Source organism: Periplaneta americana, chromosome 14 (genome assembly GCF_040183065.1).
Source record: "Periplaneta americana isolate PAMFEO1 chromosome 14, P.americana_PAMFEO1_priV1, whole genome shotgun sequence".
In the NCBI taxonomy this organism is placed as follows: Eukaryota; Metazoa; Arthropoda; class Insecta; order Blattodea; family Blattidae; genus Periplaneta; species Periplaneta americana.
Genome location: NC_091130.1, coordinates 138,878,764 through 138,950,852, shown reverse-complemented (window position 1 = coordinate 138,950,852; position 72,089 = coordinate 138,878,764).

Here is a 72,089-nt window from a genome sequence, read left to right as displayed (position 1 = left end):
TTTCATATTCCAGGCCTCTGTTCGTTGTCTTTTTGAGTTAAGAACACGTTAAAAATGGCTGTAGTTTTACATATTGTTTGATCACTGGATTGGTAGAGGTGGACTATTTGCATGACCTCCACGTTCACCTGATTTAAACCCGTTGGACTTCTTTACATGGTGCACTTAAAGTTGTTGTTGTACTCGACTGTTGTGGAGGTTGAAGTGACATTTCGTGGGGGATTGTGGAGCTTTATGGAAAATTGTCTGTTTTGTAATTTTTTTTATTTTTAGTACAAATTTCGAATTTTGAACACATTTCAAATTTTACCTCACATTCAAAATTCTTTAAGAAGTGATATACAGATCGTTAAAAATGAAAATACAAAAGCCCAAACCTTTACAGTTATTTCGTATTTTATCGTCTTTGCTAAAATACATCACCCCCTGATCATTATGTATATTGAATTCAGGAGGACGGTATACTTATGTACATATTTAGATTCTCAATTGTTTTGTATTGTGATCAAATGACGTGTTAATGCCCACGATAGAAAGTTTTTTTAACAATATCCAGTTTACTTTCTAGAATCATTCCCTTACAGTTCTGACTTTCATAGAATGGGCTTGTATTTATTTATATAAAAAAAGGCAACCAAACTTCATACTGAGCCGTGGTCCACAGAGTCTGTTCTTTTTCAATACCATCATAAAATAATAATTAGATGTCCCTACTAAAGGCCTCATCGCTTTGAAAAACAGTACATTGATGGACGTATGCATTGTATGTCCACAAAAGAGCTAAGAGCGTATGTTTTGTCTAAAAATATAATGTCGCTAAAATGACTGTTTCGTAGACTTCCATTTCGTTATTTTACAGATAACGGGATTAAAGAACTAAAAATGCATAGTAATGTAGCATGAACGTAAAAAATAGAGTGTAATGGTACATACAGTACATGCAAAGTGGAATGAGTTGACGTAACGAAATTACATATTTTTTTCTCAAATTTTTTTTTTTGTCACGCGCAGTAAAGAATGCTACTTTTGTCTCTGTAACTGATGTTTCATGGATCCATTAATTACAAGCGAGATTTTGTTTGGTAATTTAGTTTAATAGCATTCAATCTGTCAGTCTTCAGTGATATTGCTATAATCCGTTAGGATGAGTGAGATATGTCTGTTAACTACCAAAAGTTAAAAGGCAAGTTATAGTAGGTAGTAAAAGAATAAGTTACATAGTGTACTAATAGTACATTATGCAACGAGCCTATAATGGTAGTAATTAAGACACGAGTATGTTTATGAAACGAGCACAAGCGAGTTTCATAATTTTCATACGAGCGTCTAAATTACCATTATAGGCACGTTTCATACGACTTTTTATGCTCGACATATTTCTAACTTGAAATTATTCATAAGTATTCATATTATTCTTATCTAACTGGGGAGCGGAAGTGACCTTGTGCAATATCTCGTAAATTGTGAGATGTGCGCAGACGCGAAAGTATTGATTTTTTCCGAGGAACAAATGTCATTGACCTTGATATAATCTAGAGAGTAAAATGAACATTAATCTTGTTATAACCTGGAAATTGATTTAGACATTGAAAAAAGAGATGACAAATTGAATTTATTTGAATATTATTTACAATTAACGCTAATTATTATAGCAACAGAACATAACCTTCTGCGACAGTATTGGATTTCCAGCCTCCGTGACGTTTCGCTAGTTGTCTTTCGGTTGCATATCCGAGAATAATCGATACTTGCGCTTTCATATTGCTACATTGGTGCTTTCTGATTGTTGGAAAACCTGAACTTTAATGAATAGGTGTACTCTAATGAGGTCCATTAAAGGGCTGCTACCAGGTGCATAATTACTACATTTCGGCATGGTCGAGCATAAAGACAGTTTCATTACATGTCTATCGACTGTCACCTGATACCCAACCTGATGAATTGGTCGACTTCCTAAAACCAACGTTTTCAGTGGTTTCATGTATTAAATTGTCATCTAAGCATTCTCATTTTTACACATCCTTTAAGGTGGATATTTACGAAAAATATTTGGATACAGCTTTTAATGCTGATATATGGGCAATGAATACTTGTGTAAGACGGTTTTTTCACAAGGACAATGGGAAAGACAACGAGGACAAATGGAAGGCAAAGAGAATGGGGGAAGAAACGTAGAAGAATGGGAAGACAAGGGGAATAGGGGGAAGGCAAGGAGAACGGGAGAAGAGAAGAATAATAAGGGTAATGTAAGAGGAAGAGGGAGTATATAAGGAGAACAAAACGGAGACAAGGAGAACAGGGAAAGACAAGGAGAACATGAGAACACGAGAAGAACAAGAGAAAAGTAAGAGAAAAATGCGGAGACTAAGGGAAAAGACGAAGACAAGGAGAACATGGGGAAGAGGGGGACGGAAAGGAGAACACGTGGAAGATGAGGAGAACAATTGAAGACATGAATGCAAAACTAGATAATGACCTTATTTGGCGAAAATGAGTTTTTATGTGATCTGTATTGTTGAGGATTCCCTCTAGAGGATATGATTTGAATTATTCCCAAAAAAGTGTATACATTTGTCAAAAGAAGACATTGAAGTTTTAGTTACTTCCTGTTCGAATGCAAGAACAAGATAATGACCATATCTACTTCCTGCTATAGCCAATCTGGACTTGATGGTAGAAAGTGAAGATCACAGTGCAATGAATGTGGGTTTTTAATATGGGAATATATTCTTGTAAAAGTTGACAATCTAAAATGTACATGTATAATGGAACTATTGAGAAAAAGGGAGCAAACGAGGCTGTGTCACTCTTAAAACATTACATTGAGAACTATGTGAACAAGGAAGTCAAAGAACTGCACAACTGTGCTGGCCAAAATGAAAACTATGTGATGGCCCAGTTCTTGAGTTCGCTTTTAGCATTGGGACGATTTGTGAAAATACACCACCATTTTCCTGAGCGTGGCCATTCATTCATGCCTTGTGATAGGCTAGGGCATTTGCACAAATCGAGAAATTAAAAGGAGGAAAGAGTATTTATTTGGATCAAAAGAATGGTATAACCTTGTGTTTTCTGCATCCAACAGTTTCCCAGTTATTACGGTGCAACAAGAAACCATTCTTAATTTTAAAGAGGATATGGCACCATTGTTCAAGAAAATAATAAAAAAAAACAACAGGATCCTTTACAATAAGCCTATACCGTAATACCATTTACGAAGGAAGAGAAGTATCTGTTTTCTTTGATCAGAGCAACGTTGTCCAAAACAAGTTTAGTACGGTATGTTTAAATACGCTCACAAGACTCCAAATTTTAATGCTCCCAAAGAATATTGTGCTAAATTGCCGCTGGATTCCAAAAAATATGACATAATGAAACTGGCACAGAAATACATATCACCTGTGCATATGAGTTGGTACAATGATCTTACTAGTAATCAAGTTGCCGTGAATGAAGCAGAAACTGATGCCTCATAATTTGACTGATCACTTTGAAATAAAAATCACATTTTTGCATTTATATTTTCTATGTGTTAAACTTATTACTTTAAGATATGATGTTGTGATTATAAATAAAATTTCATCATTATTTGGCATCATATCTTTACTTTTTAAACCTTGTAAATTATTTGAGTGCAAGAAATGGATATATCTATCACATATTTTCAATTTTTTTTTCATATTTACACATAAGTCACAGCTTCAAAACTTTGTGAATCCACACACATTACAGAATACTTTTAGTCTGTGTAAAAACATTTAGTTGATTCTGCATTTAAAAATATGTATAATGTTTTTCTAATTTTTCTCGGAACTTTACTTTTGGTCATTATCTAATTCTTGCATTCATGTCTTCAATTAATAGTTATACTGGGTGTTCATTTAAAGTGTGTCATGACGTCACTGTTGATGAGTCAACGATTTGAAGCGAGTTTCAGCGTTTGTGTCAGAGAAGTTGCCTATTAATCAAGGCGTTCAATCTGAACTTGAGAACGTGTACGGTATAAATTGAACGTCGTAGCAACAGATGGCGGTCTGTACGGTCTTGTGCTACCATAACCTCTTTCGAACTGTGTTTTGCGCGGCCAAGTCGTACGCAGGGTATTTGTTATCATCGGTTACGTACGGCAACATTCCACAACACAAATCAAATGCTCCGTGTCCATGTTGACCGTCCAAGTTAATGTCAACAAATACGTACGTAATCGTCTTAACCCTCTCCCCATATCCCGACAGTAAGAAAAAACTCACCTCAGTACATATTTCGAAATAGTTCACATTCCTACCATACCGGCGTTACCGTACGTATCGGTAAGTACTCTTCAGAATGAACGCCGTACTTGCTAGGCAACTTCTCTGGCAGATAAGTAATACGCCTCTGCGGAAGTGTAGGAAGATTGAATTCTCTAGGCTCATCGACTAACCACATGACGGCATACAGCGAGCCATGACACACTTTGAACTGAACACCCAGTAGTTATGGTGGACCTTTATATTTCTGCTTTTCGATGCACCATTCCTTTAATACAGGATGGGGCAGAATGAACTCATGATTTTGACTTACGTAATACCCATCCGATAGTTGGGGTGGATTGAAGCTAGACATGTCATAACATTGGTCAAGATATGCCATTTAAGGTTAGAGTATCAATTGTTTAGGTTTACATGGCAACGATTTCTGTTTTGCTACAAATATGAATTATTTCAGTAAATATACTGAATAAACATGTCAGCAGAACATCGGGCATTCACTATTGAAACATGAAAAAAAAAACAGAGACTCAGTGAAAACAACACAGTGATTATTCAGGCGGCATTTCAACGTTGCAAGATATGGGATAGTTCCGGATCCCAACACAATCAATAACTGGATTGAGAAATTACGAACGGCAGCTTCTGCAAGAGATGACAAACCTGCAGGCAGTACTCGAACTGTGCGTACACCTCACCAAACTGTCACCTTCTGGCTATGTAGTGGTTTTCATATGCAGTTTACTAGGATTCTGAGCGCTTCAGTATCGCATGTCGTGTTTATTTACATTACCAGACAATTCAAAGTGGACTTCGTCTGACATTAAGTGACAAATAATTCCTGTTTCTTCGTTCATTAAATGAATAAATTCATTGTAAAATTCCATTCTTGAGATGAAGTCACGGTCCGACAACTCTTGCATTATTTGAATTTTGTACGGATGGTAGATACAGAGTTATTTATATATAACTGACACATTTCTTTCATTAATTGTTTCAAAACGAATTGTGCTAGCGACAACTTATTATACCTAAAATGTAGAGGAATTTTGGGAGATTATTTACCTCTATAGCAAATGTTGAAAAGTCCTCCATCCTGCATAAGGCACAACTCAGCACGTCGTTCCATGTTACTGGCCACTCGTTGGAGGACTCTGTTGTTAGCTTGAATCTCCTGTGTGATGTTGTGCTTCAGATCGTCCAATGTCTGGGGACGTGTGGCGTAAACCCTGCCTTTTAAGTAACCCCATAGAAAGAAGTCCGGCGTTGTCAAATCCGGAGATCTCGGTGGCCACAGGTTCCTCGAAATTATTCGGTCGTCACATAACCGGATAAATGGAACCATGCTTCATCTGTGAACCATGTGATGGACAATATGGCAGGATTTTGCACAATGAACGTCTGAAACCAACGACAATAATTCAATTTTTTATCCTTATCTGGTTCCTGTAGCTGATGAACAACCGTAACCCTATATGGCTTTAGGCTCTCTGACACACTGAGTAGGTGTACCCTGTCTCCTGCGACAAACGTCTTAATGATTTTTGGGTGACTGCTCCAGTCGTGCTCTTACGTCAACAACAACCTTGGGAAGCCTAGATGAACGATGCTTGCCCTTTTCACTCACCAGAGATCCAGTTGTTTCCAATTTGTTTACCAGTCCCAGTATTGTGTTTCTTTTGGGAGGATTGCGAACACCAAATTCTCTCTGGTATGCCCTTTGAGTAGCTGTGATTGAATTCGTAATCCAGTATTGCTTCACAAGGAAGAGTCGTTGATTTAATGTGTACTGCATTTTCACGTTGACACAAAATGTCGAAAACAGCTGCCAACAATAGGAATAAAACATAAACATCTGCGCATCTAGTGACAAGGAATCGAAACTCCAGAACATTCTGCTTAATTTGGTGCTGAAATTGGGTCATTGAATGAACTTCCAACAGAATAATTAAAGAAAGAAATGTGTCAGTTCTATATAAATCACTCTGTATTTAAGTCCATATGCAGCCACCGGCGTGGCGCAGTCGGTTAAGGCGCTTGCTTGCCCGTCTGAAGTTGCGTTCGGGCGCGGGTTCGATCCCCGCTTGGGCTGATTACCTGGTTGGTTTTTTCCGAGGTTTTCCCCAACTGTAATATGAATTCAAGGTAATCTATGGCGAATCCTCGGCCTCATCTCGCCAAATATCATATCTCTATCACCAATCTCATCGAAGCTAAATAACGTAGTAGTTGATACAGCGTCGTTAAATAACCAACTAAAATAAAAAAGTCTATGTGCAATATCCGACGAAGATCGTTCAGATTTGTTGATTTCAGTAACAAAACAAGAACAGTTGCCATGTAAACCTGAACATACTCTAACCTTAAATGGCATACCTTGACCAATGTTATGTCATGCGGAGTTTCAATCCACTCCAACTATCGGATGGGTATTACGCAAGTCAAAATCATGAGTTCATTCTGCCACACCCTGTATTAAAGGGATGGTGTATCGGAAAGCAGAAAACATGTAAAGGTCCACCATAACTATTAATAATTGTAAAATTGGCTAACAAACAAATATCAATATTAACTAATTCTGAATACGAGAATAATAAATGCGGGACATTAATATCAGAACCCATAAAAATAAACCAGGGAGTAAGACAGGGTTGCAGTCTAACACCTACACTATTTTGTATTTATATTGTAGATATAATTAATAAATGGAAGGTTGAAGTAACTCCAGGCATACCTGTTATTACAAACAAATATCTCGATGTAGATGATATAGCAATAATACAAAACGGTGAAGAGAATTTACAACGTTCCGTAACGCTGAATCGAATTGGAAAAGAATATAACTTAAAAATATCCATAAGAAAAACAAAAGTTATGGCCCATCGAGCTAAACACTCTGTGTGCTCAAAAATAATAATAGAAAACAAAATATTGGGACAAGTATCTTATTTTGATTATCTGGGATGCAATGTAAGTTATGACAGAGACATTGAAAATAAATTGAATAAATTTCAATTAATATTTGGGACAATAAATAGAACTCTCAAAAATAAAACTCGAAAAGATACAAAGTTGAAGTTTTATAAGATTATGGCTATACCAATATTAATGTTTTGCTGTGAGTCCTGGATATTACAAGAAAGAGATAGAAGCAAGATTCAGTCAGCTGAAATAAGATTTTTACATAGGATAAAAGTCTGTACAAATATGGATCGGATACAAAATGAAGTTATACGACAAGATTTAAATATATACAGCATAACTGAAAAAATAGAAGAGTATAAGGATAATTGGAGAGACCATTTGGGTCGTATGAATAATGAAAGAATCCCAGTTATTGTAAATAATTACCAGCCTCAAGGAAGAAGAGCTACAGGGCGCCCGAGGAGAAGATGGTCCTAACAGTGTGAAGACGGAACAGCCAAAATGCCTAACTCCTGCAAGGATGATGATGATAATAATGATGTTGATAATGATCAGGCTTCGAGACTTCGGACCCAATAGAGCAGTTCAGTGGGAAATCCGCATAACGGCGTACGAGTATAGTGGTAAAGCGTACAGTGGGTGGGGGTTCTGTAGAATAAATGCCAACAAATACGCAAAGGTAAACGCTCTGGATTTGAAGGTTCTGACGAATAATTTGGTTTTCATACTAACCTATTTTCAAACTGTCTGAAACTATTACACGATTAGAAAAGTCAGAGCTAGAGATACCGGAAGCCCTCAAATTAGTTGAGGAAATGACACAGAGAATTAATGAGACATTAAGTGGAAATCAATTTTATGTAAAAATAACGGATATGGAACATTGTGTAACATAAACAGCAAATTAGTGGACATAGTCACCCGAGAATAAAGGACTGTCTCTTAGAGACTGCAATGATGTTAGGTTTTTTCGTTTTGCTTCTATCACGTCATGTGACCTGACGTGACAGTACAAACTCTGGCAGATAACTGAAAAAGATTTACGTTTGAGATACTGAAAATGCATTTTGTAGTACATTGCAATTCGGTACTGTAACTGCACTTCCTAAAGACGACCAACAGGATAAATGAAGAAATAAAATTGCTAAATGTTTATTTCCACCATTAACACTGTGTATAATTAAACACAAATGCTTATAAAACACAGGAGAATAAATGCTTTTCACATTTTTTTAACATTGCCATTGTGTAATGTAAGCATATTTACTTTCAGAATGTACATATGTGTGTGTGTTTCCCCATACTACCGTACTCTATTCTAAATAGCAACGTTGTTACCTCAACACATCTCTACCTTTCACTACCTGCAGCGAGTCAAGACCCTATAGTACATGCACAGTAAACTTATTGCATCGGATCCAAAGTCTCGAAGCCTGGTTATGACAGAGACATTGAATATGAATTGAATAAATTTCAGTTAATATTTGGGACAATAAATAGAACTCTCAAAAATAAAATTCGAAAAGATACAAAGTTGAAGTTTTATAAGATTATGGCTGTACCAGTATTAATGTTTGGAAGTGAGTCCTGGATATTACAAGAAAGAGATAGAAGCAAGATTCAGTCAGCTGAAATAAGAATTTTACATAGGATAAAAGGCTGTACAAATATGGATCGGATACAAAATGAAGTTATACGACAAGAATTAAATATATAGGTACAGCATAACTGAAAAAATAGAAGAGTATAAGGATAATTGGAAAGACCATTTGGGTCGTATGAATAATGAAAGAATCCCAGTTATTGTAAGTAATTACCAGCCTCAAGGAAGAAGAGATACAGGGCGCCCGAGGAAAAGATGGTCCTAACACTGTGAAGACGGAACAGGCAAAATGCCTAACCCCTGCAAGGTTGATGATGATGATGACGATGACGATGACGACGACTAACTCTGAAAAAGAGGAATGAACATCGAGTTGTGCTGTGCATTTTGATCCAGGCTGTACAATCTCTGCTACCTCCACCTCACGTAAGCTATATAAACCGACAGGCATTGCCATAGATACGTATTGGGTGCAGTGTTATTGTGTCTGGGTCCCGTGAAGAAAACCGTATTCAGACTATATGAGAAGCTAAAAAGCTCACTTGTTACAGAAACTTGGAAGAGTGAAACAGTCTATAGTCCCGTCGCTCTTATTTCCGGCAGCCAATCACGTTGCAAGTCGGCTACATTTAAACATGTGCGTCTTGTCATTCGCTGTTGATTTCGTTATGGACTTCCTAAGACTCTATAGATACTGCGTATAATCATCCGCCATTTTCGTTCTTTCCTTGCCGTTTGCAGCAAGCAGACGAGAATTTACAACAGTACAAATTTTAATTCCGCGCTCTTTTAGGTGTATTTGTTTAAAATAATAATAATAATAATAATAATAATAATAATAATAATAATAATAATAATATGGTGGGTACCTATCACCACGGCATGGCGCGTCCTCAGGTTGCGGTTAGAGGAGACGGCCTCCACATATGGAGGGTAGCTGCGAATATATTGAATAAGCAGTCGTGGACAGCCGATAAGGGGTGGTCCTCCAGCTTGGGGGTTGGGCGAAAGGCTCACAACCCATCACCGTAAAAAACAGCTTGTTACGAATCCCTACAATAACCTTTAGGGAGGCCGAGACGTAGATGGGAGGATAATATTAAAATGGATTTGAGGGAGGTGGGGTATGATGATAGATCTTGCACAGGATAGGGACCAATGGCGGGCTTATGTGAGGGCGGCAATGAACCTTCGGGTTCCTTAAAAGCCATTTGTAAGTAAATAAGTAAGCATCAAGGGTAACAATCGACTTAGAGCCATGCACCTGGATACTCCGGTAATTAAACCTTCAACAACAGTGCAACATTTGATCCACATACATTAACGTTATAGTCAACAATTGATTTCGTTAGGTATACAAAAGCTATCTCAACATTCACTTAGCTATTTATTTTTAAGTTTCTTACATTAAATATTATAACAAGAACGTAATCGACAGATTGAATTTTTTTCCGGCAGCGAGTCCCACAAAGCGCGGGGCCTGGGGTGACCGCCCCACTTGCCCCGCCGAAGGGCCGGCCTTTCTGTGAGAATCCACAGTACTAACAGACCTAAGTTGTTACTCTGCAAACTGAGGTCCGCGAATAATATTACTCCCAGTAACTGGGAAATTAGTACAGTACAGATTTCGAATAGGAATCACTTTTAAAAGTAATTCTTTCTGAACATTTCTCTCGCTTTGACTCCCATCTAAAGTTGAAAATAGAAAAACTTTTGAAGGTGTCAATGTCTATTTTGAACAGGACACTTCGAAGTTAGTAATTTTTTCTCCCTTCCCAAAAAAACATTTTGATTTCGTAATTTTTTCTATGCTTTCCTTAGATATTTATTTATGAAATCTAAAATTTACAATGCGATTATCATAGGTGCTACGACGTGATAATGTTTAACGGTGCGGAAAATAGCGTCGTTTGCTAACCGCAACTGGCAAAGAAAGAACTAAAATGGCGAACGATTATATGTACCTACTCTTTATAGAACCTACTCTTACTAGGACGTAAGCAAAGAGGCGGAGCCACGTCGAAAATAACAGCGACGTGACAGGAATGTTTGTACACCCCTGTGCTGTAATGTGGTTGTTGGGAAGTATCAAGATGTCAAAGTAATTAAATTGCAGTTTGGAGCCGGAAAGAATTATTTGTCAGCATCAGTTGTAACTATTAGTTTGTCTCCCGGCCCTTGGTATTGATTCCAAATGAGGTCATGTATTGTTGTTTATGGTTAGTGGCGGGGTGGATCCCCTAACGCTGCACGTGATTGAACATGAAATGTATTCTGAACACTACCCGGAGGTGCAACATATAATTTGTAGCAAGCAAGGTAGGAATTATAAGGAAGGTATTAATTAGCCAGTCCGTGCATCAATTTTCCAATGAAAGAGCTTAAATTACACCTGAAGCTATTTAATTCAGTCACACATCAGGACGAACGAGCCTAGAATTTCGCGGAATTCATAGACCAACATTTAATCAACTTCATTCTGTACTGTGTGAGAGGAGGATTATTTCTGTCTTCCTCTTCTCTGTCAATATTTCTATCTCTACCTACAGGCATACAGTCGCTCTCGAAATATAGCGTACACCTTCTTTATTGGCATAAATACTTACTTACTTACAAATGGCTTTTAAGGAAGCCGAAGGTTCATTGCCGCCCTCACATAAGCCCGCCATCGGTTTCTATCTTGTGCAAGATTAATCCAGTCTCTATCATCACACCCCACCTCCCTCAAATCCATTTTAATATTATCCTCCCATCTACGTCTCGGCCTCCCTAAAGGTCTTTTTCCCTCCGGTCTCCCAACTAACACTCTATATGCATTTCTGGATTCGCCCATACGTGCTACATGCCCTGCCCATCTCAAACGTCTGGATTTTAAGTTCCTAATTATGTTAGGTGAAGAATACAATGCGTGCAGTTCTGTGTTGTGTAACTTTCTCCATTCTCCTGTAGCTTCATCCCGCTTAGCCCCAAATATTTTCCTAAGCACCTTATTTTCAAACACCCTTAACCTATGTTCCTCTCTCAGAGTGAGAGTCCAAGTTTCACAACCATACAGAAGAACAGGTAATATAACTGTTTTATAAATTCTAACTTTCAGATTTTTGGACAGCAGACTGGATGATAAGAGCTTCTCAACCGAATAATAACACGCATTTCCCATATTTATTCTGCGTTTAATTTTCTCCCGAGTATCATTTATATTTGTTACTGTTGCTCCAAGATATTTGAATTTTTCCACCTCTTCGAAGGATAAATCTCCAATTTTTATATTTCCATTTCGTACAATATTCTGGTCACGAGACATAATCATATACTTCGTCTTTTCGGGATTTACTTCCCAACCGATCGCTTTACTTGCTTCAAGTAAAATTTCCGTGTTTTCCCTAATCGTTTGTGGATTTTCTCCTAACATATTCACGTCATCTGCATAGACAAGAAGCTGATGTAACCCATTCAATTCCAAACCCTGCCTGTTATCCTGAACTTTCCTAATGGCATATTCTAGAGCGAAGTTAAAAAGTAAAGGTGATAGTGCATCTCCCTGCTTTAGCCCGCAGTGAATTGGAAAAGCATCAGATAGAAACTGACCTATACGGACTCTGCTGTATGTTTCACTGAGACACATTTTAATTAATCGAACTAGTTTCTTGGGAATACCAAATTCAATAAGAATATCATATAATACTTCCCTCTTAACCGAGTCATATGCCTTTTTGAAATCTATGAATAACTGATGTATTGTACCCTTATACTCCCATTTTTTCTCCATTATCTGTCGAATACAAAAAATCTGATCAATTGTCGATCTATTACGCCGAAAACCGCACTGATAATCCCCAATAATTTCATCTACGTACGGAGTTAATCTTCTCAAAAGAATATTGGACAAAATTTTGTACGACGTCAACAAAATTGATATTCCTCGAAAGTTACCACAGTTGGTTTTGTCCCCCTTTTTAAAAATAGGTACAATTATGGACTCCTTCCATTGTTCTGGTACAATTTCCTTCTCCCAAATAGCAACTACAAGTTTATAAATTTCGTTATAACTGAATAAATACATACATTAATATACAGGATGAGTAAAAAGTACGGAATAATAATAATAATAATAATAATAATAATAATAATAATAATAATAACAATTCTTTATTTATACTGGTAGAGTTAAGGTCATAGGGCCTTCTCTTACACTTTACCACAGAGATGAGACGATATTAGCTCCCAGTCACGGTAGAAGAGCTCGACCTTCATCACGGGCGCATAGCGCATCCACTGTAACGTAGACAACAGGGATGTACATTCACATGCAGCGAATAAAGGCAGCTTTTATTATAACAACCTGCGTTACTAAGTTTCTGGGTATGTAATAGGGCTAATTATTCAGTTATTTAATATACATGTACATATATAAACAAATCGCAATGGGAAGGGTGTTTTAGGAACAAAAAGAGAAATAGGAAAAGTTAATTGTATGTAAACCATTTTCTTGTTAAAAGCAATTATTTATTATGTAAATATTTCACTTCATTGGTTAGGAGAAACTAATAGGGTCTACCTGCTCGACGTGTGTGATCTCTAAGTACTTTTGAGTATCTGTTGAAAAAATAATAACGACATTATTGATTGAAATAGAGTATATTGATTGCATGATTGTGAAAATAGAGTGATTTGTGAGATGCACGTAACACAAAAAAACAAATTGATTAAATTAAGATATTGAGAGTCATCGTAATTTTTGGGGTCAATCATTTAAGGGGATATGTATGACTTTTAAAACTTCCACACTTTTCAGCCAAAAAGTTGTGAAATTTGAACTATATAAACAGATCTATAATAATATCTGTACAAAATTTGGTGCAATTAGGTCTAATAGTTTTGAAATTATATTTTTAAGTATATTTTATATTGACGTTACTAAAAAAGCTCCTTGCATCAAAGTTTTCAAAATGTTTAGTTCATATTTGCTCAAAATCTTGAAAATAGTTATTGGAATAAAAGTGAATTGGCTTTTTGAGCTTAGTAATAGTATAAGTTAAAGTGCAATCAAAGATAAAATATTATTTATAAATTAGAGAAACACGTAGTCTAATAAAAGTAAATATCCAGAAACAAGCAACAAATAAAACATCAACAATACATTTAAAATAAAGAAATAAAAGGAATCTAGATACAATCTACTGACCCAAATGTAAATTAATTTATCTTCGATGTCAATTCCGAAATCAATTTATTTCTCTCTTCTCCTGAATAATGCCTATATTTTTTTAATGTTGCGTCTCATAATGCCGTTTTATGTTGCTTTTTTTTGCAAATGATATTTTTTTTACACAAACACTGGACTTCATCACCATGTTCGAAGCATAAATATGTATCTTCCACTCTTCCTTGAAAGCTTTAAGAGCTTCCGTTCCGTCATGATGCGCTGTGTTCTAAGATCTGTACATCCTTTAGCAATGTTTATAGGTAAAAGAGCTCCGCGCGCGCAGCGGGCATAAAATAGCTCTCGCCCGCAAATATTAGTCACCATAGCAAGACTGATCTACCAGGTCACGAAATATGCAAGCAGTTAAAATTTAACAAAAAGTTAAAGAACAGAATACTAACATATTACAAAAGAAGAATAATAATAGCATAATAAAATCGACACTAAACAACATGAAAATAATACCATAATAGAAAAAAAAAGAAAGTAAAATACATTGGAATATAGTGAAAGCAACTCATTTAGTACAGATGGTTAATATGGAAAAACGTAAGACAGAATATATCAAAATGGAATGTAATGAAATAATAATAAAAAAGAAAAGAAATAGGAAAATTAAATAAAATTCACGATAAAAAGGCTATGATAATAAATTCATCGGATGATAAAGAGAACATAAAGGGAAAAGGAAGGAAAAATAAATATAGAGCCTATATTTTTACAAAACTATGGCAGAGAAAAGGGCTTATAACTTAAAGGACTCTAATTAAAAAAGTGCAATTTTAATTTATTTTTCAAACTAGACAATGTCCGACAGTCTCTGACATGTTGTGGTAGAGAGTTCCAGAGATGAGCTGCAGAGACGGTAAAAGATGAAGAGTAGAAGGATGTTCTGTATTTAGTAATGGAGAGTGTGGTATGGTGTTGTGAGCGAGTATCTATTTCGTGATATGAGGACAAATGTTGAAAACGAGAAGCTAGGTAGCTAGGGTTAGAGGTTTGAAGAATATTGAAGAGTAAAGTGAGAAAGTGAATAGTTCTTCGCTCTTTGAGACGGACCCAGGACAGCATATTTAGTGAAGGTGTGATACGGTCAGATCTACGGACGTTGCAAATAAATCGAACGCATGCATTATGAACACGCTGTAGTCTGTCAGTCTCATGTTAAGGTCAGTGTAGAGTGTGTCACAGTAATCAAAATGAGGCATCAAGAGCGACTGCACTAAATTCTTCTTGAAAAGCAACGAAAGGAAATTTCGAATTCTTTGTGTTTGTAATTTTCTTATTTCTAATTTTTAGAAGAAACTATTTATACAAAAGTTTAAGGTATCAAAGAAGGAATATTTTGAACATGCTTTCAAATACTATGCTTTTCATTTATAAAGGCTGTGCCAATGAGTCTGTTTTTCTTAATGGCACCATGTACTTATTTACCCATTTTTGGATTCTTCAGTCCTCAGTACCTACAAAATCATGTTTTTTTTTTCGCAATTTATAAACTATTGTTTTGTAAAAATTACCTCTTTTGATAACAATGTATGTGTACTGAACAAAGGGAAATTTTAATGCTTCAGCACATCAATTTGAGAAGGTTTTGGATTAAACAATTGCAAGCCACCAGTGTGGCTCAGTCGGTTAAGGCGTTTGCCTGCCGGTCTGAAGTTGCGTTCGGGCGCGGGTTCGATCCCCGATTGGGCTGATTACCTGGTTGGGTTTTTTCCGACGTTTTCCCCAACCTTAATAATAATAATAATAATAATAATAATAATAATAATGGTTTATTTTAACTGGCAGAGTTAAGGCCATTCGGCCTTCTCTTCCACTCAACCAGTATGATAGAAAATTACTACATTGCTATGAATATAACATAATTAATACAATACAATACAAAGCAATGCAATACTACAATATAGTACATTTACTAATATAATATAATGACAATTCTTTTTAGCTTCACAACACCAATAAAATAATTATGTAATAATAATAATAATAATAATAATAATAATAATAATATTAATATTAATAAATCTGTAGCCGAAATTTTTCTGGTAATTTTCGATTTTCCAAAAATAATTAGTCTTAAGATATATAATTAATCGCCCTGAAACCGAAAATCGCATTTTTGACATTTTTGTTTGTATATCTGTCTGAATGTTTATTACCTTTTCACGCGATAATGGCTGAACGGATTTCGATGAAAATTGGAATATAAATTAAGTTCGTTGTAACTTAGAATTTAGGCGATATGGCATTCAAAATATTTTATTTGAAAGGGGGGTTATAAGGGGACCTGAATTAAATAAATCTAAATATCTCGCTTATTATTAATTTTCGAGAAAAATATTACATAACAAAAGTTTCTTTAAAAATAATTTCCGATAAGTTTTATTCTATGCAAAATTTTGATAGGACTGATATTTAATGAGATAAATGAGTTTCAAAATTACAATAACAACGCCATCTAAGGCGGTCGGTGTAATGAAATAAAAAACAAATGACTTCATCTATAAGGGGCCTTGGTCAATAACAATCGAAAGCTATGAAACATAGCCTAAAGAGAATGTTTCTGTGTTTGTATGAAGTAATATCGGAAGCTAAATAAACCGATTTGTATTATTAATTATTAATTCACCATTGGAAAGTGTAGTTTCTCTAGATGGACATAATGCTATAATGTTATTACAGTAACTTCTGAGTGAATCGAGGACAGGTAAGATTAAAATATATATTATTTTAATGTACCGAAGTGCATATGATATTTCTATGCAGATATTCTGCGTCATCATACGATGAAAGAGTAATGGAACGGAGAAAAATCCTCTCCGGCGCCGGGATTTGAACCCGGGTTTTCAGCTCTACGTGCTGATGCTTTATCCACTAAGCCACACCGGATACCACCCCGGCGTTGGACAGAATCGTCTCAGATTAAGCTCTAACTCTTGGGTTCCCTCTAGTGGCCGCCCTCTGCACTACGTCATAGATGTCTATGAACGTAGGACCGAAGTGCACACATGTGCTGAGGTGCACTCGTTATGAGTGACTAGTTGGCCGGGATCCGACGGAGAGAATTTTTCTCCGTTCCATTACTCTTTCATCGTATGATGACGCAGAATATCTGCATGGAAATATCATATGTACTTCGGTACATTAACATTATATATATGATATGCGTAAATCACTTCGTGATTTAAGACGGCGGCCATTAGAGGGAACCAAAGAGTTGGAGCTTAATCTGAGACGATTTTGTCCGACGCCGGGGTGGTATCCGGTGTGGCTTAGTGGATAAAGCATCAGCACGTAGAGCTGAAAACCCGGGTTCAAATCCCGGCGCCGGAGAGAATTTTTCTCCGTTCCATTACTCTTTCATCGTAAGATTAAAATAGCTTCTTATGCACAGAAAACTTGATAAGCTATTCTGTACATTCGTTTCCTGTATTTTCTAAAATAATTTTTATGACTAAATGAGTGGTCTCTGGATCAAAATGATCGCATTTTAATTTTTAATACAATTTAAATTACATAACATAATAAGCGATTTATCATTCTATGAAACAGGAATGTTCCCTGGATCAAATGTCCTATTTTAATTATGTAACTACTTTATATTTATTTCTAACGGGTGCAGCGGAGCGCACGGGTACGGCTAGTAATAATAATAATAATAATAATAATAATAATAATAATAATATTATTATTATTATTATAGTCATACCTAAATTAAATTAAATTATTAAACTCGATCAGTGCCAGATAATCTATGGCAAATCCTCGGCCACATCTCGCCAAATACCACCATTCATTCATTCATTCATTCATTCATTCATTCATTCATTCATTCATTCATTCATTCATTCATTCATTCATTCATTCATTCATTCATTTATATTACACAGTCCACTGCTGTGGAGTAACGGTTAGCCTTTCTGACCGTGAAATGAGCGGACCCGGGTTCAAATCCTGATTGGGACAAGTAAAGGCTTGTTCATAATAAACCAGGAACGAAAACGAGAACGGAAATATGGTTAAATAATGTATTTAAATATGAGCATTCTCAATTAACTATTGTGGACGTTCATATTTAAATATATTTATTTTAACATTATTTCCGTTCTCGTTCTCGTTTCCGTTCATGGTTTATTGTGAACCAGCCTTTACCTGCTTAGTTTTTTCTGAGGTTTACCCTCAACTCCTTCAAGCAGAATTGCTGGGTAACTTTCGGCGTTGGACCTAGGACTCATTTCTCCTTCATTAGCATCATTCCAGCAATTATCTTGAATAGTTACAGGCCGACCAGGAGGACATGGCAGACGAATCCTAAATTCCCTGCCTGGAATAGAATCCGTGTCGCTGTACTTGAGCTCAAAGCGTTACCACTTGTGCCTCTAGCATCGTTCCAGGAACACGAAGCCAACGTGTACAAACATAGCTCCATGCACTGATCTCGCTTGCTATCCAGTCACTATAGCTGCTGCTGGACCGCCCGTTCCCATAGCGACGTCGACGCGCGCGTTGGGATACTTGCCTCTCAATGGTTGGGAAGAAAGATTTCGTTATATCGTCGCCCGTTCGTTGTCGTCCTCGGGTCTCTGCAGCTGAATGTAGGGTAGTTCGCTATTCGGGAGGTGAATTCACACGCACGCACGTATTTTAACAAGTCAACAACAGGCCTATCGACGCGTTGTGTTATGGTGGACTCGTGCTAATCTGATCCACGTGTAGTGTTGTGCTTCAGTATACTTCATTCTTTTTTTTTTCGGCGATGTCGTCCTCGTGTGTGCCTGAATGTCGTGGTGCTTAATCATCAATCATAATACGAAAATCGATAAAATTAATTACTTCCTATATTAATCCATCTTTGTGAATGCCCCAGTAACTTGTTGCATTTAGCGTTTCGTGTGTATGCTTTGTGCATCTTGAAAAAATTACTTGTACGTGATTTCAGTGTATGGTAAATATAAAATAATACATTGTTTTATATGGAAAACAAATTTAATGTTCTATATTATTGAGGCTTTGTTTTACTTTCTATAACTCGTTTTTTATTAGCAGACGGAAATATATCAAAGAAACGTTTAACAGTTTCTTAAAAAGAATCAACATTTAATACGAAAATGTAAAATTTGTCATTAAATGCAGTGTTTAATTTTAAGTATAAATTTTGATGCAAATATTTCTCGAGATATTTTCTAATCTATTTCGTAATAGCCTAATATAAATAAATTTTAATTTGTTACATTTTACTAGAGTTAGAATAAAACTTAATGATATATTAATACTAACAAGTACAATAATGAACGAAAAACATTAAGCTTAATTTATTTTTAATGATATTGCTACATGCATTTTTCTAAATATTTTGTGATATAAACAAATCTTATTTTATATTTAGAAATTTCGGTATTACATTTATTTTCTGAATAGTATATTTTATAAATAAATATAGAGTTCAGTTACATTCTAACAACATTAATAAAACTTGAATATATATTAATACTAGTGCAATAATAAATAAAGATTAATAAAACTTCATTAAGGTTTTAATGATATTGCTACAGATATTTTTATAATTATTTTGTGATATAACAGGCTTTGATTTTATATTTAGTGAAGCTAAATATATTTCTCAATGCTGTCGATTTATTTAAATTTATAAATAAATTTATATTTTATATGTTTAATATGTTGTCATATAAGTTGAAAATTTGGTGCTAAATTTATGTTCATAAATAATTTAAACTCCGCTCACGGCAAGATTCGAACCACAGACCGCTTTGTTGAAAAACACATGCACTGTATACAGAGAAATAGTGACAGACCATAAATTCAACCTGTTACGAACTGTATAACTTATATAAAATCGATTGTAATTCAATATGACAGTGTCATTGATGTACCGCCTCTAACCCATCTCTCAATTTTTATATTTAAGATATAAATAAATTTAAATATCAGTTACATTTCAAGAATATTAATGAAGTGCATACATATTAACACAATACTAAGTGCAACAATAAAAAATAAATGACAAAGCTTCATTGAGATATTAATACTAGTATAGATATTTTCTAAATATTTTATAATATAAACAAACTTTGAATTTATATTGCCTGAAGTTGATAGTTTTCTAAACATTGTTACAATATTTTCTGTTCTAAATAAATTTTAGATTTTAAATATGTTGCTTGGTTAATTTTCAAATTTTGGTACTAAATTTGTTTATTTTCGTAAATAGTTTATGAAATAAATACATTTTACACTCAATTTTTGGTGATACTGCTACAGACATTTTTCTGAATATTTTATAATATAAAGAAATTTTAATTGTACGTGAAGTGAAGTTAAATACTTTTCTAAATATTATCTAAATGTTTTCTGGTCTAAACAATTTATATTTTACGTTTTAAACATGTCCTAAGTTAAGTTAGAATTTTAGGTGCTAAATTTCTTCATTTTCTTTAATAGTTTATGGTATAAATAAACTTAGGTTGTGAATTATATTTCACACAAGTAGAACAGAATTAACAAAACGTGAAGACTTGCAAACCTAAGTGCTATAATAAATAAAAAATTGTGATTGGTCAATGGTTCCCAAACTTTATGAAGGCGTGACCCACTTTTGGGCGAGAGTCAATATGGGACCCCCACTACCGAACTTAACCCAATTCGAAAAATAAAAATTCCCGTAAAATCGAAAAGATGACTATTTTACTCAAAATTAGTGGCTACTATCCAAATAACGACCAAAATAATAGAATAGAGAGCAACAATAACTTGAAATATTATACAGGGTGATTCACGAGGATTTATCTTCCCTTACGGAGCTTATTTCCGAATACATTCTGGGCAAAAAATGTCATATAAACATTTGTCATAATAATAGTTTGCAAAGCCAAGATGTTAAAATAATAACAGCCAGGGATGAAATCAAGGTGTTTTTAAAGAAATTTGATTTCTGGTCGACAACACTTACAAAAGGAATGTGATGCATTCCAGTGCACAATACCACATCACACATTGGACAGTTTTTGGGCTCATGTTCGGTGCCCGTGGCACGATCCCACGTGAAACTTTAAATCAACTTAAACAATATAAAATTTCTGATGCAACGATTGATGCCATAGGATCTCAAGTGTTAAAATCATCCTTAGCTATAATTAGTAATCATTTGTACCCAACAAAATTTTTATTGTAAATGATTTCCTAAGTTTTCTTATCTTAATGTTTTTTCTTTTTCTTTCCAAATGTCACAAAATTGTTTTGTTTACTTATTATTCTTTATGAATTGATTAGTAGGCCGATCTATCGAACCCTTATTTAGGGCGGCTTTTGTTTAAACAAATTTGTGTTATACTATAAATACTGAGTTTGGTTTTGCAAACATGCAATTAAGTTTGCACAATTCTAAAGAACAGCTCTTTGAATATTTTCCGGAAAAGATTCAAAACAATACTGCAATCACAGATGGATACTGAATCCATTTTTAAGCAGTTGGATTCAACTGGCAGAAATTTAAAAAAAGGGGGAAATTAATTTTAATGTGTACGTACCTAATGATAGAATGTTGAAAAATGGCTTTTTCGCAGAGTCGAGATCAATTTTGGATCAAAAGAATGCATTAGTAGCTCGAGCTCGTAAAATAAGTTCTTAATTTTTTGTAACCTTAGCAACCAGATATTCATGAAAAATAAACTTCTGGTCTGTGATTACCATCAAAACAAAGACAGGAAATCTCACTATTTTTAAAATTAAGTGTATAACTACTAAAATTTACTTTTCATTTTTATGTTAGATTTTTTTTATATTTCTGGATACACAGAAGTGTATGTTAATAAGACGTTTTTGTTTCAGTTTGTAAATCATCTCGCAACCCCCCCCCCCCCGAGCTCTTTACACGACCCCCTGGGGGTTTCGACCCCTAGTTTGGGAACCACTTGGTTATACTGCTGCATTATTAAATTATATTATTATAGACATTTCTCTAAATATTATTTGATGTAAATAAACTTGCATTTTATGTGAAGTTTTACTCAAATTCCAGAAGTGTAAGAAAACTTTAAGTACCACAAAAAATTAAATACTAAAGTCCTTATAATATTTACAATTAATAACCTTATAAATTTAGATAGTCTGATAAAGAATTTTTCAAAATATTTTGTGTTGTAAGTACATTTGGATTAGTGTTAAATCTGATAATTTATTTTTATAATTATTTTGGTTCTTTAAAAAATTTATTTTATTATAAATTATTTGATTAAATTTCTGTTCAATATTCTGGCATCAACACGTTAACACAGTTTCCTCCTAAAACAATACAGAAAATTAAATTAACAACTGTCATAAATTCATGCTGCAGACTGAAATTTCGGAAGTGTAAGAAAACTTTACGTACCACAATAAAAATTAAATACTAAAGTCTTTATAACATTTCTAATTAACAACCTTATAAATTTAGATAATCTGATAAAGATATTTTCAAAATATTTTGTGTTGTAAGTGAATTTGGATTAGTGTTAAATCTGATATAATTTATTTTATAATTCTTTTCGTTCTTTAAAAAAATTTCTTTTGTTATAAATTATTTGATTAAATTTCTGTTTGTTTAATGTTCTGCCATCAACACCTTAACAGAGTTTCCGCCTAAAACAGTACAGAAAATTAAATGAACAACTGTCATATATTGATGCTGCAGTCTCAAATTCCGAAAGTGTAAGAAAACTGTAAGTACCACAATAAAAATTAAATACTAAAGTCCTTATAATATTTACAATTAATAATCTTATAAATTTAGATAGTCCGATAAAGAATTTTTCAAAATATTTTGTGTTGTAAGTACATTTGGATTAGTGTTAAATCTGATACTTTATTTTTACAGTTATTTAGGTTCTTTAAAAATGTATTTTGTTATAAATTATTTGATTAAATTTCCGTTTAATATTCTGGCATCAACACGTTAAGTCCACACCTGTGGAGTAACGGTCAGCGCGTCTGGCCGCGAAACCAGGTGGCCCGGGTTCGATTCCCGGTCAGGGCAAGTTATCTGGTTGAGGTTTTTTCCGGAGTTTTCCCTCAACCCAATACGAGCAAATGCTGGGTAACTTTCGGTCCTTGACCTTGGAGTCATTTCACCGGCATTATCTTCTTCATTTCATTCAGACGTTAAATAACCTGAGATGTTGATACAGCGTCGTAAAATAACCCAATAAAATAAAAAAAATCAACACGTTGATAGAGTTTCCTCCTAAAACAATAAAGGAAATTAAATTAACAATTGTCCACACCTGTGGAGTAATGGTCAGTGTCTGGCCGCGAAAACAGGTGGCCCGGGTTCGATTCCCGGTCGGGGCAAGTTACCTGGTTGAGGTTTTTTCCGGGGTTTTCCCTCAACCCAATTGAGCAAATGCTGGGTAACTTTCGGTCCTTGACCTTGGAGTCATTTCACCGGCATTATCTTCTTCATTTCATTCAGACGTTAAATAACCTGAGATGTTGATACAGCGTCGTAAAATAACCCAATAAAATAAAAAAATCAACACGTTGATAGAATTTCCTCCTAAAACAATAAAGGAAATTAAATTAACAATTGTCCACACCTGTGGAGTAATGGTCAGTGCGTCTGGCCGCGAAAACAGGTGGCCCGGGTTCGATTCCCGGTCGGGGCAAGTTACCTGGTTGAGGTTTTTTCCGGGGTTTTCCCTCAACCCAATTGAGCAAATGCTGGGTAACTTTCGGTGCTGGGCCCCGGATTCATTCCACCGGCATTATCACCTTCATCTTATACAGACGCTAAATAACCGAAGATGTTGATAAAGCGTTGTAAAGTAACATAATAAAAAAAATTAACAACTACCATATATTGATGCTGCAGACTCAAATTCCGAAAGTGTAAGAAAACTGTAAGTACCACAATAAAAATTAAATACTGAAGTCCTTATAATATTTCTAATTAATAACCTTATAAATTTAGATAATCTGATAAAAATATTTTCAAAATATTTTGTGATGTAAGTAAATTTGGAATAGTGTTAAATCTCACATACTTTATTTTTAAAGTTATTTAGGTTCTTTAAAAAATTTATTTTGTTATAAATTATTTGATTAAATTTCTGTTTGTTTAATGTTCTGGCAACAACACGTTAACAGAGTTTCCTCCTAAAGCAACACAGGAAATTAAGTTAACACCTGTCATATATTGATGCCGCAGACGGAATTCGAACTCATTACCGCGGCTTCAAAACACGTTAAAGCTGAGCTTAGCCATTATGTACATCGCTGTCAGCTGCTACTTTAAATTGTTTGTTTTAAAACTATTTGAACACAATTAACGTAAAAACATAAACTCATTAATGTTTAATCATGACATTTAATAAACTTTGTCTTTTTTATATAATTGTAACACATATTGTCTCCCTGTAATTGAAATTCCTGGCGTTAAACTGTGTTATTCGTATGTCTGTATGAATATATTAATATAGAGATTTGCTCCGTTATTTCTACCCTTAACCACGTATTGTGACCAGCATTGACTGTACTCTTGCCTACGTCTTAATCTAGTTTTAATTGATTCAATTCAATTAGAACAGTACATCGAAATGCGAAGTAATTAAATTGAACCGCGTTAATAGGAGGTTTCGTGCCTCCGAGCTTCTTCACTGTTGATTCAATCGATTCTAGTTTTGTAGGTATTCCCAAAATTAAGCTTTATATGTGTGTATATATACCGACCGTAAGAAAGTAAGAAAGTGTGTGTAGACCGTAAATGTACATAGATTCGTGTATTGGCTGTGCACTGATCTAAGTTAATATGACAGTTTCTGTGTCAAGTTTCTCTATTAACGTCTAAAGTAAACAGTGAAAAGAACGATTTTATCGTGTCTGGTGATAGAGTTTGTAAATATTTATGTAGTCTGTGTAAGTTTGTTGTGCATTGTGTGGATACGAACCGAGTCGACGAGGTGTTTTATGACACTTGCTGTAATCCTTTGTATAAAGTGGTTTCCTCTCGGAAATTCATCAGACAAAGAAAAACAGTGCTTTAAATTAAACCGTGTTTGACAACTGTACTATGTTTCTCTAGTACTTGAAGTGATAAGAAAACAGATCTTCTGCATGGGAGTTGTCATAGTTGTTTTGCCAAACGGCAGTGCTGTTTCATAAGTCAGGACACAAACTCGGTTGCTGTCTCTCTTGTAATTTGAATAATCGAACTTCGTCTGTGTCTCATCTCGACTTGCACCATGCAGACCAACGTGCAGATAGATTCGAAGAACCTCAGAGCGTCTCCAGACCCGACGTCGGTCCAGGTATATGACCCGAGGACCAAGACGCTAAAGGTTAGTTGATATTCAGAATCCTTGTCCAATATCAGACATGAATTTCAAATCTGGGGATTGACAAGATATGAGAAGCAGATGCCTCGTAAAGTCAGCTCAAGTTAAAAGTTGTTTTCATGCTACAAGACTGACTTCATGGGAGAGGATGGTATTTTTTAAAACTTTTTTCCTATTTGGTATAAAATATTAATTTTTTTTTATATAGAGATCTCATAGCTGTGGCAACACAACCAAATAAAAATATTTTGTAAAAAAAATTATTTGGGTGCCCAAATTTGAAAAAAAATATACCCAATGCAGGATTGTACTAAAACCGATATACAGAGTGATTCATTATTACGTGTAAATACTTTGTTTGTGTAATGTAGAGATGAAACTAACAAGGAGAGGACACGCTCTGTATATCACCGAATGAAGTAAGATTTCGTGACATGAAAGTACAAGACGTACTGTTTAAAGTCATACCTGGTATGGATGGCCAATGACTCCTCGTTTTGAAAATATTGGCTATTGTTTGTGACATACTTCCGTTACGTGCCTAATAGGAAAGCATTAGACTGTGTAACGGCGTAGCTCATATGGTTGGATGCTGAGTTGCCATCCAGGCAACCTAAGTTCGAATCCTAATGTCTTCTTATTTTTTAAGGCTTGATATTATTATTATTATTATTATTATTATTATTAATATTAATTTATTTTTTAATTCACTTTCAGTTGTCAGCTCCTATATTCAAAGCCATGTTGAAATATGCGTGGTATGCATGAAAATTAATAAACGAATGAGAAGTGTTTGTGAATGTGAATGATATTTGTTTCGCAGTAGAAATGCGGAAAAATGTGTGTGTCTGTGGACAACCTTCTTTCATTTGCTTTGCATGGTACAGGAAATATGTATGTTTTGTGTGTTTTTATGACATTTATCATAATGAATCAGGTACAAAATGAAGTGGAATAGCTGCTACAGAAGCAGAACAGACACCAGTGACACATCTTACCTGCCTACATGAGCAATATTTCATTGTTTATCCTTTACAATACAATGTTAGTTAATTAGTAAGTTGTTGAAAACGTGATCAAGAGTTCAATATGTTGAGAAATATGATATATGTAAATAGATAACTGTGATCACAATATTAATCATTATTAAAAGAAAAAAAAATATAGGACTAGTTAAGATTCGAACTGAGGTTGTCTGGATAACAACTCAGTATCCAACCATATGGGCTACGCTGTTATACAGTCCAATGTTTCCCTATTGAGCACCTAACGGAAGTATGTCATAAACAATAGCCAATATTTTCAAAACGATGGGTTATTGGCCACCCATACCAGGTATGACTTTAAACAGTACGTCTTGTACTTTCATGTCACGAAATCTTACTTAATTCGGTGATATACAGAGCGTGTCCTCTCCTTGTAAGACTAAAACGTTCTATACAACTTTTTCTCAAAACCTTTAATTCCAGAGTAAACGCCATTTTGCGTGGAACTTGCGCTCCCAAACAAAGAAAGGGTAACACATCAAATGTAAACTAATTGTCACTTTTCGTACAGTGCATTTGGACTTCAGTACAAAAACAATCAAAGTCACTAAACACATATCCTCGGCAGTCTACTTATGCACGTTTTGTGAACTAAAACCAAACACAATAAATAATGTAAAGCAGTTTCTTCTAGACTTTACACATTTCCAAAATTCTTAGTGTAATGCATGTTCAAAGTGCTGTCCCTCAACTTGAAGACATGCCTGTGCTCGCCGCCTCAGTGATCTCTGAACGTTACACAGCCCGTTCAACTCATTACGAACAATTCTACACGCATGTTCAATTCGCTGTTGTAGTACTTCTACGTTAGGTGCAGCAGAGGCATACACTAACGACTTCAGGCGGCCCGAAGGTAGAAGTCCAGAGGGTTCATGTCCGGTGATCTGGCTGGCCAAGGAGTTGGCTCTGCGCGGCCTATCCATTGTTCTGGATACGCAGCATTGAGATACGCCCTTACGTTGCGGCAGTAATGCGCAGGAGCACCATCATGCATAAACCAGAAGTTCACTCGCGTTGCAAGAGGGATATCATGTAGCAGACCATGCAATTCGCGTTCCAAGAATGCGCGGCAGCTTTCCCCATTCAACCGCGGAGGTAGAACTCGAGGTCCGAGTAACTGATTCCCCACAATACCACACCAAATGTGTGGGAGAACAGTAATGCCTATGCAGTTACTGCGATATAGGTGTCATCTACTGGAACTCTGGAATTAAAGGTTTTTGAGGAAAAGTTGTATAGAACGTTTTAGTCTTAGTTTCACCTCTACAATACACACACGAAGTATTTACACGTAATAATGAATCACCCTGTATATAAACCGTTTTTAAAGATAGATTCAAACAGTTTTTTGCAATGTATTTGCAAAAGCATGTTCTACAAACTGTCTGTAACAGAATTTTGATATTAGTCCTTACGTTTGTAAAATAAACAATTAAAATTTAATAACAATTTTCTGATTTCCTTTCTTGCAAACAAACGGACGTATTTTTAAAATGAAATCAATTAACAAAATTCTGTTACAGAGAAAAGTTTCCTAATAGTCTAAAGAATGTGTGTTCTAAATTTCATTCATGTATCTTTAATAGTTCAGAAATTATATCCATTTTTGTCTGGCAATGAAAAAAAAAATGAAGTTACTGGAAACCGATAAAAACGAGCGTGTGATTTAAAAATCCATTGCGCAGGAAGTTTAAAAATGAAGTCTCAACATCCGATAAGGTCACAAATATCCACAAAATGTTATGCAATGCATTCCACACATATCAAAGGGTATTTTAAAGAAAAAAAAATTTGAAAATTTAATTTACCGGAAACAACAATAAAAGTGGGCGAGTGATTTAAAAATCCATAACGCAGGAAGTTTAAAAATGGCGACTTAACATCCGATAAGGGCACAAATACCCACAAAATGTTATGCTATGCATTCCACACATATCACGGAGTATTTTAAAAGAATTTTTTTTTTTAATTTACTCATTTTTCACCAAAAATACAATCCTCTCCCCTTTAGCGTAAGAAAGTATGTACATGAGTTTACTTTTTGTCCGATAATTCTAATTAAGGGTCTAGGTCTAGTCCTGGAGATCCTACTAGGCACTGAGACCTTTCTTTCACCAACTTTATGCGATGCATCATTTGTTAACACACTCGGGAAATTATATTCAATTGTATTTACAGTAAGACCTGAGTACATTCCTGATCACACACATATATAGGGTGAACCGTAAATAATGCCATTAATATCAAGAGAGGTTATCCCTTAAGATATTTAAAATAAAACATTTTTATACAATTTTAATCGTTTTTACTTCCATTTCGAGAAAAAAAAATATATAAAACATTTCATAGCGAATTTTGAGAAAACTAGACCTATTTAATTAATTTTCGATATGCTCAGTCAATTTAAGAGACCAGTGTACAGGGTGATCCGTTTAGGTATGGATGAAATAAAAACACCGTAAAACATTTACTACTGAACTTTATTTGTTGAAACTTTGTGCATACAACACTGAAAGATGGCACATTCCACAGAGCTCAACATGACCCCCCATTGCGCACCCTGCATAACTCATAACGGTGATGCAATTCAGCTCATGTCCGTTGTAATATAAGAGAGGTGATTTGTTTAAAAGCTAGAGTAATTTTTACTCTCAGATCATCAATGTTCCTGGGTTTCTGTGAATAGACAATGTCTTCAACAAAACCCCACAGGAAGAAGTCAGGAGGGACTAGATCTGGGGAGTGTGGGGGCCAAGTCAAGAGATAACTGCTTCTCGTATTGGGTTTTCCCTGCGACCTCCTGCATGTTTTTTAACACATAATCTGTTTCTAGTAATATTCGATACCATAATATTTTGGAATCGTATTTAGATACATTACGCACACCATACTCACGTCGAAATTCCCTTTGAACTCTCTTAACATTCTCAAATTTAGCATACCAAAGAACACATTGTGCTCGCTGTTGATTTGTAGTAAACATTTTAATCATCTACGATTTTCATTTGTCCTTTCAGATTATGCATTGTTGATTGCCATATATGGAAACTCCCATCTTTTAATAATAATATAACCTGCAAGAAATCTTTCCTACTATTATAATAGCTTTATAATAATAAATTAATATTATCCAAAACCCAAACGGATCAGACTGTATTACACATGGGAAACCTGTAGGAGATTATTTACAACTGCCTGACATTACCGACTATAGGAAAAAACTTCTCTCTTCTCAAGCTAGTACTGTAAGTGCATTATTTACTATGATGAATTATTTTCTTGTCTTTTAAAGTTAGAAACTGTTTCTCTAAAGAAATTATTAAGAACAAACTACTTGTAGTTTTTATGTTTTATTAAATCTTTTCATCATCACTCAATAATTTTGACTCGTCCCTTTGTCCTCACTCTTGTAAGAATTTTTATCTAACACTAAGCTTGTATAATATGTTATTCTCGTTATGTGGTTATAAATGTGTGGGGATAAATAGTTTCGGAGATTCTATGAAAAGAGAGAAATGTACACTATCTTCCTTTGAGTTGAGCTATGTTCTCTATATTTGAATAATTGCAAGGGAAAAATTGTTCCGGGGCCGGGCATCGAACCCGGGACCTTTGGTTTAACGTACCAACGCTCTACCAACTGAGCTACCCGGGAACTCTACCCCTACACCGATCCAATTTTTCCCTCTATATCCACAGACCTCAAAGTGGGCTGACAACCGCCAAGCAACCAACTTCGAGTGCACACTAACTCCGTGTGACTTAAATTGTGTTTTTTTTTTTCTATATTTGTAACACCGTATACTGTGCTTTGAGCTACAGTTGGCTTAAAACACAAAGAATTTTTGCTCTTGCTGTAGAATTATGCTATTACACTTTTATACGTCATACTACTTTTGACCAATAAAACGGTACGAAAGGAGGTCTTTCAACCAATCATGGCTGCTTATCGCACAATTACATCGCGTCCTTAGCATTTGTTTAATTTTATCGCGTCCCTAGCATTTGTTTCTTTGTTTGCCAACATACCAAACTGCACTGGTCTGGACGTCAAAAAACAGAAAATTTCAAACCACTCCAGTCGATGCACAGCACTTTCAAATATGACTCGCATTGGCATTCAAAAACAAGAATTAATAAAGATCACTGGTCATAGCTATGCATCTTCCTTGAAACCCTATTTACAAATAAATGAAGAGCACCATTCGGAAATCCTGAATAAGTTGAGGAATAAATTATATACATCAACGAGTTTCACTTTTACGCACACGTCCAATATAACATCAACTGAACCACCAACCACTAAGACATTCAAATTTAAAAATTGTATGTATTTTCAATAATTGTTCCTTTTAAAATTATGTATGCTTATTTTTAATTTCATCGTCCTTAATTAAAACTTTCCTTGTTTATTTCATCATCCCTAATTAAAACTTTTCTAACACTTATTTATATTATTTAGGTTATGTTATAGCTTCTGCTGTATGATATTATGGATAGTCACGTATCAGATATTGTTTAATATTAAGATTTATTGAAAAACATTTGTCAAGTGACGTTTATTACTGGGATCCGGATAATTGAAGTGGAATGCAACTGTTTTAATAAAAATGAAACTGAATCAACAAAGCCTTCTTACCTAGCAACCGTCCACAGAGTTTAATGAAGATTCCATAGTTGGCACAACTGATAACAAGAAAACAACTAATCATAACACACTACTTCCATCTAGCGTAATATTGAGACGTTACATTTGAAGACAGTTGTATTTTCGTAAGTCAATTAATATTTTATTCTATTGGAGTACTTCGTTACTTACAATCTTTATATACTTTCTTCTAATCGTGTAATAGTCAATTAAATCCCACTCGAGTTTTGATTTTCTCTAGATAAATCAAAACCTGTAGTGAGATTACTGTTGATAAATGGACTGAATTACCAAGCTGATATTGTAATGAGAATTTCGCAACACACTGTATGAATGATTAACTGCAGTGATATTTGAAATGTGAGAGGTGAATTTGTGCAATTATGTGGCAAGGCACTTCATTCGTTCTAACTATAGTTATTTCCTCGTTCCTCTATATCACTCACGCCTAGCAAGTTACTCGGAATTCAGAGCGTCCCCGGATCGATTCTGAGAGCGAGCTATTCTAATGTAAATTTAAATGGGTTTCGTCACTCATTAGGCAATGCCGCGGCAGTTCGCAGAGTTGAACCGTCAAACTTCCCACCTCATTCTCGATCTACATCCTGAATATATCATCACCTTACGTCACTGCTAGGCCTACGGCGCGGCGTGCATTTAGGAGGTGCTCAGACAGACACGACATACAGAGAAGTGTAGGGATCCCTTCCTTCAGACACCATGTTTACTATAAATGGTAACGATTGTTATTTTAGGTCCCAGTTTCATCAACAGAATTTAAATATACAGGGTGGGCACAGAGTCCCGTTACTCCCTATAAATACCTCAAATATACATACTATTTTATTTATTTATTTTTATTTATTTATTTATTTATTTAATAGTTTACACTTGAGCTACATTAGGCATTGCAGCCCGAAAGAGCAGAAGCTCGTGCTCGGGCGCAGTTCAGATCAGTTATACAAAATATATCACAAAATTAAGAGAGTTCATTGAGCACAATAACATTAGAGTCTGTGTGATGTATCTTGTCTCACTGTGGAAAGAGAGAGAAAGGAGATATGTCTTACTTCGTCTGTATTGTTACGGCAATGGGGGAATGGAGCGATGCCGTCCATCCATCTAGTGGCGGAAGGGACCAGTTGATACATTCTGTAGCGCAAAATAAAATTACAAAATATCTCTCTTTGTACGGTGTAGTTCCGTCACTGAGCTCGTCTTTCAAGAAACTGAGTTCCGGCAGCCTGTACAATAACAAGGTTTTGAAAGGAATCCTGAAAATTTACAACTCTCCTTTAATCTCCACCCTCATTTGAAGGGACTTGGTTTTATTGCTACTGAGACAAGATAAACCTTACCAGGTATAATATATGGTAAAATAATGTAGCATGTAATAATAGGGTCTATATACAAATAGAAAATTCAAAAGTACATAAATGTTAGAGTATCAATTTTTAACACAATTAGCTTAAGCAATTAAATAATTAATCTGATTTGTTTCTTAAATCTGTGTGTGTTAAGTGTACTTAGTTGAGGGTAAGCTCTAATTAATTCATTATATATTTTGGGTCCAAAACTTCTGCTGTGTTTTAATCCAGCAGTTACGTAGCATTTCGGAGTATTTAGAAGGAAACTGTAATTTTGTCTCGTATGGTATTCGTGAGGATCAAATTTAAATTTATTGTGGTTTTTATGGAAGTAAATCAGCAATGTTTGTTTATAAATTTTTTCTAGATTTGATACACGAAATTCCTGAAAAATTAATTTTGTTTGGTAATCAAAAGGTTTATATAGACAAATTTTGATAATTCTTTTTTGGAGCAAATTTAAAGGATGGAGAGTCGAGTTTGCCATTCCTCCCCAACCTAAAATACCATACTGAATTATTTATTGAAACAGAGCTAAGTACACAGTACGCAGAACAGAAACAGGTAAATAAGAGCGTAGAATGGAAAATTTGTGGATTGTTTTACGCAATCTTTTACAAAGGAAAGAGATATGCTTGTCCTATTTTAAATGTTGGTCAATAATAATGCCTAAATATTTAATTTGTGAGGATATACTCAAAGCATACATGAGCAAGTAGGTAGGTTACAATCATGTATTGTTATACTTCTGTTATTTAATTCTGATTATAATGCAAATATACGTCCACTTTACACTAACTGTGTGTTCTAAGTGTCCAAAGGTCAGTATGCCCTCCATCATTCTCCTTATACAAAATAATTCGTCGCCAGGTTCGGTGCGACATTCGTCATTTTTAGTGTAATCTATTGTAAATCGCGTCATACGGCAACCTTCAATTCATAAATGGTGTCGTGCCATTCCTGTGCAACAATGCTCTTGATGTGAGCCCCACAGCACATTGTCACTGTTTTCCACAACGTTGGATTGGTCGTGGGCCACCCATCTTACCAGCTCCTCTCGACTGGCCACCTCGCAGCCCTGACCTCACAAGAAGAAGAAAATTAGCCTACCGATGTAAAGGCAGTGAACGAGATTTTGTTTTTATGAACGCTCTTTTCTAGCGCGATTGTTTTGTTTTCTTTTACAATTCCACAATAACAGTGACCGAGAACATGGAAGATGTTAGGAAGATTAACAAAGACGCATACTTTTCGTTGCTAGAAAATTGTAAAACAGTACCTATACTTCGTTCCATAATGTCTGACAGGAGATCTAAGCATTGCCGGCAGAGAGGGAGAGAATTATAATTGCTGTTCAACCAATGGCAGAGGTCTCATTCCACGCTTGACTTGAATTTGGGTGTTCTGATTATTGAAAATGAGATGACTTTTCATAAAAATACGAACACTTAACAAATTTTGAAAAATAAACACGGTCGACAGGACATATTTAAACACGAAAATGTCCTGCCAAACACGGAAGTTTGGTAACCTTAACTTAGAGGGATTTATTTATTTAACTAGCTAGCTAGTGGGTATAAATTAAAATTATGAAACAAAAATGTTTCTAGCCACTATCGTAAGAACTAGGCTCGTGTACGATATGGTCTTAGCCCATAATATAACATAAAATTTACAAGAACAGTTTACTAAGTACAGTAAGTAACTTTATTCATACCGATAAATAGGCCTAACACACAAGGGCAAAAAAGGAGAAAATACACATTTAATATAAATTGACAATCAGACAGAAGCCAGTGATATTCAATAAAATATGAATATAGTCGACAGAAATAGAAGGTAAAAAAATACACACATTTGTTAATATTATATAGGGTTTATAAATTTCTTTTTTAAAAGCTTCGATTTTAAAATATTTCAAATTTGGAAAATGTTTTGTAATTTCATTATAAAGTGTTGGGCCGAAACTAGCACCATGTTTAAGAGCTGCACTTGTATGACATTTAGGCTCAATTAATGGGAAAGTAGACTTTTGTCTTCGAGTACGATATTCATGTCGATTAGATTTATGTTTTATTTGATTTCTTTCGTAGTAAGTTAGTAAACTATATTTATAAATTTCTTCAATAGTTAATACTTTTAAATCTCTATAAATTAAATTTGTTGAGTGATCCATATTTTTGGTTAGACAAATTTTTATTAATCTTCTGTGTAATAAAATTAATGGATTAAGTACAGATGATGCTACTCCACCCCAATTTATTATACCATATTGTATTAATGATTGTACTAAAGCTAAAAATATTATTCTCAATGCCTCCTTACTGATAAAATTTCGAAGTATTATGAATTTATAATTGTCTTATAATTATACACATAAAATCAATTTGTTTATCCCAACGTAAATGCTGTCTATAATAATTCTTAAATATTTGACTTGTGTGGAAGGTGTTAGATGAGGGCAATTACAATAATTATTTGTTAATTCATTACATGAAATACAGTATTATGTATTACTAAGTGATAATTATTCATAGGTGGAGGTAAACCTTTCGTTGTTAAAGAAAATGGAATATAGGTAGTTTTATTAGTGTTTAATAACAGGAGATTAGAGTCTGCCGATTTTTCACTACGTTATTTCCATTGCTAGCATTTAAATAAGTGTTATCCCAATTTTCCCCATGAAATGTTAGTACAGTATCATCTGCAAAAGAAAATTTATTACCACCATATTTCTTTATATCAATTTTCAACAAATTATTAATGCATATCAAGCATGTCAATTGATGCCCATGGGAGCATGCGCGCGCTTTAGAGCCCAGGAGAGCCTGAGCACTTTACAGCGGAAAGGAAATAGACGAAAGAGGTGGTATATGCCGCTTGGTCGAGCTATATTCAGGGATGGACAGCACTGATTCAATAGATAAAGGGAAGAGAACTTATTAGAACTGTATCCATGTTAATTTTTAGATTTTCCTGAGAAGTATAAGTGCATTATAAGAATGTAAGATTTAATTTTAATGCTCATCTTTTACAAGTTTTATTTTTTTTTCAAACGAAATATTTTCTCAACTTTTCGTATAGAAAAGTGAAATTTTCAGGTATAGGCTTATTTATTTAGTAGCCTTACAGAATGTTTTCGTAAATCTAATATACCGTATATAGGCCTACGTATTACAGAAGATAGTGTATTGAAAATTTTGAAAATATTCGCATGGAAATTGTTTGTAAGGAAATGAATTAACAAAGAAACTACTATTACATCATAAGCAAAAGATACGTGCCCATGTGTTGTAAAAATGTCAGCTGTATAGCTTCAGCAGATTTCGAGAAAATAATTTAATAATCTGATGATAGGAAGTTGCTCACAAATATCATCTTAAAAGCATAATGCGATAAGAGTTTTGTTATGTAATATTAGTTACACTTAAAACAGATACAGTACCTAGGTAACTTTGCTTTGTACTGCAATATTGTTTTGATTAGTTTATTGATTACTTTTGTAAGGCTAAAGATACCATCAATATAAATTCCAACTTATCATGTCATACTCAATCTCTTTCTTTGGAATATGGCTTTCTTTATGAATGATGTGTTTCATCCACTTAATACAGTATAATATTATACTACTATGGAATTTAAGTGAATATTCCTTCTTAGCTCTCTATTATGTTATTAAGATTTAAAACACAAGTGCAATATTAAGAAATCAGTGTTAGTACGTTTGTGTCACAGACAATATAGAAACAGAAAGAAGCCATATAAAAATAACGACATAAAATTTCACGTTCCGTTTGAAGTTTGTGCACCACTGTTTTCTTAATCCAACAGGTTGCTTATTCATATACACAACCATTCCTCTTTCCATACTTTGCGCTTGCTGCCCGCGCACGACGTCAAGGTCAGAAAAATGCGCTTGCTTTGACATCACTGATGTATATTATAAATAAGATTGGTCCTAATACTGTACCTTGTGGAATTCTAATATCGATCAATTTATAATTGCTATTATAATTGTCAATTTTGACTTTTCGATATCTATGTTCTAAATACGAACGAAAAAGCTTGAGTACAACTCCTCTAATAGCAATGTCGAAAACCGTTTGGGAACACTGATAGAATTTGAAAACTCTTCGAACCCTTCCTCCAGCGGCAAGCTTGGTATATTTTGTAGGTATTTTTGTATAGATATTGTGGAGTGAAGAAAGCATGTACATTCCCACGGGCATTGTGACCCTGCGTATAGAAAACCAGGCAGTTGCTATATAAAAGAAGCGTTGCAGCAATCTGACTATAACTTTTAGCGCCTCTAGATATCAAGCGATGACCGTTCGGAAGAAACTATTGGATGAGGCGTCGTTCTATTCCAGTCATGCCCCGACCCGCTGCGTGTTTCGAGCAGGTAGCGGAATGTTTCATAGCTGATGTCACCACGGAGGTTCGAGTGTAAATAAAGGATGCTGCTGACCTTTTAAAACTGCACATCCGCCGAGATAACTGAGTTACACGTTCGAGCCCAATTTCGGAGGCCCACAGCTCGAATTCCGAAGCGACGAAACCTGATTAAGGTGATTGATGTGCAATATTTATATTCTATTACGTGTCGCAGAAATGAACTACTCCGTCACATGCGGTTGTTTTGATCTGCAGGTATCGTACGAAATAATCCTCATGCAATTTGTCATAGGCGAATCGTTAGCCGAAGGACTAAAGTGTCGGAATTTAGCATACGAAACATTGGTTCAAATCGAGATCAGTGCAACAAAAATTTGTGACGAACAAAGATAAATAATTGATTAAATGACGATCTTACTCGTGTTAATTGTGTAAGCATGTGTGGCTTACAGCTGTTTCGGTGCTTCTTCACACCATCCTCAGAGCCTACTAGATCTCGGCGTCATCTCGAACTTCGCTGCCTGTTGTGTGGGTGCGTTCGATTGTTGAAAAGTGTTGAAATGTGGTGTCAAATAGTGTGTGTGTGTTCTGAAATTGATCTTTGTGTTGAGAATTTGATCAGGGTGTGTTTTGGTGTGTCTGTATATTTCATATTGTTCTAGTGTGTTGAGTTTTTGGTTTTTGGGTTCGAGCAGCGAAGTTCGAGATGACGCCGAGATCTAGTAGGCTCTGATGATGGTGTGAAGAAGCACCGAAACAGCTGTAGGCCGCACATGCTTACACAATTAACACGAGTAAGATCGCCATTTTATCAATTATTTATACTCAACTGTTAAAAGTAGTGTACGAAAGATTCAACATGGACGAACAAAGATTTTTGGGACAGGTTTTTGCGGAGAATTCCTGTGTATTCCACAGACATTTCACCCTTTCTACTATATTTATTTATTTAATCCGACTGGATTGAGGTCATAAGGCCTTCTCTTCAATTCTACCAGATAGCACGTACAAATATAAGTTCAAACACTGGCAAAAATAATACAGGGCCATCATTTTATTTTTACTAACATTTCTAATATTAGTCTGAACATCAAATTAATTTGAATATTTCAAGATTTTAAATTTCAATAAGATTACACATAAAATAAATTTAATAAAAAGTAGAATAGTATTAAGGGAACGCACAGTAAATCTTACAGTTTTCATTTTTTTTCTCAAAGACCAAGGACACCAGAATAAAATTATGTGACACGTTTCCTTATTAAGATGAAATAAATAGCAGGAATTTTTTTCAACGTGATTTTCTTTAATTTTCGACGTTTTTTTTTTAATCACCATGCCCCATAACACGTAGTCATATTACATGGTTTATTGAAACTTGTTTATCAATTATTTGTTCATTTTGTGTCCCATTGTCTTTTGCTTCACTTTTTCGTGATTTTGTTGATATTCATTGTTGTGTTATATTACTTTATGTTATTCACTGTTGAATGTTCTCTATCACTATCACCACAGTCTAATATATACATTCGCGAAGCTCAATACGTAGTAAATATGCAAGCATTATATAGTTGCTCACCACTAGGATCGCTAATATCGCCTCATTACAGGCAATGCAAAATAGAACCGTCACAGTCTATTGTTTCTAGCACCCTCAAAACTCAACCTTCGTGACTGTATATAGTAGACTGTGCTATCACTATCTTTGAATTAATTATACTTGTTCTATTTACGCTGTTTACATATATACACTTTTATTAATTGGATCTTCACTATCACTATCTTTCACTTAATTAAACTAATTCTATTTACACTATTTACATATATACACTTTTAGTTTATTATAACTATAGTGTTTATAATCTATTGCTTATTGAGTGTGTTTACGCATGTTACAAAACTGAGACATATATTTACAATTGCTCAAATTTTATAGTGTTAATATAGCGCACAAATGACCTCAAATGCACTTTTATGATGTCCCTATAATTTATTGGCCAATTTCTTCCACTCCTTGTTACTTCCTTGAAGAAACTGCGCTGTTGGTTCAAGATTTGACAATCCCACAGTAGATGATCGACTGTTTGGTCAGCTGCTCCGCAAGGACATCCTGGGCTTTCCGAAATTCTGAATCTGTAGTAATAAGATCTGAGTTTCCCGTGACCAGTTAGTATTGATGCAAGGTTTGGTGTAGCTGGTATGTTGATTTTCATCCTATCCGTGACTGAAGGAAAAAATCTCTTCGTTAGTGCTCCTTTTGTTGTGTTTGACCACATCCTTTGCCATTTTTGAGTGCTTTTCTTTTTCTCTGCGTCTATTATTGTACTCTTAGGTATTTTATTGTAGATTACTGATATGTGATCTTCTTCTGTTGCTTGCTTAGCTAATTTATCAGCTATTTCATTTCCATGGATGCCAACATGTGCTTTTATCCATTTAAAGTGAATCTTCCAATGCTGACTAAAGAGGATTTTAAGATTTTGCCTAATTTGCTCTATTATGTATCCATGTTTGTCGTTGTTCCCCAGTAAATCTATTGTGACTTTGCTGTCTGTGTAAATTGCCACTGGTCGTTCAATATTTGGTATGTCCATTTCCGTTATTATCTTTAGAGCTTGTAGGATTGCTATCTGTTCCGCTTGATTATTTGAACATTTATTATATAGCCTGAATTTTTGTTGTTGGACAACTGTCTTGTTTCTAAATATGACTGCTGCTGCTCCTACTTTTCCATTAATTTTGCTGCCATCTGTGAACACTTCTATTTCGTATTGTTCATTTGTAGCTTCACAGATCTCTATTATTTCTGCAGGATGCATCCACTGTGTTGTATCTACTGGTTCGTCGTACTCCTGTAACAATCCGTGTGTGGCCTTATATATGTTTATCTTCTCTTCTATTATAATCTTTATTGGCTCGACTCCAGCTAGGATACAAGATGCATCGTAAGATAGAGTCCTGTATGCTTTCGCCATTTTGATGTTGATCAGTCTTTGGACTCTTTGATATTTCTTGATGTTATTTACTTTTGTTAATGCCTTCTCCCAGACGGGTGCTCCGTACACTAACACAGGAATGATAGCACCTCGATAGATAGTTTTGAGGGCTTCGTCTCCTAGTCCCCACTGGAGTCTTGCAGATTTTGTAAGTTGGTGGATTAGGCCTGTGCACTTTTGCGAGACATATTCTATATGTCGATCAAAGGTCAGTCTACTATCCAGAAATATTCCTAAATATTTCATGGTTTTAACCTGTTCTAGTGGTTGATGATTCATGTAGATTCTAACTTTTCCATTATTTCCAATTCTTCTTCTTGTTACCAATAGGACCTTGGATTTCTCGCTGTTGAAGTGTATTTTGTAGCTTTTTGCCCAATTTTCTATTTTATTTTCAGCTTCTGCTATACTTTGTCCTTTTGTAAGGATGACTAAGTCGTCTGCAAATGCAATTACTTTGGTCTTATCCGTAATTTCAGGTTTAATAACGAATTATATAATACATTCCAAAAACCTGGACCGCAGCAAGAACCTTGTGGGCATCCTTTGGTCAGCTCTTTCTCTATTTTATAGGTGTTGAGCCTTAAACTTGCTCTCCTTTGAGAGAAGTAGTTTCGTGACAAGCGATAAAGATTCCTAGGGCATTGTAACTCCCTTAAGTTAGCCATAATGCCGGGCCACCACGCTGCGTCGAACGCACCTTTGACATCTAAACTTACTACAATAGTGAAGTTCATTAGGGTATTTTCTTCTATGGTCTCTTTAACAGCCATCGCTGCATCTATCGTGCTCTTCTGAGGAGTAAATCCATATTGGTTTGTGTTGAACTTCTTTTTGGTATTGATGTGGTGGAGTATCCTATCAATCAGTAGCTTTTCTAGGACCTTTCCTCCTATATTCAGTAAGCTGATATGTCTAAATTTTGAAGCATCTTTACTGTCTTCTTTCCCAGGTTTGGCAATAGGAATGATTACGGAAATTTTCCATATTCTTGGAAAAATTCCCTTACTTAGACACTCGTTATACATTTCTGTTGTAAATTTAGGAAAATGTCTGAATGCGCGGAAAAGAATCTCGCTTGTCAGGCCATCTTCTCCCGGCGCTTTTTTAGGATCAAACTTCTTCAATACTCGAATTATTTCTTCCTGTGTGAATTCTCTGTCATCTTCTGTATTTATTTCTTCATTCATCAATTCTCGAATTTCCCTCTGGTGTTGATTATCGGTCAGTGGGTCGTCATCTGGAGTAAAGTGATGAATCACGAGGTGTATTGTACTCGCAGTATCAGCAGTGAATGTTCCATCTGGCTTCAGGAGTGTAGTTAGGCTAGTTGGGCTTCTCAGTTTCCCTGCGGCTATTTTTTATATGGCGTTCCATGGGTTGGACCCTTCAGTTAAAGTGCAGTACTTCTTCCAGGAGGAGAGTTTTTCGTAGTGTAGTTTCATCTCGTATATTCTCTTCCCGTCTAAGCATTTGCCTTTTCTTTCCATCCTCAGATCTTCATTATTCATAGTTCTTTGGAATCTTCTTCTCAGTGCGTTAACCTTCTTTCTGAGTAACGTTAGCTCCTGTGTCCACCAAGGGACTGTTCTGCCTCTTCTAAAGTTTCCTCGACTGCATTTCTTAAAAGCTTCATTACATGCTGCCACTATACAAGACTGGTAGTCGTGTATTATTGTTTCCAGTTCTGCTAGTTCAGCATTTTTTTAACTTTTCCAACAATTCTTTTTCTATGTCTTCATTTTCTATTTCTTTGCATTGGAATTTATTTACAACATTTGCTTTTAGCCGGTCATCGAACTTCGTCATGTTTCCAGTCTTGGTGTTGAATCTGTACCCTGTGTAGTTCTCAGTCTCTCCGCAGTAATAACCTTTCTTGATATTTATTTTGAATGTGATATTGTTGTGGTCGCAACAGCTTTCTTCTTCCCCACACCTCCAGCCCTCAAAGTATCCTAGGGTTAAACTGTTACATATGGTTAAATCAATACGACTTTTCCCTCTTATTGTCTCAAATGTGGGGGCAGCCACGTTTTCATTCATTACATATAAATTACTTGTCAACAGAAAATCTTCCAGTATCTCCCCACGTCTGTTTGTTACAGTATCATGCCACAAAGTGTTTCTTGAGTTGCTATCAACGCATATTATAGTTCCTACCCCTTATGCATGATGAATTATGTTTTCAATCTTGCGGATGTCTATTCCGATATCTTTAGTGATATCACAGTAAACGCTTGCTGCATAAATCTTATCCTGCTGGGATCTTATTTCTACAACGACGCAGTCCTCATCAGAGAGTTGGTTGATTAATTTTTTTTTAGTATGATAAAATAATTTATTTTAATAATCGACTTGAGAAAAGAAAGACTATCAGTAGCTTAGCGAGTAGAGCAACAAGCTAATATTAGTAATAATAATAATAATAATAATAATAATAATAATAATAATATTTATTAATACTATACACTTGAGCTACATTAGGCATTGCAGCCCGAAAGAGCAGAAGCTCGTGCTCGGGCGCAGTTCAGATCAGTTATACAAAATATATCACAAAATTACGAGAGTTCATTGAGCACAATCACATTAATAAATGGTAAAATATATACAGCATGTAATAACAGGATCTATGTACAAATAGAAAATACAGAAGTACATGAATATTAGAGTAACAATTTTTAACTCAATTAGCTTAAACAATTAAATAATTAATCTGATTTGTTTCTTAAATCTATGTGTGTTAAGTGTACTTAGCACAGGGTAAGCTCTAATTAATGTATTATATATTTTGGGTCCAAAATTTCTGCTGTGTTTTAATCCAGCAGTTGTGTGGCATTTGGGAGTATTTAGAAAGAAACTGTAGTTTTGTCTCGTCTGGTATTCATGAGGATCAAATTTAAATTTATTGTATTGCATCCATTTCTTTCTTGTTTGCCATTATTGCTGCTCTCTTTCTTTCGCTTCCATTACTATATGTTCTATAAGTTTTTGGAATTCCTGCCACCTTGTTGTTAATTGTATACGGTTCCTGTATAAATGCAAGATCAATGTTCGACTCCCGTATCATGTTAGCTAAGTTGGTTGTAGCCACTTTTTTATGCTGTACATTAATTTGTAGGCATTTAAGGCTACCTGTTAATGGGTTTACCATTTCAATATTCCCGTGTGCAACCATTTATATATTAATTGAATTAATTTATATATAAATGGTTCCACACGTCGAAAATTAAAGAAAATCATGTTGAAAAAAATTCCTGCCCTTTATTGCATTTTAATAAGGAAACGTGTCACATAATTTTATTCTGGTGTCCTTGGTCTTTGAGAAAAAAAATGAAAACTGTAAGATTTAGTAATTTCACCTGTGCGTTCCCTTAAACGAAAATGTGAGCATGGAAAAGAATGTTGTAACTGTAATTGATATTGATTTACGTAATGAATATGTCCAGTATGTTTACACGTATGCTGCAAGATGTATAAATAAGCAGATAACTTGCTGCAAGCATGTAGCAGGAATTTAGACTGACCTACTGTACTCACTGAGAAATACTGATTCAGCTATTGCAGTGTACTGGCTATATGTATGTATGTATTTATTTACACTGCAAGTGGGCAAGCACCCGATGGCAGTGGTATACACAATATAAACAATACACAATAAAGAAATGATAAGCAATATTTACAATACACAATACAATTATACAATACACAATAGGCCTACAATTTTATACACAATACAATAAGAATACACAATATAATTTAACACAATAATAATAAAACATAAATGAAATACCTAATTTTACATTACAACCTACATTATTATGTATAGGCCCTACATAAGTTTCAATAGTCTTTCACTTTACTCTCATCTCACACACTGTAGTGGCACTATGACGCATTTCACCGACACTTTAGCACACATTTCACTGACACTATAGAACACATTTCACTGACGCTATAAATTATCACTGATCGGAACTATTCACTGCACTGTAAAACCATAACTTCACTGACTCACCTCGCTTCACTGATACAACAGTTCAGATAAGTCAAATATTTACATCCTTATGCATACTTATAAACAGAACTACATTTAAGCTAAACATTACTAGTCTAAGGCCCTCTTACACGCTATTTTAAAATAATTTACAATTCAAACCAAGGAAGTAACTCGTCAGGCTAAATAAATACATGTCACCTTAAAAAATTAAATGCTAAATGTCACCTTAATTTTAATTTGCACTTTATACACAACTTTTTAAATTATTCTTGAAACTCCTTAAGGAAGGACAGCCCTCAAAGACCGCTGCAGGTAGGTCATTCCAATCATTTATAGTTCTATTTAAAAATGAGAATTTACCTACATCCGTTTTCTGTTTCCTACATTTGATTTTAAAATCATGATTGTTCCTACCATAGTACGTTGGCTTTTCTAACCGAGCCGTTATGTCTACCCATGCTTTCGGACCTAGATGTGCTCTATACAATGATGTTATTCTAGTTTTCCTACGTCTGTTTTCCAAAGTTTCCCATTTAAGTTCTTTTATCGAATCGTTTCCATCTTCTCTTTTACCTTTAAAAAATTTAGCTGCCCTATACTGGATTCTTTCTAAGGAATTTATCTGATATATTCTATAGGGATCCCAACATGTAGTTCCGTATTCCATTAACGGTCGCACTAACGTTAGATATGTCAACAACTGCTAACCTGGATGCAGTACGGTATGATGACACGAAATAATTAGTTAATAAGCATAAGTGAACCTATAATTAAGCATAAATATGAAAGTTATAGAATAAATTTAGATGTAAAAAATTAATTTAAAAATGTTAATGGTAGAAAATTGTGGAAAGGAGCAGATAAATAAGTTTTAAAGTTTTAATAGTTATCACGATTGGTTTAAACATGCACTAAAACTAGACGTAAGTGCAAGTTTGAACCAATAAATTATTGAGATATGACATAAATTAATTAGTTTAGGAAATTGTATATTTATTATGTATAACTACTTTTGTATATAGATCATTTTTTTTAATTATTAAGTTTGTACTTAAAAAATATATATTAGTCTGGCTATATCTTTGGATTAACGATTCAGAACCAGAAACACTGTTTGTTACCCCCTTTCACGATCTGAGTTTGATGTTACTGGCGTAATATATAAACAAATCACTTTACTAGGTATAGGAGGGAAGAAAATTAGTTAATCCATTTACATAAACTAGGAAATATCACGATTTTCAGTTTGATAATTTTCATTAGGTTTTTCTTCAATCAAAATACAGTACAGTATTAACAATAAGTGTTTTTACTCACAAACTGAGCTATCCATACGGAGGTAATCATTATGCAGTGTACATTATGCCGTCTACAGCACATTAGCGTACAATATAGAGAATGAATTTAAAATGAAAAATAATAATCATAATATGAATATTTAAACATATTTTTGAAAATGATGGCTGTTCATTTCGATACAGGCTTTAGTTCTTTTGTGCATATTATCGCATTGTAGTCTATTGTACCTAATTCCAATTACCAGTTTCGTTCTTCGTACCAGTAACTCACGTTGAAACATTTCTGTATCTACTCTATAAAAGAATATGTGCCTTCATCGCCAAGTGGACTGAGTGAGTTTTGGGATCACAGTCTTCAATTGTATAATTCGCTCTTAAATAAGATGTACTCCTTCACTGTCACATAACATTTTTAATATTAAAAGTAATCCATTATTTAAAACCCAATGATAAAAATTAATTTAGTAACAAGAAATTATCGTCCCAGCAGGAGCAGTAGTAATTTTATTGCCACATACATATTACAATGTGTTGGCAACGTCACTAGAACAAATGACATCTTTTAATTTACAAAATTCCATTAAAATCATTGGCACTGTAAAAAAAGTTCTGCCAGTAGATGATATTTAATAGTGCTTTTAAACGATGGATAACGCAAATGTTTAACATTATCTGGTAAACGATTAAACATTTCAAAGATACAGAATAACAATTTAGAGTCCTACTATACCTACATTTATTAATATAGGCGTACAGCTTTTAGTGTTACGACATGAATAATGATGAAGTGAACAGAACATAGAATAAAGGTGAATATTTATTTTTATGTACAGAAGACAACTTAAACACTGATGATAAAGAAAGTACCTCAAATTTTAATAAAAAGTGGTTCATAATAACGAATAATTATTATATCTACACTCAATTTTAATGTGTAAATTATATAATTTTGGGTATATGCACAGTATAACATAATGACAAATATCTACTAGGCCAAAGCTCGGAACTTGGGGACTTGTGTCTTTGCACGTGGCTAAGCGACCGAACTTCAATGTCAACAAATTCCCTCTTCCAGCACAGAGGTACTGTCAGGTCTGCTATAAAGGTGTTTTCTGGCTGGAACAACATATTAATAATATTATGGTAGGTTGAAACGCGTAATTTTATAGCATATATAATAAAAAACATGAGAAATATATCAAATTTACTGTTTTGCTCTGTACATTTCATTACAGTGTATGACTACGTTCATTCGAAGATTTTCGAATCCATAACTTCTTCGTCTGTTAGTTAAACATGATTTGAAACTAGAAAAACTTATTTCCACGTCACATGAAGTGACAGGAGCAAACTTAAAATACTGAATGTTTTCTCTGTCACTGTTTTCTGTTGGATTTTCAGCAGTTGCTAGTTGATCTCGTATCTGAGAAAGATAAGTATATCCTAAATTTTTCTCGAAAATAGTTTTCAGTTTATGCGTCACTACTAGGGCAGGTGCCTCTACGACTTGATCCATGGCTATGGACAAATCTTCCACTAATTTAAGAGACTGCAATGTCTTTCAATGAATGCCCGTTTCCAGCCTCTAGTTTGTGTGTGGCACAACTTACAAAATATAAACTCCCCATTCGAAGAAAATAATGTATCTCCTCCGAATTCCTCCACGAAATTCTGTACCTAAAATGAAAAAAATGTATTTCAAAACTTCTATAATACCCATTCGAATAAAACGTATTTTCTAATTCCTCAAACAGACCGTTTACCTGTAATTCTCTGAATGTAATTGGTTTAATGTATTTTCCTCATTGATTTTTAATACATCTTCTTAAAATTGAGCTGTTGCTAAGTAACGTTAGTATGACGTCAGAATTGTGTGTTGAATTTCATCTTCCTTTCTCTGGAATAAATTAATATATTTTGGTCTTTTATAAGATTCCTGTCGCTTGCACAAAGGTCATTACATCACCAATACTTTTATACCATGTTCTCATATTTTCTATAATATATATTCATATTATGACACAGTCATAAAATAATATTCTTTATACATCCGTTGATTTTGAGGAATGCACACTGTTGAAGACTTTTAAAATCATTGTATATAGTGTTTTCGTGACAGTCCGCGACAAGTACTTAAATACCTGATAAATTTTCCTCACACTTTTGAACGCTATAAGGCAAAATGATTTCCATTACGAGATAAATTCTTTGTTTGTCAGTTAACCATGCATATTTAAGGTCGTGTCTAGCTTTGATCCAGAATAAATCTTGTGCTAAAAATGAAAACTCAGCAATCAACGAAGATGGAAGCTCCAAGGAAGCCAATGCAATTGATGGTATCCGCCATCAGGAATCTACGAGAGCCCAACGGTCCTACTCCGAAGAAGATCGAAAAGTATATCATGTCCCGCTACTCCAGTGATGCCAACAAGCTGAAGCGGCAGATAGACACGGCCTTGAAGAGAGGAGTGACCCACGGAATCCTGAGGACCGACAAGGGCCGCTACCAGCTCGAGGATCCGGAGGACGGGTCAAAGCACGTGAGGTCACACAGACGTCGCCGCTCCCGTTCTGGACGCAGGCGCAGCAGGGGAGGACGCAGAAGGAGTTCTAGCCGCAGGAGACGTCGCCACTCTCGTTCCAGGAGCAGGAGGGGAGGGCGTCGACGACGCAGCTCTCACACCCGGAAGCGAAGGCGCTCTCGCCCCAGGAGCGACCTGGCCACTAGGAAAGGAAAGAACGTCTCCAAGTAGAAGTGGGTGCAGCAGCGGAACTGAGTCAACCAGAGAACGAGTTGTGCTTGTACTTGTGTTCAAATAGCACCTATGTACATCCTCTGTTGGTTTTCAAAAAAAGTTAAACATTTTGTACCAGATTCTACTGATCCAATAAAATCTTGTTATATTTTATCTGTTTTATTTTATACTCCATGTACCTCTATGTAGAAATGAACAGTATAAATTAGGTATGTAGGCCAATACTAGTGAGATTTAAAAATATGAGAATTAGAAAAGTAATCCTGAATAATTTAACAAAAAAACAAGGTGACAGTAGGAAGGTATATACAATATGAAATAAGAAATGAAAAATATGAGAATTAGAAATGTAATCCTGAGTAATTTAAGAACAAAAAACAAGGTGACAGCAGCGTGTAGGTAATTAAGTATGGACACTTCGCGTCGGTACCTTTGATGTAGCCGGACTGATTTCAATGACCTTCAAGCCAGCTAGAACGTGAGATTCTGCTTTCTCCCTAGAGTTGGCGCTGACATCACACCAGCTAGCAGTCGACACAGTCGGAAAAACACTATCTACCAAAAAGTAATTGGGCACCCAGGATTTTAGGTGCTAGGTGCCATGTTTCGGCGGCTACTATGCAGTGGTATGCAGACAATAATGTTCACCGGTTGGACTGGCCTGCACAGAGTCCTGATCTCAATCCCATTGAGCACCTTTGGACGAATTGGACCGGGGATTGAGGTCTCGGGAAATGCGGCCAACTTCCATTGTCCAACTGAGTGCCATGTTGCAAGAGGAAGGCGACGCATTCCAGTGGATATCCTACACAAACTAGTGGAGAAAATGCCTGACAGAGTGGCTGCTGTTATAACAAGAGGTACTACGAGGTTGTAAAGGGGCAAAAACAGTGCCCGATTACTTTTTGGTAGATAGCGTATAACTCATATAATTAAAATACATCTACGTACATTATGTACTCAAATAAAATAAATTGAATCCATAACATAAATCCGTCATTAACTGTAATGTCTAGACTCTAGAGTTCCTTTATAATGAGAGTTGAGACGTTGACCCCAACAATTAAAATACGTAATGATTTGATAGCACTGAAAATGGAATATATATATATATATATATATATATATATATATATATATATATATATATATATATATATATATATATATATATACAAATATTAAACGAATTCGATACTTAATTTTATAATGTATTATTTTATAATATAATTTATTACATCTGAAATATAAAAAAGAAATATTATTACAGCTAGTTTGTCACTGAGAAATAAGGAAAAGCTGTTAACTTGAATTTATTTGAGGCAAAGCGTTACTGGATTATGCAATAAGGTAAGCGATGTCTGGATCCTGTGTCTCAACTCTATACTCAATTATTATCTTAGCGTATGCTAGACTACACTAACCTCTAGCGCTTGAAAGTGGAACTAAACGCCGACGCACAGAGAAACAAAACAAGGAAAATTCGCTCAGTGTCCATTCTTTATTCGCTGGTGACAGTAGGATGGTATATGAAATATGAAATAAGAAATGAACGAAAGTTACTATTTCCATTCATGAATGGTAAGAAATAAGGACCATTTTACAAAAGTATATATGAAACTGAAAGTATAAATGGAAAGTATTATGACCTAGAGTTTTGCAAAGATAATGATTAATCATCTGGAGTTTGGGATAAATGAACACGTCAGGACAACTAAACCAGACAAATGAACACGACAAAATGACGAGATCAACAAAAACTAGAATGGTGACGGCAGAAAACCACGAACCACTGGAAAGGAAGGCAGACGAGGAGAAGAAAAATGTGCGAAGTGATGCACAGATAAATCAAACTGCAACGTCAGGAAGAATGAGGAGGATGGATAGAAGAGTGTAGGCTATTGCAAACGTCAACTACAAAACAAATGTTGGATAATGATGGGAACAATTAGGCTTTAAATTACTCGGAACGCACAAGGGGAACACGGGAACCAAGCTGATCTCGTGATCTTACCCGCTCATGCGCCATGACTTATTTTTCTTGGACTTGCAAGTCCCCAAGTTCCGAGCTTTGGACTGAAAACTGTGCTTACTGACTGCTACGGGCGACCCGGATTCGAGTCCCGGTCAGGTTTGGAATTTTTCATTGAAAAATCCATAGTGACTATTGTGGCGAAGAAGGTCGCAGTTGGAGGTTTTCTCGGGGTTCTCCCGTTTTTCCACATATTAGACATCTACGTCATTCAGTCACCATTTTTCCATTTCGTCATCATCCCATAGCATTCCCCCAAAGCCGGCTGGCGACGCAAGGAGGGGGCTGGCCTAGAGACGATGGGGTTGCCTGCTCGAAACCTGGGTACGCAGCGTACCTTAGTGTAGTCAGCCGGTGTGGGAATGCGCCTAGCTTGAGAGTTAACGTAATATTAAATCGTATAACGTATAAGGTCGCAGTGCTGGGTCATAAATTCCATTCCAACTGTGCTTACTGTTTCGACGCAGAGTCTAAATCTAAATGTTTTCTTGATAGAGTACAGTCCTTTGTCCATACGTATTTCATTTCCATAGTGATTTTCAGCATATACAACCTCTGTTGACACTGAACAACAAATTTTTACTTTTTGTCTTGCTCCGAAATAAAAATAGGTCAATATTACTAATATGTGTGCCCAAAATCTGAATTTAAAATTCAAATTGCCCCATCACGTGCCATTTTCCGGGGAAATGAATCGAATTTTTTTTATGACGAAACTTATTTGTTTTTAATTTTTTGCTCCTACTGATAAAATTACAACATACTAGGGATTCAAAATTCCTCATACTTGCAAAATTTGTACTGGATACAAAAATGATGTAATATTAGTACATTATGCAACGAGCCTATAATGGTAGTAATTAAGACGCAAGTATGTTCGTTTAGGAAACGAGCGCAAGCGAATTTCATAATTTTCATACGAGCGTCTTAATTACCATTATAGGCAAGTTTCATACGACTCTTTATGCTCGACCATATTTCTAACTTGAAATTATTCAAAAGTAGGTCATGTTATGGTTATGTAAGTGAGTAGCGAACTGACCTGAATTGTGAGATGTGCGCAGACGCGAAAGTATTGATTTTTTCCCAGGCCGAATGTCATCTACCGTGATATAACGTAGAGAATAAGATGAACATTAGTTTTGATATAACCTGGAGATTGATTTAGAATTGAAAAACGAGATGACAAACTGAATTTATTTGAATGTTATTTACAATTAACGCTAATTATTATAGTAACAGAACATAACCTTCTGCGACAGTATTGGATTTCCAGCCTCCGTGATTTTTCGCTAATTGTCTTTCGGTTGCATACCCGAGAATAATGGATATTTGCGGTTTTATAATGGTACAAAGGTGATTTGTCATTGGCTGAACACCTGGACTTTAATGAATAGGTGTACTTTAATGAGGTGCATTAAAGGGCTACTACCAGGTGTATAATTACTACATTTCGGCATGGTCGAGCATAAAATTTAAAATATAACAATACAATTTTTCATGCATATAATGAGAAAAATCTCGGAATTTGAACTTACATTTAAAATAATTTTCTGGATGACTTCTGTTTATAACTAGACCCGAGCCTGTATTTTACAAAGAACCAACAATAGTCTGCAAGCATGCTGGATGATGATCTTCCTTTATATCGTCTTTCCATTTCATATATTTATTGATGAAATCTTTCCCAATGCTCGTCGTTTACCGCTCCAAAGTTAGGAGGAAAGAAATCCAAATCAGAATGTAAAAAGTGTATTAAGAGAGACCTATTACACTCCATTTTGTCATATGCACTTAACACGATTTCCACAACAAGTTCTATGTAGTTCTCTGTCCTAGAATTTCCAAGGAAATTTGAGCAAACGTCTTTTAAAGCGCGCCATGCCATTCTTTCTGAAACGAAAAGTTTTTCCTCAAAGGGTCAGCCATAACTTTGTGAATTTGTGGACCGATGAAAATGCCCTCTTTTAATTTTCCTTCACTCAAATTGGTAAACTTTTCCTTTAAATAATGAAAACCACATTCTTGTTTGTTCATTGCATAGACTTCACTTTGAACTGTTATGAAATTTACTTAATAGAAGGGACTAATATCTGTTTATTTATTGGAAGTACAAAATAACATGCCAACAACCATAATAAACCGTAAATAAGTCATAAACTCATAAAAAAAACATTAGGTTTTGTTTTGGTTTATACCCTCAACCGCGCCAGATGTTTCCTGGGGAAGCGCTTATCGAAAAGTGAAATCATAAAAACCTTATGTGATACGAAGAAAAGAGATGCATTTTCGGATTCAGCGCACATCAAACCCAGTGTTGCCATACCTACTGATTTAGCAGGAGATTTCCTGTTTTTCCATTGAATCTACTGCTCTACTGATTTTTTTGTCAAAAAGTCCGAATTTCTCCTGCCTTTTTGGCATGCTGCAGTGACCTAGTTCTATGCCCGGATTTTCAACTCATTACTTTAGTACAAATAGGCCTATATTATGTCATCATGTCTTATTTTTGCATCTTATACACAAGTTAATGCTTTCTTTTGTCTCCCTGCTCATATTGCGTCGCCACAATGATGCTTACAAGAAGCAAGGAGACGGCTCTCGCCTGGAGTCCAGCGGCGGATTATGATATCAGCACACAGCAGATAAAGACCATGTTTTATACACATGGCTCAGAGTTATGGGTCTCTCCAATCCACTCGATAGTCTAAACATACATAATTACAGATCGATAGAGAACGAATGTTTGAAACCTTATCACGAAAGGATGCAAACCCTCTTCCACACACACACACACACACACACACACACACACACGCACGCACGCGCACGCACGCACACACACATAATCTTCATGCAACGTAAGCATGTGATAACTGTCTTCAATTTGCAAAAGGAAACATTTCGGAAATAAAGTGTTGGAAAATCGCAAAACTATAAGTTAAATTAAAATGTTCATAATTTTTTTTTCTAATTAGATCACTATGGATACATATATTCAGGATCCATGAACATTTTAATATTTTGAGTTTATGATTTTTTTTGTAGCGATTTTCCAACACTTTGTTATTTTGGACGCATCCCCTTTTGCAAATCGACGACAGAATTAAGTTATTTCTTTATTGTTTTGAGGACTCGGGGAACAGAGGAGGAACGAAACTTATTCAGTAGTGAAGTTTGTTTCTGATTGTGTGCACGTGAAACAGTGAGAGAGTGAAGTATAGGTAATGGCATTTTGGTGTTACATATCTTGCACAGTGATCTTTTAAAATGAGTGAAAGTGTCCCAGAAAGAAAGAAAAAAAAAAGTAAATACTCCCAGAATATTATAAATTATAGTGGGAAAATGGTGAACAGTTTAAAGGATAGTTATGTAAAAGCAAGAAAGGGGATAATTTTTCGTCTGTTATAGTCGCAGCTAATGCAGTAGTGTATTTAATATCACCTTTAAAATAAATCTTTCGTGAATACATGAAAAATTCCAGATTTAATGCGAAACATTGTCAATAAGACATTACTGTGTAAAAAACAAAATTGCATAACTTTGATACGTACGCTGAGTAAGATGACAGTAATTATATTTAGCAAAATTGTTCCAGTTCATTGGTTAGGGAAGTGCTATATAGTAATATAACAGTATCATCTTTCTTACAGTACACTGTTTTGTAATTAATATTATAATACAAAGAGGAATTCATGTTTGATTAATGTACTGTAATCTCCTATTTTTTTTCGATGATTTTCTCCTGATTTTCGTGAGTAGGTCGTGGCAACACTGACAAACCATGAGGGATACAATGTTTTAAATCGGAGCAAAATTCTTGTTGTTCAGTGTTATTATATAATAATTTGGTATCAGACTCTGTTTCTATAGATCGCCATCGGCAATTAGAAAATGAGCAAACAACAAGTAGCTATTTGAACAATATTTACTTTATCTGTTGACATTGATGAAATGTCATTAATATATGAGTTATTAATATAGAATAATAAAACACGGTCAGATCAATATGCTCAAGTTTATACTGTTTTATGTGAAACGTACAACCCATTCATCTAACAAACTGTTAATATTATGCAGAGATCAATAACAAAGAGAAGAAGCACGTTAGAGATCATCAATTTTTTATCAATATGTTTCGCATGTAAGTTAAATGGTTTTTTAAAGTGAAAGGTACCGATGACTTTAATTTAATGATATTTTCTTTATTTTCTAAAAAATCTTGAAATTTCTGGCACTAACATATGAGGGGCTCACAACCAGAGTGGACCAAGTCCACCAGTGGTCAGTTTGTGGATTAATACAGTCTCGGATGAAGAAAACTTAAGATTTATTCATTGCCATAACAAACAAAGTCCATAACTCATTTGTTACTCCACAGAGGGCAGCATTTCCTATGGAAGATGAAGGTTGCTAGGCATGAGCCAGGAACTTTGACTCATTTTCTCAAAATTATTCCATAAGGACTTGGTCCACTCTGGTTGTGAACCCCTCATATTACACAAGGAATAGGACTTTTTTGCATCACCACCCATTGCCACAATTTCATCCTAGATGCTGTATACAAAAGCCCTGAGTTCGTGTTCTGGAATACCTGCCACAGCTTGTGCAATGGAGTCCTTCTATTCATCAATTTTGTGGTAGGTTTGTTCTAGTACACTCTTTGCTTCAGATAGCTGAGTTACAGAAAACCAGAACAATCAGAAAGAAAGAAACTCGTTGCCATGGTGATAAAAAATTATAATTTTTTGCGTAATAAGTCAGTCCCAGAATTTTTAAGATTGTGTGAAAAATATGAGCAGTTGAAGTATCTTCTACTTTTGAAAAATCCTTCAGTATCCTTCTCAGCCAGTGACCCAACCAATTTCTTTTCTTCTTCTTGATCAGTTTCAGCATCATTCTTTCTTCACCCACTCTTTCCAACACAGCTTCATTTCTTACTCTCTCTGTCCACTTTACACGTTCCATTCTTCTCCATATCCACATTTCAAATGCTTCTATTCGTTTCTCTTCACTTTGTCGTAATGTCTATTTTTCTGCCTCATACAATGCCACACTCCATACAAAGCACTTCACTAGTCTCTTCCTTAGTTATTTCTACAGAGGTCCGCAGAAAATACTCTTTTTTTTCTATACATCTTCATTACATAACATTTAACACTGTATCACTTCGGAATACGTATTATATGTTAAATTCTATCGTACGTGGTTTAGGGGAACCGTGGGCAAAGTGGAAGGGGAGGGCAAAGTGGAAAATCGTTGTTATGCTCTTACAACAGCAGAGAGCAGCACTATTCAGTATAATATTCAAAGCTTATTGGTAGTATGTAAGTTTCTACATAACCGCACAGCGCTAGTATTGCTGTACATGGTGGAATTGTGATTACAATGAAACGAGCTACAAGAAATTATTTGTTTATGGTAAATAATCTGTAGGCATCGTCATGTATATAACATCTGATTTTATTATTAATGTTTAAAGCACAGTTACAAGTGTTGAGAAGAAGTTGTGATGGCTAATTTTTTTCTAAAAATTTATTTGGCAAGATACAACCACATCTAACCTGCAACTCACGTGGAGGGCAAAGTGGAAACTGAAAGAGTGAACTTTCCACTTTGCCCATGTAGTTTGGAATTCACTCATAGAGTCTGGATTTCCTTCTAATATGCAATTGCAAGATAGTTAATGCATTTGGCTTATAGTTTACGTTTTTTCCTGTTCTACGGAGGAGGGACCCGAAGGCTTACACTGTAGCCTGAGGCTTATTGTGCTTACCACTCTTATTCTGTGAATGATTGGGTTGCCGAACGGCCGTATTGTACAAGTACAGCACACTGCACCATGAACTCAACCCGGGATATGGTAGCAATAATGATGATATCATTGATATGTGAATTAATGATGGAGAAATGAGTCTGAGGTCCAACGCCGAAAGTTATCCCGCTATCCTGCTCCAATTGGTGCTCCGAGTCTGGCTGGATCAATGCAGATAATTTTTTGCACTGGTTGAAACTTTTGCAGAAATTGTCAGACCTAACAAAGAAAAGCCAGTGTTGTTGGTTCTTGGCGATCATACTTCTCACCAGTCATTGCAAGCTCTTGAATTCGCTTCAGAAATTGGGATCATAATCTTGTCGGTTCCTTGACACACAACACACAAGCTGCAGTCTGTCGATGTTGCAGTTCACAAGCCATTCAAGACGCATTTTGAAGTTGCAGTAGGCAAATTCCAGAAGAACTATCCAGGAAGACACATCGGTGAATAAGATGTGGCAGGTCTGATCCGTGAAGACTTTGAGAAATCGTTCGTGCTTCCGAAAATCACTATCGGATTCTCAAGGACTGAAATTTTTCCATATGGACGCAACATATTCACAGAAGATGATTTTGCTCCATCTTCTGCCCATTATTGCCAGTACAGCCTAGTAGTTCCATTGATAAGCTATTCTTTGCGAAGATAGATCTCCCAATGAAGCAGGAGAATACACAGATAGATGCCTTTCAACCCAGTAAATTGTGGAACATCGAATGTGCAGCCTCATGTAGATATTGCTTCACTCCCCAAAGTAAGCGTAGGCGTACTGCTTCAGACTGGTGAAACAAGCCGAAAACGACGTTGTCAGAAAACTGAAATACTGACATTTCCATTTAAGAAGGCAGTCCGCGAGAAGCAGGTGGGAAATCTGGCGGCAAAGGAGTGAAAACGAAGGCCGGTAAGACGATGCCGCCAGTACACTAAACCACACGCCTAGCAAGATGTTTTCTCTTTGGGCTGCGGAGAGCAATATTCTGACCCACCATCGGAAGACTAGATCATGTGTTGTAAATGCAAAGACTGGACTCATTAACTTTGTGGTGATATTAATCTCCAGACTATGTAGGCTAGCCTATGTGACAACTGTAGTGCTTGAAAATGTTTTAAATATGAACAATTATTTTATGTTTCAGGTATCTTAAACAATATTTTCATTTATATAGTGTGTTATGTAATTTCCACTTTGCCCTCTCCGAGTTTCCACTATGCCCTTTTGGTGGGGGTAAAGTGGAAAATTAAAGGGTCCTCTTATTTTTCTAATTACTTTGTTGTCTTCATTCATTATAAGATTATTTTTGTGTTTGAATGTTGACAGATGTCTAACGTTTAGTTTGTGTATAAAAACTTTGTGATACAACTAAACACAAAGACAGGATTAGATGATATCAAAATCCATTCCACTTTGCCCTAGTCTCCCCTACATGTTTCGACCTATTATGGGTCATCCTCAGAACTGGTCGTTGTTGGTCTTGGCGCCTCTTGTCTTGTTTCCTGTGAGGGTGTATTCGTGTGGTGTAATGTGGAGTCAAAGTGTGTGTGTGTTCTGAAATTGATTTGTGTGTTGAGAATTTCATTGGGGTGTGTTTTTGTGTGTCTTTATACTTCATATTGTTCTAGTGTATTTAGTTTCTGGATTTTTGGTTGGATGTGTAGTATTTCCGTGTCTGTGTTGAAGTCTCTGTAGGTGTGGTTAGCATTTGTGATATGTTCTGTAGGCCTATATGTGGAGTAATTTTGTAATTTTGTTATGGCTGTGATGTGTTCTTTGTAACGTGTTTGAAATGGTCTGCCTGTCTGTTCTATGTAGAAGTGTTGCAGGTGTTACATTTGAATTTATATACGCCTGTGTGGTTGTATTTTTTGTATTAAAAGCTTCCTTAGCCATTGCTATCCCCCTTTTGACTTCCTGGCAGCAGCTCATGTTACTGCTTATAGTACACCCCAAGTATTTTAAGCTGTCCACTTGCTCTACTTCCTCATTTATAATTCGCAAATTTATCTTATGTATTTTTCTTCCTATAACCATGCGCTTCTTTATGCCAAATATTAAGAAATATGCATGAAATTTTTACTGCAAGTACTTATGAGATAGCTGCATGTTTCTAATAATTTATTTTTTAAGAAATGCTGCTACTTTATTTTATTAATATTTTTTCATGAATTATAGAAGTAATACTTTTAAAATTACTAAAAATCAAAATGAATAAATGAGATATTCCATAAAATGAATGCATAGATATGTTTGTCTATGTCTCGTGTATGTAACCAAGAAAAAGGAAGCTTAAAAATTGAGATCTTCTACTAAAGCCTGTGTGATGTGTCTTCTCTCACTGTGAAAAGAGAGAGACAGGAGATATGTCTTACTTCGTCTGTATTGTTATGGCGATGAGCGTATTCCGAATCTCAGCGCTGAGCAATCTGATGGCATCACGGTGTTCCAAATTTCACCGATGGCGTCACTGATGTTCCACCGGTGTCGCACCGGTACCATCAGCTTGCAGAGGTGGTGGCAGTCTCCATCAGCCGCCATCAGTGAATCTGATTGGTTCTTGTATAGGGCGGGAATTAGCAGACGAATGACATCGTGCACTGTTGTGTCATGGCGGTGTGTTCTGCTGTATTGTTTGTAATGAGCACAACATAAAAACAATATATTAATGGCTTATGAGCGAACATATCAACGGACCAGTTATTACTACCGGTTCAAGAAATAAATTATTTATGCTCTCTTTTCTTTGAACGAGATGGCAGTACGGAAATTTCGCAAAATTTTGCTAGCGTAGCATAGAGAACAACTTATACACTCGCCATCACAGCCATCGATCCTTCCAGCAGTTTTGTTCCTATTTCGCTGCAGCGTGACGTCATTGTTGTCTACCTGTCCGGTGAGATTCGGAATACGCTGGATGGGGGAGTGGAGCAATGCCATCCAGCCAGTGGCGGAAAGGACTAGTTGATACATTCTGTAGCGCAAAATAAAATTACAAATTATCTCTCTTCGTACTGCATATTTCCGTCACTGAGCTTGTCTTTCAAGAAACTGAATTCCGGTAGGTTGTACAATAACAAGGTTTTGAAAGGAATCCTGAAAATTTACAACCCTCCTATTTATCTCCAGCCTCATTTGAAGGGACTTGGTTTTATTGCTACTGAGACAAGATAAACCTTACTGGGTATAATATCGGGCTGATCACGTAACACCATCCCTCGAAATGTTGTCCTGGCTCCGTCTAGAAGATCGTAGGAAAATCCATTGTTTTTCCCTTTTCTTTCACATATTGCATTTCTCCACTCCTGTCTATCTTGCGTCTCGTTTTCAAAATTTATCCAACCATCATAACCTAGACACACGATCACAACACTCCTCAATTTTATCCATTCCCTCCCACCGAACATCCTCATATTCATCTTCTTTCACTGTGGCTGTTCCTGGCTTTGGAATTCCCTACCGAGTAATGTCAGGGACTGTCAGACATCAAACCAATTTAAGAATAGACTAACGAAATATTTTTCTAACAATTCTTGTTAACAATAATAGCTGTTTCAGGTTTCTCAATGTTTAATGGTTATATATATATCACAGATAAATATCTAAATTATCTCATTATTATTATTATTACTATTATTATTATTATTATTATTATTATTATTATTATTATTATTATTATTATTATTATTATAACTATTTCTTACCAATGTTTATTATTGTCACACTAACATTACTTGTCCAACTTTCATTATTTACTTTCATGTTGTTTTATGGTCTAGTTATTAATGTAGCTCTGCCAGATTAAATAAATAAATTATTATTATTATTATTATTATTATTATTATTATTATTATTATTATTATTATTATTATTATTATTATCATCATCATCTTGGGTTTGAAAATATTTCTAAAAATATAGAAAAAATAAATAAAAAAAAGCTAAACACATTAGGCAGTTCAAAATTTGGATTTCAACAGTCCTTTACCTAGTACACATGCTCTCAAAATTTGGTTGAAAAAAATGTTTCGGAAAAAAGTTGTCATTTTCAGTGGAGTGCCCCCTTAATGCAAGTTCCTATAAGCGATTGCATCAGTGTGTAAAGCGCGTTTGCAATTAAGTAAAGTATATTTCGATCCATGTTAGTGGATTTAATGGAACCGAAACACAGACGAAAGTAGGTTTTTCTAAAAGTGAAAATGACAGCTAGAAATAAATGAATCCCACACCCCGTAACGATTATCAGGCGCACACTTTGCCTAAGGGATATTTCCATTCCATCTGAGCGCGCAATCTTCCCCTGGCTACGGCAAACGAGCTCAGCAGCTGTTGGAATGAATTTCACTCACCACCAAATTACCGATTGCTGTGGTAATAGTTGCTGCTGCAAGTGCAAGCAAGCGGAATCTTGTGTGGAGTGCACTGTGCATGGAATGCATTGTTCTACCAGCTTATTAATTAATTCCGGGTACATAATTTGTTACAGAATCAAATATATCTGTACTAGAGCAGGTTAAGTCTATTTACAGTGACTTAGATCTAAGTTTCTCGGTTTCGAAGCAAGCTGATGCATTGGATTTTATAGGGCGATGAAACCCTTAAAGGCTGATCCACAATAAACCGGCAACGGAAACGGCAACTAGAACGAGAACGGAAATATTGTTGGAATAAATCTATTTATTTATATTTATCTCCAAATTAATAAAAAGATTGTATTGGATTTACATTTTGGGTTTATACATATTAAACACTTTTTAATCTATATTCACTCTCGATTTTAATTTTATTTTTGTTTGTATTGGAATCCCCTTCTGAGCACGAGTCTTACTCATTCAGGAGTGGGCTAGTTTATCTTTGATTGTATTAACTTGTATTCATTTCAAACTTACTATCAATGAAATAAATCATCATCATCATCATCTTCCTAACAAGTATTAGGCCAAGTGGCCTGTTACGGTCTCAAACTAGAATTTTCAGTCCATCTCTTCTTTGGACGGCCTAGAGATCTTTTGCCATATGGATGGTAATGAAGCAGTGCTTTTGGAATTCTGCATCGATCCATTCGTTCGAGATGACCCTTCCACTGAAGTTGATATTTGCTGATGAACTGCATAATGGGTTCTATTTGAAGTTCTTGCATTAGCTCCTCATTTTTTTTATGATCCCAGCGAGTATATCCAGCTGTAAACCTCATCTCACTTGCTGTTATTCTACTGACATCTTTATTCTTCACAGTCCACGCTTCGCTACCATAGCTTAATACTGGCTGTGCTAAGGTTTTATACAAGCCTATTCTTGTGTGTCTTTGTACTAGTGAGGGTTTCATGATTTTATTAATGATCCCCATTGTTTTATTATATTTACATATTTTTTCAGCAATATCTACTTCATCATAAGGTGATAGTGTATAGCCAAGATAAGTGAAGGTATTTACTCTTTCTATTATTTTATTATTCAAACAGATTTTGCTTGGTACAGGGAATTTCCCACAAAATGACATGATTTTCGATTTTTCAATATTAATTTCCATGTTATATTTTTCACTGACCTTATTTGAATTGTGTACTGAATATTGTAAATCATCTTCAGTTGATGCCATGAGAACTAAATCATCAGCGAAAAGTAAAGCATCAAGCTGCAAATTTCGATTAATTGGAATAAATCCATGTCGTGTCTGTCGCCAGTCTTGAATGATTCTATTTATATATATATATATATATATATATATATATATATATATATATATATAATAAACAGAAGTGGTGAAAGGCCACAGCCTTGTCGTACTCCACTATAAATAAAGCACGAACAAATGAATGAATGAGTGAGTGAATGAATGAATGAATGAATGAATGAATGAATGAATGAATGAATGAATGAGTGAATAAATAAATAAGTACGTAGGTAAGTAAATAAATAAATAAATAAATAAATGAGTGAGTAAATAAATAAGTGAATGAATGAATGAATGAATAAGTAAATAAGTGAATGAATGAATAAATAAATAAGTAAATAAATTAATGAATAAATAAACTAATAAATAAATAAATGAGTGAATAAATAAATAAATAAATAAATAAATATATTAATTTTTTTAAATGTGAACATTCACAATTTTCACGTTCCCGTTCCCGGACTTCGGCAAGCTTCTCGTTAATTCAGAATGCTTACATTGAAATACATTTCTTTCTCGTTTCGTTCCCGGTTTATTGTGGACCGGCCTTAGCATCGAACCGAAGAAACTCAGACATTGAAACACGTTACAGGAGTTACATTTAATTTATTACAATCTGGCAACATGCAGGCAGTGCACTGTTGTCGGTGAATCATTTTGGACAAATCCTTGGCAATCAACAAAACACTCAATTAATTAAGTACATTGCTAACTCTGTGAAAATTTGCAATATTAGGATGTTGTGATGGATGAAAGTTATGATTAAAAGAACAAGAAAAAGCCACCTACTCCTCACGTGCATAAGATTTTGTCACTAGAACCCTGTAATATGTTTGCAGCAGAAGTTAAGGCTGGTTCACAATAAACCGGGAACGAAAACGACAACGAGAACGAGAACGGAAATAATGTTAAAATGTATTTAAATAGTTAATTGTGAATGCTTGCATTTAAATATATTTATTTTAACTATATTTCCGTTCTCGTTCTCGTTTCCGTTCTCGATTTAATGTGAACCAGCCTTTACAGAAAGTACTCATAAGCTTCTTTGCACTCACTAAACTCGAATTTCGTCACCTGTCAACAAAAATATAGGCACGATAATGCAATGTTCTGTTTTTTACTTGCCAGCTTGGCAAATCTGAATATTTCATTGTATTATAGTGACAGGACTTAAAAACTTCGATAGTGTGTAGAGCGCATAATATTTTAGAACAGCTTACAAGCAAACATTCTTATGGCGGCAGATAAAAAAAGTTATTTTATTTTTTTCCACCATATTAATAATGTCAAAACAAGTGCTTATATATGTTTTGGCCTTTCGAACACAATTACGAGGGCACCTCAGAAAGTAAGTTTCCTGGGGCCGTTTACAGATAGAAAACACAATTTCATGCAAAGATTTATGGGAACAGATACAGAAATAATTGTGCTGTCTTCAAACATATTCCCCACCGGAGTGAACAGAGAGGTGCAGGCGGCTGTCATACACTGGTTCCGATTCCAGGCGGCAGACTTCTGTGACACAGGGATACAAACGTTGATCCCACGGTATGACATATGTCTCATTTCCGGTGGAGAATACATTGAAAAATAGCCAACAATTACTGTATCTGTCCCAATAAATCTATCCATGATTTTTTTTTTTTTTTTTTTTTTTTTTTTTTGTAAATGGTCCCAGGGAAACTTACGTTCCGGGTTTTGTATAAGCACTTGTTTTGACATTATTAACATGGTGGAAGAAAAAAATTAGCTTTTGTATCTGCCCCCATGAGAATGTTTGCTTGTTTATACAATCTAATTTAGAGTTCAGTCTAAATGACATATCATAGTTTAAAATCAATAACACTTACAAAAGTAAATGAGCATTGTATATCAAAACATTGAAATGCAAACGTTTCCGCCCTTGGGCATCATCAGGCATTTGACTCACAATATCTTATACAATTTTACTATATATTAGCTGTGAAATATGTATGTTGTTTTAATGATTACAATTTTATAATTAAGAAGTATAAGATCAATATTACATTTTAATTACAATTTTATTACATATAATTTTAATATCTGTATTCATTTAAATTTTCAGATTGTTACTTACCATAGAGTTAACCATGCAAATAGTTATTTATTAATATACGCAGGCTTGTAAATATAAATTACCTGGTACATATTTCACAGCTAATATATAGTAAAAATTTTATAAGATATTTTGAGTCAAATGCCTGATGATGCCCAAGGGCGAAAACGTTTGCATTTCAATGTTATGATATACAATGATCCTTTACTTTTGTAAGTCTTATTGATTTTAAACTGTGATATGTCATTTAGACTGAACTCTAATAAAATTATTAGATTATACAGGAACATCATTTTATTTTACTAACATTTTCAATATTAACTTGGCTATACCTTTGGATCAACGCCGTTTGCTACCCTCTTCCACGACTGGAGCTCGACGATACTGGCATAATATACTACAAACAAATCACTTTACTAGGTATAGGAGGGAAGAAAAGTAGTTCGTCCATTTACGTAAATTAGGAAGTATCATGCTTTTGAGTTTGATATTTTTCATTAGGTTTTTGTTTAATCAAAATACAGTACTGTATTAACAATGAGTGTTTTTACTCACGAACTGAGCTGTCCATTTGGACGTATTCATTATGCAGTGTATATTATACTGTCTACAGCACATTAGCGTACAATAGCCTATAGAGAATGAAGTTAAATTGAAAAATAATCATAATATGGATATTTAAACACATTTTTTTAAATAGTGGCCGTTCATTTCGATACAGGCTTCAGTTCTAATGTGCATATTATCGCACTATAGACTATTGTACCTAATCCCAATTAGCAGTTTCGTCCTTCGTACTAGTAACTCATGTTGAAATAATTCTGTCCCTACTCTATAAAAGAGTACCTTACGTACTGTAAATTCAATCTTCACTTCTGCCCGATCCGAAAAGATAAAATTACACAGACATACTAGCTACTTTCCGTCCAAGTGGTCATGTCGTAGGGTCGTAGAAAGGGAGGAAATCACGTGACAGTTAATTACGAGGACCTTTTATTTAAGTTATTTTAAACAGTTGTATAAACGTAGACGTCCAATTCCTAACAGAAATTAATGTCCTCAGACAAGAACTAAGACAGCCCAGCCACTAGCTGGCGAATAGAAGCAGGTGGGGGAACCAGGATACGACGTAGGCAAATGGACGACAGTACCTGTGCGAAAATGATTCAATATTGAAAGCTCTTTCGTCACTGGAAAACGCGAACATATTTTTGGAACGTACTGTTTACTATGACCGTAAGGCTACTATGACTGTATATGCGGTCTTAGATCTGTGTGGAGGATGGTTGAACTTCATTAGTAGAAGGGATGGGAGTGAAGTACATTTAAAAACGCAGGTACAATAAAAATTGAAGTAAAAATAAAATGATCTCCCTGTATTACATTATATTGACTATCGGAATATCTCTATCATCATGCTTACTAAGTTATCTAGATGTGTTTTACTTACAGTAAAAAATCAGGGGTAGAAAAATTCCGGGCTCTAGGTAGCCATGGCGATTAAAAATTTTTATGCGGCGCCAGAATTCTGTATTTTTTTTGTGGTAGATTATTCTACGACGCTGTATCTACATCTCAGGTCGGAATGAGATGAAGGTGACAATGCCGGTGAAATGAATCTGGGGTCCAGCACCGATAGTTACCCAGCATTTGCTCATATTTGAGGGTAAACCCCGGAAGAACCTCAACCACGTAACTTGTCCCGACCAGGATTCGAACCCGGCCCATCTGGTTTTGCGGCCAGACGCGCTAACCGTTATTCCACAGGTGTGGACTTCTGCATTTAGTTTAAATTGTTTTAAGATTTCGATTTCTTTTATGTCACTACAACTATTGAATATTGTTAACAAAATCTATTGTATAAACAAATTCGAACGTGCTTTTCAGATTAATATTGCTACATTTATTACGCATCTCAAAATATTGTTACGACATAGTTTCAGTGGAGATCACAGAGCGTCTATGAGATCGCATGCTGCCGTATAATACTTTGCACAAAACAGTAAAGAGCTTAGGTATGTGCTCACTAAACTTGTAGTTCAATGTGACCAAACACTGGGCTGTAGTGATTGTAAATACAAATAACTTCAGTAAATCAGCAAGAGACGGGAATGTGTGTGAATGCGACTTCTCCGACGCCAGGCGATGCTGTCGCTGTTCTCACCCGGGTTGAGTTTCATTTGCATTTTGTTTTAAGGACGTAACAGGTGATACGGGACGACAAGTTACGCCGTCATTCCTTATAGTTAACGACCCACTTAGACGATGTGGAACTTCATCTGTCACCGTGCGGAAGCGACGGTTTTTTCCCTACATCCTTATATGCAAAATGTACGTAGAATAAATCTCCTGAAGATGGCGTGCAAGTTTACTGTCGTCATGCTGCATTCTGAAAAGAACATGTACGTGTAATAAACGTCGTGAAATCCAATTATACTATAGCTGTTTCTATCGAAGTGTATTGGTACATATTTTGTTAGTCGCCCTCAATTGCGATAAGTGATCACGTATAATTATATATGGGACTAGTGAGTACAGTGAGACACAAAATATTAAGACATATTTATGCAAGTGATAATTAAAGTATTTTTAAAATCATGTACAATAGAAATACACATTAGAACATGGAGTACAATAATACATAAACAAAAATGTTAATAGATAAAGGACATAATATACAATGCGTGTTTGTCAAAAAATGCAAATGTCTCACTGTTCCCATTCAGGAGGGTACAGTGAGACACCACAGTGTCTATTAACGGACAATGAAATAATTTACATTTATTTCAAAAGAAAGGAAAGCTTACTGTCTCTTTATCTTGACATGTTCTGTAGGCTTATTTAGAATCATTTTGATGTCTGACTTTGAAACCATTGCAACATCTGGAACATTTGGAAAAGTGAATTTTCCATGACATTTCAAACTTTTGCGAAAAAATGAAATTAATTTTTAGTGACAACAATGCTTATGATTATAAGAATTTAATGCAATTCTTTGTTATTCTTTAATATTTTCTTAAATTTTGTGAATAATTTTTATTTATGAAACCATTAAAATATAATGTATCCGTTATTTTAAGCTACAGTTTCTAAATTGGTTACTAGTATGTTCATTTTAATGTTAGTTACTGGTGAATGTAATATAATTACAGTTTGTTTTTGCAAATCATTGGTACGTGGGAACAGTGAGACGTCTCAGTGTACCCTTCAATGGCATGTCTCACTGTTCCCTTTACGCATAGTTCGTTTTAAAATGACGCCATCACTTCGAAATTAAAACAAGAAAGACGAAACTTTGCCAAACATAATCTCAAATACCATAGTATTAGGTAATAAAATATTCATATTTATATCTCATTTGTATATCCAATATAACGTTCATTAAACACAAGCCAAAATTTTACTTCTAGAGTGAAAAATTACGAATTATTTTTCATCACTCACCTTTAGAACTAGAATCAAATCGAGTATGAAAATACTGTTATTTTACTCATGCAACATTCAACTCCACTGTTACCAACATCTCAACATCAAAATTTATCATCTAATAAAAAAGTCTCGCTGTTCTCCCTGTCTTACTGTACCCACTTCTCCCCTATTTTCTGTCTCTTAATGCGGGTGTACATAATAGTAATATACGTAACAAGAGCGGTATGTTGACGTTTTCATGGTCGAGGAAAAGATTGAAAAAGCGAAACGTAGTTGAGCTTTTTTAATTTCCGAGAACATGAAAACAAACATACCGCTCGTGTATCATACATTATTTTGTGCGAAGATCGTTTATTACATACCTCAAAGACTAATTTCTAATTAGTTGCAATGAAATCTCCATGTTGGTTTCTGTTTAATGACGGCAACTTCGGAAAACCAAAATGTCTTTCTTCAACATTGTTGCTATAAAATATTTTCTGTGTTTACTATACTCCAGCAGGCCGTGATATGCGTCTGTCTTTTTTTTTCCCCCAGTCTATAAATGCGAACTTAAAACAAACGGTAAGGTTATGTTATGATTTATTTTTCATTTTAATATTTTAACAATATTATTTATATAACATATTGCAGTAATAACATCCGCATCTGGAATCTCGTTGATTTTTTCACGGCTTCCTTAATGTTACTTGTATCAGGAATGCAATAAGTTTCGTGGAGTAGTAGACTTTACTTAATTTTGCAAATATTTAAAAACAATAATTAACATTGCAATTTAGGTAAAATTGCAGTGGTAAGTTTCCAATTTATAATTATTACTATGTTAAATGTCTCTAAAAATAATATGTGAAAAGCCTAAAGCAGTAAAATGAATGTCGCGCTTAAGCGGTAAGAAGAGGGAAATTGTTATGTGTGTTACGTTGGGAATACTGAATGTGGTATTTCACACTTACCGCGTATTGGTTCTGTGCGGAAAACAAGCAAATACGCACGATCTCGCACAAAAGAATATAACGAATTTAAAGGTGTTTAATGATACTTTATCTGTGACAATAACAAAACTCACGTTAAATGAAAGAGTAATATCTCCAGTTTACATTATAAGGTCATATGTGTTCAATGTGAGCCCCGTTTATTACACGAAACACATCTAACCTATACGCTAATTCCTCCCATACTTCAATCAGCATGACTGGAGTGATGGCAGCAACACCTCGTTCGGATTGAAGAATTCATGGGGATTTTCAGATCCCCAGATTCTGACATTGTGCGTGTTAACCTTTCCACTAAGATGAAATGTTGATTCATCACTGCACAACATTATAAAGAAGTCGTCATTTTCCTGCTGCAACATTTTAAGCGCGAAATTGAAGCGCACAGCAAAGTCAGTAGGTTTAAAGCCTGTATAAACTGCAGAGACGCTTAAGTATAGTAAGATTATTTAGTCCTGACAGTCGCCGGAGATGTGCGCGTGAAACAGGCGAGTCCATTTAGTTACGCCAAGGGGTGTTTGGGTTATTCACGCGCTTGCCTTTACCGACCGTTTGCCCTATCTCTACTCCGGAACTCTCCCCACTCCTCCTATTACTTCCCCTCTTTCGCGTCGCTGAGCTGTCAGGACTAAATAATCGGTCTGTAAGCGTCTTCTTAAGACCTTCCATACTGTCATCACTAGTTTACGACTAGCATTCCTAACTGACTTTTTAGGACTTCGTAAGAAAGAGTCCCGAACGCTCTGAACATTCTCCTCAGACACTCTTGGTCGTCCCACACTTTTACCTTTACCGGTCGTTGCCAAATGTTTATGCCATCGACGGATGTTGTTGACATTTGGGGGATGAGGATTAAACTGCCTACGAAACGCACGCTGAACTGTTGTAACCGATTTACAACTCTCAAACTTCAAAACATAAAATGCTTTCTATTGAGGACTCGCCATCTCTGTTATTATCGCTGCCAAGGAAACAAAACAAAGGAAAGCTATCTGCGCATGCATACAACTAAAACTGTCTTCCTTCCTCTTTCATTTGAGCTACAAACAACTTTCTACGCCTCATCTGAGTTATGACTATAAGCTGCTATATTCTTTTAAGTATACGGTGCGTTAACAAAACAGCTGTTATATCCTTTTTAGAATATAAAACATTCCTTTCCACAAGTGAAAATAACTTTAACATAACTTTAAATATCGTAGATTGTTCTAATGTTCATCCTTGCTTATGTCTTACATGTGAACAGATACAATTTTTAGGCAATATAACCAGGAGTGTAGTCGTGCCACGGCGTCGCCACGGTATTTTATTTTGCTACCTGGGAACGCTCCAATTCTTTATTTTTGCTTTTTAAATAATAATTTTCTTAATAATTATGTTTTACACAACTTTGCATTTTATAGATATGGGTTAGTAGTACTATGTATAATTGCAGCGGCGTTATTACCATTACTGATATGATATATGATATTATATGATATGATAAGATATGATATGGTATGATATGGTATGATATGATATGATATGATATGATATATATGATATGATATGATATATATGATATGATACGATATATGATATGATATATATGTTATGATATGTGATATGATGTGATATATGATATGATGTGATATGATATGATATATGATATGATGTGATATGATATATGATATGGTGTAATATGATGCGATAAGATATGATATGATATATGATGTGATGTGATGTGATGTGATACGATGCGATTTGATATATCATGTGATATGATATGATATATATGATATGATGCGATATGATACGATATGATATATGATATGATATGATGTGATATGATATGATGTGATATATGATATGATATATGATGTGATATGATATGATATATGATATTATATATGTGATATGATATATGATGTGATATGATGCGATATGATATGATATGATATATGGTATGATGTGATATGATGCGATAAGATATGATATGATATATGATGTGACATGATGTGATATATGATATATGATAGGATGTGATGTGATACGATGCGATTTGATGTGATATGATATATGATATTATGATGTGATATGATGCGGTATGATATGATGTGATATGATATGATGTGATATGATATATGATATGATATGATGTAATGTGATATATGATATGATGTGATATGATATATGATATGATATGATGTAATGTGATATATGATATGATGTGATATGATATATGATATGATGTGATATGATATAATATGATGTGATATATGATATGATGTGATATGATATATGATGTGATATGATATATGATATGATGTAATGTGATATATGATATGATGTGATATGATATATGATATGATGTGATATGATATATGATATATGATGTGATATGATATAATATGATGTGATATATGATATGATGTGATATGATATAATATGATGTGATATATGATATGATGTGATATGATATGATATGATGTGATATGATATATGATATGATGTAATGTGATATATGATATGATGTGATATGATATATGATATGATGTGATATGATATATGATATATGATGTGATATGATATAATATGATGTGATATATGATATGATGTGATATGATATAATATGATGTGATATATGATATGATGTGATATGATATAATATGATGTGATATGATATAATATGATGTGATATATGATATAATGTGGTATGATATAATATGATGTGATATATGATATGATGTGATATGATATAATATGATGTGATATATGATATGTGATATGATATAATATGATGTGATATATATGATGTGATATAATATGATGTGATATATGATATAATGTGGTATGATATAATATGATGTGATATATGATATGATGTGATATGATATGATATGATATATGATATGATATGATGTATATGACATGTTATGATATGATATACTTTACATTATTCTTTCACGTTAGTAAATTCTTACGGAATGCGTATGTGGAGAAGATCAAACATTTCCTCAAACTGCAAACTACAACTGCTCGCTCGTTTTGATCGTGGAGATACTGATGTGGGGGAACTCCGATTGATCTGTTCAAGGCTATTCCTGGCAGCCTCTCACTTCGCTCTGTCATCCACTCTAGTTTTCCGCATTCTGTGCAGTGAATATAAATAGAATTTTGTGAGCTGTGCCTTTTGTTATAGTGGGGAACACGTGAGTTCATTCTTCCTCCAAATTAGCATCCTTTAATGGAAAATGTGATATCTCACCATCAAGAATTTTAACTTTTATTTTTTCTCATTAAAGTGATGATTAAATTCAATAGAAAAGAAAGTCACGTGAATAGAAAGCATACTTTATTGGCATTACATCATAGTATGCGACTGTCCAAAAGCAATATTAGCTGACGCAGACGGGGTGGAATCTTTGTGTTGTTTGCTGTTTGTATTGATTTTTTTGCCAGTTTCTTGTTCCATCGTTGTAGAATTTTACTATGATATCTTTTCCTGCAGGAAACATGCACAAAAATAAATCTAGTGTCTGTTATATTGTGTGTATTTGCAGCAATAGATTTCGTACGATACATTTTACCTTTACTAACGAATTGTTCTGGTATAATTAATGATAACCATAATTTGTTCCATTTCGTTGTAATTAAATGTTAGTTGGCATTGTACAAACAACAAAGTGAAGCATGTAATCCGATCACTGTAAACGAGTCTGAATGAACCTGCGACTTGTATTTGCAGAAGAGCGCCAGCGGGTCGCCTATATTCAGCTGCTATACACAAAGAATAAGATGATTAAAACACGAAGAGTAATTAGTGAAGAGAGGGTAGCATTGCTGCCCCTGAGCTTACAGTTGTCAACGAGGTCTCGGAGATATCAATTAGAACAGAAGGCAGGCTTTGGCCTCAGAGACACTCGACTTTCACTTCAAAAGAAAGCGATGTAAATGTTTGTTTCTGTAAGAAGTGCGTTTCTCTGTAACTCACTACTTCTAAAAGGTAACAGTTGCTTAAAAGGGTTTAAACAAATTTATTACTTGAAACTGTAGGAATTAATAGCAAGACTCACCCACGTGCATAGCTGTTTGTGTGTAAAACTGTAGGCCTAGCTTTAGGGACAATGTTTTAAAAATATAAGGTATAGGCCTACATCGACTCTGAGGATAAAAATCCACATTTTTCCTTTATTGTCTTTCAAACTTTGGTGACATGATTCTTGGGAGTAAACTAAGCAATATATATAATTCAAACTTGAAAATCGAATTTGGGGGCCCTCA